General features: G+C 46.4%; 1 protein-coding gene across 1 annotated transcript; it reads left to right on the forward strand.

Annotated features, from left to right (window-relative positions):
- The first annotated feature begins 17,627 nt into the window (after positions 1-17,627).
- On the forward strand, positions 17,628-18,500 carry LOC147958526 (uncharacterized). Its single transcript, XM_087532177.1, has one exon. The coding sequence runs from the start codon at positions 17,628-17,630 to the stop codon at positions 18,498-18,500; it is 873 nt and encodes a 290-aa protein (XP_087388303.1).
- The last annotated feature ends 53,589 nt before the right edge of the window (positions 18,501-72,089 follow it).

A 72,089-nucleotide genomic window follows, 5' to 3' on the forward strand; every position in this document is an offset into this window, starting at 1 on the left:
CCAGCGATCCATTTATGGACTGGTGCAAGCCTCTCGGAGTTGGAATAAATGCTTTGATAGTGTGATCAAAGCATTTGGTTTTGTACAGACTTTTGGAGAAGCCTGTATTTATAAGAAAGTGAGTGGGAGCTCTGTAGCATTTCTAATATTATATGTGGATGACATATTGTTGATTGGAAATGATATAGAATTTCTGGATAGCATAAAGGGATACTTGAATAAGAGTTTTTCAATGAAAGACCTCGGTGAAGCTGCTTATATATTGGGCATCAAGATCTATATAGATAGATCAAGACGCTTAATTGGACTTTCACAAAGCACATACCTTGGCAAAGTTTTGAATAAGTTCAAAATGGATCAAGCAAAGAAAGGGTTCTTGCCTGTGTTACAAGGTGTGAAGTTGAGTAAAACTCAATGCCCGACCACTGCAGAAGATAGAGAGAAAATGAAAGATGTTCCCTATGCTTCAGCCATAGGCTCTATCATGTATGCAATGCTGTGTACCAGACATGATGTGTGCCTTGCTATAAGTCTAGCAGGGAGGTACCAAAGTAATCCAGGAGTGGATCACTGGACAACAGTCAAGAACATCCTGAAATACCTGAAAAGGACTAAGGATATGTTTCTCATTTATGGAGGTGACAAAGAGCTCATCGTAAATGGTTACATTGATGCAAAGCTTTGACACTGATCCGGACGATTCTAAATCGCCAATCGGATACATGTTTACATTGAACGGTGGAGCTATCAGTTGGTGCAGTTCTAAACAAAGCGTCGTGGCAGGATCTACGTGTGAAGCAGAGTACATAGCTGCTTCGGAAGCAGCAAATGAAGGAGTCTGGATGAAGGAGTTCATATCCGATCTAGGTGTCATACCTAGTGCATCGGGTCCAATGAAAATCTTTTGTGACAATACTGGTGCAATTGCCTTGGCGAAGGAATCCAGATTTCACAAGAGAACCAAGCACATCAAGAGACGCTTCAATTCCATCCGGGATTTAGTCCAGGTGGGAGACATAGAAATTTGCAAGATACATACGGATATGAATGTTGCAGACCCGTTGACTAAGCCTCTTCCACGAGCAAAACATGATCAGCACCAAGGCTCCATGGGTGTTAGAATCATTACTGTGTAATCTAGATTATTGACTCTAGTGCAAGTGGGAAACTGAAGGAAATATGCCCTAGAGGCAATAATAAAGTTATTATTTATTTCCTTATATCATGATAAATGTTTATTATTCATGCTAGAATTGTATTAACCGGAAACATAATACATGTGTGAATACATAGACAAACAGTATGTCACTAGTATGCTTCTACTTGACTAGCTCGTTGATCAAAGATGGTTAAGTTTCCTAGCCATTGACATGGGTTGTCATTTGATTAACGGGATCACATCATTAGGAGAATGATGTGATTGACTTGACCCATTCCGTTAGCTTAGCACCCGATCATTTAGTATGTTGTTATTGCTTTCTTCATGACTTATACATGTTCCTATGACTATGAGATTATGCAACTCCCATTTACCGGAGGAACACTTTGTGTGCTACCAAACGTCACAACGTAACTGGGTGATTATAAAGGTGCTCTACAGGTGTCTCCGAAGGTACTTGTTGGGTTGGCGTATTTCGAGATTAGGATTTGTCACTCCGATTGTCAGAGAGGTATCTCTGGGCTCTCTCGGTAATGCACATCACTTAAGCCTTGCAAGCATTGCAACTAATGAGTTAGTTGCGGAATGATGTATTACGGAACGAGTAAAGAGACTTGCCGGTAACGAGATTGAACTAGGTATTGAGATACCGACGATCAAATCTCGGGCAAGTAACATATCGATGACAAAGGGAACAACGTATGTAGTTATGCGGTCTGACCGATAAAGATCTTCGTAGAATATGTGGGAGCCAATATGAGCATCCAGGTTCCACTATTGGTTATTAACCAGAGACGTGTCTCGCTCATGTCTACATAGTTCTCGAACCCGTAGGGTCCGCACGCTTAACGTTTCGATGATAGTTATATTATGAGTTTATATGTTTTGATGTACCGAAGGTTGTTCGGAGTCCCGGATGTGATCACGGACATGACGAGGAGTCTCGAAATGGCCGAGACATGAAGATTGATATATTGGAAGCCTATGTTTGGATATCGGAAGTGTTCCGGGTGAAATCGGGATTTTACTGGAGTACCGGGAGGTTACCGGAACCCCCCGGGAGGTTAATGAGCCTTAGTGGGCCTTTACGGAGAAGAGGAGAGGCGGCCAGGGCTGGGCCGCGCGCCCCTCCCCCCTAGTCCGAATAGGACAAGGAGAGGGGGCCGGCGCCCCCCTTCCTTCCTCTCTCCCTCCTCTTTCCCCCTCCCAAGTCCTAATCCAACTAGGAAAGGGGGGGTGTCCTACTCCCGGTGGGAGTAGGACTCCTCCTGACGCGCCCTCTCTCCTGGCCGGCCGCACCCCCCCCCCTTGCTTCTTTATATACAGGGGCAAGGGGGCACCCTGGAGACACAACAATTAATCAGTTGATCTTTTAGCCGTGTGCGGTGCCCCCTCCACCATAGTCCACCTCGATAATACTGTAGCGGTGCTTAGGCGAAGCCCTGCGTCGTTAGAACATCATCATCGTCACCACGCCGTCGTGCTGACAAAACTCTCCCTCAACACTCGGCTGGATCGGAGTTTGAGGGACGTCATCGGGCTGAACGTGTGCTGAACTCGGAGGTGCCGTGCATACTTGATCGATCGGATCGTGAATACGTACGACTACATCAACCGCGTTGTGCTAACGCTTCCGCTTTCGGTCTACGAGGGTACGTGGACAACACTCTCCCTTCTCGTTGCTATGCATCACCATGATCTTGCGTGTGCGTAGTTAAATTTTTGAAATTACTACGTTCCCCATCAAAGCGCAGCAAGCATATTGAACTTGATGCTCACCTCGTCCGCGAGAAGGTACAGTTGGGTCAGCTTCGTGTCCTTCATGTACCGACCACCGAGCAGTTTGCCGACATTATGACCAAGGGGCTTCCAACCGCTGCATTCCAGGAGTTTCGTTCCAGTCTTTGCATCGCCGACGCCGACGCTTCGACTGCGGGGGGGTGTTGAACGTGACATATCTTGTATTGCTATTCCTATCTTCTCTAGCCTTGTATAGCTGACTCCTAGAGATATGGTAGGATTAGTTTCCTTGTCACGCAAAACATCCTGTGTATATATTGTAACCTACTTCATGGAATACAGTGAGTTGCATCCTACACCTTTCTACAGTCGCGACGTGCATTGAGGCTGGAAAGTCTAAGGACATGGTTTCACAAAAACCGCTCCCTTCCAACTTGAAGGCTACGAGCAATGTACGTCTATCATTGCTTCATATTGGAGGCCATCTCTAGCGATTGTTGGGATTATGTGAGAAATGCATTTTCGCGTCAGAGCATCTCCTAGTATCGGCTGGCCATTGACTCTGGCCATAACTTGCGAAGACTTGGCACTGCAACAAATGTGTATAGTTCTTGTGCATTTCTTCTCGATGCCTCCCCATCCTACTCTTGATGCCTTCACAAGATAGTGGTCTACTATCCTGCTCACTAACGTCAATAAAGCAGCTTAAGCTATTGTAGGTTGCACGAGACTATTGACATACATGCACCACTCACGATGGAAATGGTCTCTTTCCACTCGAGTATGTAGGCCTTCGTAAGAACTCCTGAAGTGTCATATATATTACCACATCCTCTTAATTTCTTGCTTTTAAAAAGAGTGAGTAGTATACTTTATTGTGTCCCGCGCAACAACCACATACGAAATAGTGGGCAAATGAACCAAGCTGGCCCATCTTTACATAGAAAGATAATCGTTAGAGCATATTTCTGACAACTTGAATCTTTATGAGGTTCAATTTCCACAAAAGTTCTCTGACTGCACTATAGAAAAACAAAGAAATATTTTCAAGTGTAGGAGAATCTTAGAAAAAGAACTCATAGGAGCCCGGAATTTTTTGAATTTTTTTTGTATTTGTTTTGATTTTTTTTATTCAACACGGGTATAGATGAGCCCAGGCTCAGAAAAGGATTTCCCCTCATAGGATTCCTATATAAATCAAACAACACACACATTAATATTTCCTATGAATTATCCTCTAAAATTGTTATGATGATCCTTCAAATCAGATAATTAATCCTCTAAACTATTGCAAAATATCTCTTTGGTGATTGAGATCCACTAAAGGTCTAATTAAACCCGTTGGTGGTACCACATAACAGTGACAGGTGGCCCGTCACCCGCAAAATGACATCAGAATCAGGTTTATCTGGAAAATTTATGACCTATGTTGGAGCTCTTCACTATCGATGTTGCTCTCGAGATGGCCTGCTCCACCGACATCCGAAAGAGAAGCATGGCAATGTTATGGAACACACAAGCGATTTATTTTTGGTGATATCCAATGGCACTTTTGACCCAAAAATTCCAATTGAATCACATTTGAACCGACCGTAAAAAAATCCTAACCCTAAATTACTTCTCTCCCGACAATCGTCACCTCCCCCTTCCCTCTTGGTTCATCTCCACTCTCTTCCGTCAGTACCGGCCTCCCTCCACCACTCCTATATCCCCAACATGATGAGGCGTAGCAGAGTGTGATGACGGCTAGTGGCGCTTGGTTCGGAGTGAAGACATGTCCTAGTCGCGGTGGCTGACACAGGTATGCATGTGGTTGCGGCCACGATCATGCGTGTGATTGTGAGTTGTGATAGTGCATGCCACCATGGGCCGAGGTGGCTCGACCGAGAGCGAAATGCCTGGTGCATGTGGTGTGACGAGTGATGGTGCAGCCCATGCGATGGCTTCCTTCTTCTCCAATGTCTACTTCCTGGACGACAGCACCGGCCAGTTAGTAGGATGTGGGGATACGACGGCGGCCACTCCTAGAACATCTTCGGTACTATGATGAAGAAGTCTGGTGTAGCACAACACGGGTGTGGGCCAGTGGGCCGGGCCTATGGCTTCTATGGTGGTGGACCATTAATCTCCACTGACTAAACCCTAGTTTTTTTTAGAATTAAGGCTCGCGAAGAGCCTGGCTTTGAATTAACAAAGCCATCAACCGGCCAGGAGTTACAACAAACAACCAAATTACAGCAGTCGGAATAATACAGTGGGGAACACTGGACTGAAACGTTGACTACAACCTCCACAAGCAGCTAATGAAAAGGAAATTAAGATTACAACTTGCAAAGGCCGAGCACTCCACACTAGGATCATATGTAGTAGAGCAAAGGAGCAGAGCAGGACATAGCTGACCTTCGAAGATGGCCATGCTCCAGGAACACCTAGAGAAGAAGGGGAACAGCATCTTCCATCTCTATCACCGAAAAGGGACCCTACCCCCTCGCCATGGCTCGTAGGCGCCGCACCGTCGGGATTTCAAGAAGCTCACCCTAGAGCTAGAAGAATGCCGCCCTCACATCGAAAGGTGGACATAGTGCGGCCACTTCGATTTGGGATATTCCTAGCCGGCCGCTCCGCCACGATCCATGTCCAACTAGGTGGAGATAAGCTTCATGGAATCGGACGATGAAGAGGAGGCAGCTCAATCCCTCACCTGCAGCACCTCCCGACCGCATCCCGCCTCCCTAACGATGCCTCCAGCAAGGTCACGACGCGCAAGGCGCCGCCGCCGCCAAATCCGAGAGGATATAAGGTTTTCACCCGGGCAGGGTGGGTCGGGGTGGAAAGCAGGTGACCTCGGCTGCGCCCCATGGAGGAAAGCAGCGCCCTTGGGCGTTGCCGCCGCCGGACCGGCCAAGGTTTCCCCCGGTCCCCTAGCTGGCCACCAACACGCACCAACGCCGGGGCCAGAGAGCAAATCACTAGCCACCGCCGACGGCGAGAGAGAGGTAGCAGGGAGAGGGATTTCGAACCTCCAGATCTGACGAAAAAACTTCGCGCCGTGGCCGGATTCCACCAACCACCCGCCGCCCGCGCCGCCAGGCACGCTGGCCAGCACCCCTGCGAACGCCGCCCATCGCCCGACTGCGCCGCCTCTCCGGTTGGGGCCGCCGCCCCAGGAACAGCAGGCCTCCGAGAGGGGATGGAGAGCCGAGATCCCCGCCGCCACCTTCACCGGCCCCCGCGCGGGCTTCCCGGCGGCCGTCTCCGGTAGCGGCGAGGGGATGAAGGGAGTGGAGGGGGGTGGTGGCGGCCGCGGAACACTAGTCGCCCCCGAGTCGCCCAGGGGGGCGACGCGAGGGCCGGGATGGGGGGAGAGGGTGGGCTTTGCGTTTCTCTTTTAGTTCTCCTACAGATAAGTTACGAGCTTCGAAACCGGCCATTGATGGGAATTATTGTCCCGTCCTAGGAGGGGTTCTGCGGTAGTGTGTAGCTATGGTGGGTTCGGTGTCACATTGGAATTATCACGATTTCTAAGCTTTCTATTTGGTACCTAGTCATCAGCCATATCTGCCGGACATGTGGGCTCAACTTGTCAAAATATCAAAAAAATCATAATGTCTTGTTTGTATTAGAGGAGGTGATTAGGATTTAGGAACTAAACTGTATTGTCCTCCAAACCCTGCCAATCCATTTCAAACCTCTCTAAACCCATAAAGTCCTAATTCACACTAAAAAGATCAAGTCCTAAAGAAATAAAATGTGTCTGGGTGCAACAAGTAGCGGGTAAAATGTGACAAGAATTTTAAATGGTGAAAATTTTGTTACGAATGTACAATCATGGGCTGAAAGTGAAATTCACTCAAAATTATAACCATCCAAAGTTTACTTCCAGAGTGTCGGGCAGGTCGACGACTCAAGGCCGCGCGGGCCAATGACATCCTTATAAGGAAAGTGGTCAAACATTATGGTCACTTTTTACTAATATAATCTTGATCAGATATTATTACCGTTTACTAATTAATTCTTTCTAAGTCGTTTGAATTATATTTACTCTTTATTTTGCCGTTGAAATTAGAGCCACCCTTGTGCTTTCTCTTGATTTTTGCTCCTGCTTAGATTTTGCTAAACTCCGCCAGCGTGGAGAACTTTTCCAATATCGACTATAGGGAGGTTGAGAAATGAGAGAAACTACTGAGGGAGGCAATGCTGCTGAGAATGTCCATTGCACAGAACAATTGTGTTTCTTACATCGTTGTTACAGTCCCAATGCCTCCTAGTTCGGCTACTGCTTGATACTTCTAGCTATACTTGCCTCCAGGTTTCTTTGCTGAAAATGTTTAACTGGTAATATGGTAGCGTGTATTTTGATGTATTTTTTTCTCTTCGTTTCTCCATGGATCAACTAGACGAAACATACTCTTGTATACTCTTTGGAGAAAGCAATCTAAGAATTAAATTGAGTGAACGTCCACTGTTGTACACGATGTGTATCCAAGGATCGAACATCGAAGTGATATTACCTTCTGACAAATTACTCCATACCAACCTCACTTTGCAAGTCGCCATGTGTATCTGTACTAAGTAACAGGCAATCACAATATATCATAACTCTAGTGATTATTCAAGGCAGCATATACGTATGTTACAAGAAACGGCAGGCAATAACGAAGAGAATCTGTACATAGAAACAATGGTGCAAATTGACAGAAAAAAAACGACAATGTTGCACGCAAACAACTATACTTATTTGTGTACTTGTCTGTTGTTACTATCTCGGAGACCGCCACCGACATCGAGAACTGAATTTTGTGAGTCATTCGGTGGAATTCATGCATCACACCTAATTAATAACCTCTGTCTAGTTCTTACGAACAGATTTAGTTCCTTCCATCAGGTGCTATAGTCCGACAAGCGTCGCAGCCACCAATTTACATTTGGTGTAGTGAGCCAAGATCTGCACTAATGTTCAGTTAGCCTGCATCTTGAACCTAAAGTTATCTTGCCAACTTGCTAAGATATGCCTCTCACACATTCAAGTCGTGTTCTACTGCTAGTGACAACAATGTCAAACCATGTGTCAAATCCAATACATTAGGTTATTTATTTGAATTGTGATGTTTAACATTTCTAGTTTAGATGTAGTGTCACCGGTGTGCACGGAACTCTTATTTCTGCTTAAAATGACCACATCTAATATGGTTCTAAGACATGTGTCTTTTGCCAACATGAGGAGACTATTAGACACTTATTCTTTGAGTGCAAATTCGCTCGGGCAGTTTGGGCCATAATTCAAATAGCTTCTAATTTATACCCACCACGTAGTGCACGGAATATGTTCGGTAACTGGTTGCGAGGTATTGATAAATAATTTTCTACACATATTCTTGTGGGAGCGGCGGCCTTATGCTGGGCAATGTGGCTTACCAGGAATGATGTGATCTTTAATAACAAATGTGTCTCATCTCCTATGCAGGTTATTCATGTCTGTACACGATGGCTCCGTATCTGGTCTATCCTGCAGAGGCCGGAGGACAAGAACCTTTTTATGATGGCGTCTACACGGCAGAAACGTTCGGCCAGGGAGGTTTTCTACCCCCATGGATGACGGTGTGATCTACGGATAGGATCTACCGCACCTTAGCCTCGACATGATTTTTTTGCTTCGCTTTGTACCGAACTAATTTTATTCTTAGGGCACTCTCGACTTTTTGGTTGTGTGCATCTAACTATGCAGAGGCCGGGCTTTCTTTCGAGGTGATTGTATCATCTAGATATATATATTCAATGAAATGTCCTTTATCGAAAAAGACACACGAATCAATGCCCATGAAGTGATGCACAAACAAGGTCAATCAATATAGAATATGTATGATACACACGAGGGTGCAAGCTTTGTCCGGTTCCAAGCAAAAATGTATGAAAAGAAGGAAGGAACCTACACACTCCCGATCAAATTAGATTGTATTTCATTCCTTTGTTTAGTATCAGAGGTCCTTCATAAAACAAAAAATTATTACACCAAAATATCATTTAATTTTGTCAAGAAAAAACCAATAAATACATTTCCCACGCAAGTGCGCAGCCCACTGTGCTAGTACCCAAAACAGTAGACGGACGTAGTACTTAGGAGCTTATTAAGAGGCCGCTTTTCGCAGCAGGGATTTTCACCGACTCACAAAGCCGGCTACGGCTGGTGCGTTCTCAGTTTCTGAGATTGTGGAGGCCCCTGTCTTCTTTCAGTGGCTGTTTCGGCGGTGGTGATGGGCAGCGGCCATCGGTTGGCTTGCAGAAAAGCTCTCGAAGGACCTGATTCTATTTTCTCTTTTAGAGGGGGATTCTTTGTAGTTCTGCTGGGACACCTGTACTCTCGCGGGTTCTCACTTAGTTTCTGCATGTACGCCACCTTTGGCCTCGTTTGTTTTTAAGGAACATGCAGTTAAATTAACTCTTTTTTTTAAGATCCAGCAATTGCTGGCTTTTCATTGCATTAGCAGGAAGCAGTGGAAAAGAAACAAATGGGGGTTCGGGTCCGAGGACCAGTTACAAGTATGGGTTACATCATTATGCTGACGGGTCACGGGATTTCCCAGCCGTGGAAAGTAAAGTGGCCTACTCCTCACGGTCGATCCCAGAAGGGGCTCTGCAAACCAATGGCTCCGGCCTGCCGCCAAAGCTCGACGGAGTTGCTAATGGAACTCTTGATGTCCATGTGTGCTGGTAGCTTGCCTCTGAAGGTGCAGTTGTTTCGCTCACTCCATATTGCCCAGCAAGTTAGGAGGAGGATGGTTTTTGCCCCCTTTCTAAAAGCTGCCGGCATTGCTTCAACCATCCTCTGCATAATCTGAACCGAACTCGAGGTCTTCCAAGAGTCGCATGGTAGGAGATTTGAGCAGTTTTCTCTGCTTCCCACCGAGCTCCAGACGGCCAGTGTGGTGGGGCAGCACCAGAACAGGTGGTGCACCGATTCCAAGCTCAGAACACAGAGTTGGCAGAAGTAACTGTTGGGCCAACCGCGTCGTTGGAGGCGATCATTTGTCCAGAGGCGATCCTTGAGCAGCAGCCAAGTGAAGAACTTGATGTTTCCCGGTGCCCATGTCCTCCATACGAGGTCGCCTGTGTCAGATCGAAGCATGCCCTGAAACTGCATTGCATAGGCCGATCGTGCTGTGTACTAGCCCTTTGCTTCCTGCTTCCACCGGATGGTGTCTCGAGTGCCTTCGTTGAATACTGTGGCAACAACAGTAATCTGACGGTTGAGCCGAATGAACTCCGGCAGCAAAGGGGTGCGTGTCTCCGTGCCTCAAATCTTTGATCCAATTGTCATCCCTGATCGATTCTCACACGGTCCGTTTCTTCCTCTCGGAGTGTTTGTAGAGGCTTGGGTATGCTGCTACAAGGGTGCAGGGACCGATCCATCGGGAGTGCCAGAACAGGGCCGTCGAGCCGTCCCCAATTGTCACTGTGGTGGCAGCTGCAAGCAGGGCTATATCCTGGTCGCAGCATGGCGGCGCGGTGCCAACCCATGGGCGGCCAGGGTCCATCCAAGTGATCCAGAGCCATCTCAGTCTTAGGGCCCGACTGAAACGCTCGAGATCGAGGATGCCCAAGCTTCCGTGCATGGTTGGCGTACAAACCGTCGGCCAGTTTACCTTGCAACCGGCTTAGGTGATCTCTTCCTCTTGCTTCCACAGGAATTTTCTCCTGTGCTTGTCAATGTCTCTGAGCAGCTCCTTTGGGATCCACAGGACGGTCAGTGCAAAAGTTGGCATGGCACTAAGCACGCATCTGACTAAAATTCTCCTGCTGGCTATGGGTAGAAACCGGCCCTTCCAGCCCGCCAGTCACGCCTTGAGCCTGTCTATGATGAATTGCAGGTGAGCTAGCCTTAATCTAGTTGTAGTGATTGGGAGGCCTAGATAGGTGGTAGGGAAGGTGCCTATTGCACCCCCAAAGTTCTGAAGCACAACCGCGAGGTCGACGTCGTCGCATCTAATCGGTAAAGCCGATGACTTTGAGGGGTTTATGTGAAGACCTGTGGATTCGCCAAAACCTCGAAGGATGTCAAGGAGCGCATCAATCCCCTGCTGTATTGGGTTTGCAAAAATGACAGCGTCGTCAGCGTATAAGTTGACTCTAAGCTTAAGCTCACGGCCTGGCAGAGGGGCGATCAGTTGTCGATGCATAGCTTCCTCTAATAGGTGATGTAGTGGATCAAACGCTAAAATGAACAAGAAGGGTGATAATGGGTCTCCTTGCCGGAGCCCTCGACGGTGAATGATCTTGCGGCCCGGCGAGCCATTGAGAAGAAAGGAGGATGATGAAGTGGATAGTAGCAGAGCAATCCAATCTCTCCATCGGGCACTAAAACCTAACTTCTGCATGCGATCAAGGATGTACTCTCAGGAAACATTGTCGAAAGCTTTGGCGATGTCTAACTTGAGTAGCAAAGCTGGCATTTTCTTTCTGTGGAGTGTTTTGACACAATTTTGGACATACATAAAACTACCGTGGATGCATTTTGTATGCAGGAAGGACGACTGAGCTGGAGAGATGAGCGTGTGCATGACCGTGGCCAGCCTCATCGAAAGGACCTTGGAGATGAGCTTGGCGACAGAGTGGATTAAGCTAATTGGCCTGTAGTCACTAATAGAGGAAGCCCCATCTTTTTTTGGTAGAAGAGCAACTAAAGTTGTGTTCAGCATCGCAAAATTTCTGCCGGTGAGGTTGTACAATTGGGAGAAGGCCGCCATGATGTCACTTTTGATGATCGGCCAGCATGTTCTATAGAAGATCCCTGAGAAGCCGTCTGGTCCCGGCGATCGCTCGGCCGGGGAGGATTTGATCGCTTGCCAAACATCTTCCTCCGTGAAGGGATTGTAAAGCCGCCACCTTGGATTTGTGGCCGTTGGAGTGTTGCCCAGTTTATGGTGGCACTCCGCGGCACCTTCGAGGCCAACAAGGAGTGGAAGTGATCGTGGATCGGTGTCTCCTTGTCCTCCTGGCCAGTAACTATACCAGCAGACCCCTGCAGCGTGTGGATGAAGTTTTTGCGTGCTCTGGAGTTGATTTTCGCCTGGAAGAAAGCAGTTGGCACATCCCCGGCCCGCAGGTAGGTAATACGGGACACCTGCCTTTTCCGAGCTCGCTCTACTGTAGCCAGGCCTAAGATTCATAGTTTAAGGGCTTTTCGTAGATGATACTCATTATCAGAGAGGCGCCTACGCTCCTGTGCTATGTCTAGTCTTAGAACGATCTCGATGGCGAGGTGGAGCTGCAGTCACGCGTTACTAAACAGGGATTTGCTCCAAATCTTTAGGTCTTTGGCCACCCGTCCTAGCTTTGTGTTAAGCCTGGAGAAAGCGCATCGCTCCATAGTTGGTCAATTCCATGCCCTATCTACAGTTTCATAGAAGTGTGGGTGCCAGGGCCAGAAGGATTCGAATCTGAACCTTGCCCGCCGACGAGGGGCTGCCGCAACAGCAAGAAGCAATGGGCAATGGTCGGGGCACGAGGTGGACGCAGCGTGCAGCAGATGCGTCAGGAAGAGGTTTTCCCAAGCAATTGTGCATAAGAACTTATCGATACTAACTAGGGTCGGGCTTCGCCGTTCGTTGCTCCAAGTGAAGCGATGATTTTTGCATTTGATTTCACGTAGGCCCACCGTATCAATAGCTGCTCTAAACTTGCCCATGATCCTGCGGTTAATGTTACTATTGCTTTTGTCTCTAGCCTCATATATAATGTTGAAATCACCGTTGATTAGCCAAGCCTCTCCTGGCTGAGGGGCCGCCCTGGCGATCTCGGCCAGGAACTAGTCCTTGCGCACCTCGTCTGCTGGCCCGTAGACCGTTGTCAGCCAGAAGGAGCTTTGGTATCCAATTAGACTAACTCTTGCCATGATGGAGAATTGGCCTATCGCGTGAGTTTGGACGGAGACGGTGCCAGAGTTCCAGAAGATGGCAATTCCTCCTCGCGTTCCTATGGCCGGTAGCACAGCGCAATCATCTAACATGCCCCCTCCGATTTCCCTGGCTATCGCAGGCGACCAGGATTCAATCTTTGTCTCTTGGAGGCATAGAATGTCTAGACTATGTGTGCTCGCGGTGTCACAGACTACAGAGCGACGAGCCGGGGTGTTTAGACCTCTTACGTTCCAACACATTATAGGGCAGGTGGTGTTATCCATTAGTAAACCAAAGGAGGCTCCTGTGACGAACTATGAGTCTATCACGCAATTCAATCTGCCAATGACGTAGAAACTTTGAAGGGAAACACAGATACACCATCCTTCTACCCGAGGTTGCCGTCGGCCACCAATAGGCCCAAAATCCCGCAGACAAGCACTAAACCTCATGTTCCTGCTACTGATACAAGTTTGTGGGAACATAACTAGACTTAGCTCTACCAAGCACATGGCTGGCCGTCGTCGACGTGCAGAACTACATAGAACTACTGGCATGGCGCAGCGGACGGCCCCGGGGCCTCACTATCCTGGTCATTTGCTCCCGCGATGAGCTTGAGGGCGAGGGCGTCGAGACAGGTGAGTTTTGCAATGGCGGCAATGTCGGCGTCCGAGAGCGGCTCGTCGAAACGGCGGATGAGAGCTTCAGCCGCCTGGGCAGTTAAATTATCAAAATGAAAATAAAGCATGCATGTGAAAGAACACGGCTATTGTAGATCCACCTTTTATTCAACTGCTATGGCTCCTGAGCCTGCCCCTAAATCCCTCAAGTCGAGCTCAAACTTGCTACCTGCTGTTGTTTCTTGGGAATCCTCCTAGCATCCGGTGCTGAACAGAGCATGTCCGGCCAGGGTGTCGTAACTTCTTGTGAAATTGTTCGCTTTCACCACTATTAGAAGGGAGAGAGGGATTTGGTGGAATAGTTCGTTGTATTGCTTGAGCCTCGTGGGCATATATATAGGAGTACAATCATCTACTTGGAGTACAAGACAAGCCAGAACAAATCCTAGTCTATCTCGTCTTTCCTAATAAACATTATACTCAACATCCCCCCGCAGTCACAACGGTAGCGACGCAGACGGTGAGACTGAAGAAGAATCCGAAGGCAAGCCGACAGACACCCCCCCCCCCCCACACACACACACACAGTCGTAACGGTCAGCGCATCACGGAGTCATGGCTGGAGTGGCAACCGACGAGGATGCTTAAGCAAGGCAGTAGCCCTTTGTGATGTTTGTCGATGTAGCCGAGAGCGTGGGTGGTGGAGCCGTGGTCGAGGTGGCCGTGCGAAGAATGCCATGGTCGATGTCGAGTCGGATGGCCGGTGTCGAGGAAGTCGCCGTGGAGCCGCGGGTGCAAAAGGGCGCCGAGTTAGCATGGGCGCAGTGGTGTCGAAGTAGGGGTGCGCCGGGAAGAAAATATTGTTGACGACGCGTCGCGGCGGGTTTGCCAAGCCCGGGGACACATCATGGACGAAGGTACGCACTGGTGTTGCCAGCATCGGGCATGCGTAGACGGACGAAGACGAAGTTGACGAAGCGCCGACCAGGCTTGCCAGGCCCGGGGACATGTCGTGGATGAAGGCACGCATCGGTGTTGCCAGCACCGGGCATGCGTAGACGAGGGACCTGCACGAGCTATACGCCGTGTCGGAGAAGTCAGAGGGGCCAGCAGAGAAGAACTCGACGACGATTGCGGCGTCCATCGGCATGGTGCCGATGTCACCAACGGTGGTCGGAGTAGACGAAGTGGTCGGGGTAGATGACGGCGACGCTTGCGACGGGCTGGTGCTGGACGAAGACGAATGGGGTGGACGGGTGGCGGCGGCAGCTACGGAGGTAGCCACGGCGGCGGCCAAAGAAGAGCGGCGGCGGCGGCCTGACGGCGGCAGCGGCGGCTAGGTTAGAAGTGCGGCGGCGGTGCTAGAAGTAGGCGAAGAACCCTGACAGCGTGACGAAGACCGGCGCGGACAGTGGCGTTCCTGCGCCAAGGAAGACGGCGCGACGCATACCACGGGAGGTCAACGCGCGGTGACGGCGGAGCTGACCACGGGCCGTGGCGCTATGGCCCGAAGGGGCGACGCAGCGGCGGCAGGCGGGTCGGGGCGATGGCGGGAAGACCTCGGAGCGGCGGCGGGGACCGGACGCCGCGACGCTGCGGCCCGAAGGGGCGACGCAACGGCGGTGAGCGAGTCGGTGCAGCCGCGGGGACGGCCTCGGGGCGGCGGGGGGGGCGCGTATCAAGGCACTACGGCCCGAAGGGGCGACGCAGCGGCGACGCACGAGTCGGTGCAGCCGCGAAGAGAACCACGGGGCGGCGACGCTGCAGCCCGACGGGGCGACGCGGCGGCAGCCGGATACTCGATCGGTGGAGAGGCGCGCTGAACTCGGGGACGATCTTCACAGGACCTGCGGAGGCGCGCATAGCCGACGGGCCAGGTCGGTCGCGCGGCGTAGATGAGGCAGATCACGGTGGCGAGCGGGTGATCAAGCCGACCACGCGCGAGGTCGGGGACGCCGCTCGGTGGAGGCGTGGTGGCGGCGGAGTCCGAGATGAAGTCGGCGACGACGGATGCCGTGGGACGTCGCGGATGAGCTTGTCAGCACCGGCACCCGGGCTGCCAAAGCAACGCCGGCGCCCGGGCAGCGAGGCCCGAGCGACCAACGGAGCAGCGGCGTCCGAGTTGAGGCAGCCGACGAGCCTGACGTAACTGTCCTGACGCAGCCGAGAACGAGGCCGGCGAGGTAGACCGTCGGACCGTTGTGCAGACGCGGCGGAGGCGGGTGACGTGGATCGATGGGAGGGCCGGCACGCGAGCGACGGTTATGATTGGCCGTCGCATGGCGCGAGGCCGCCGGGTCGGGGCGATGCAAGTGTCCCGGTCGGAGCAGGGCGATGACGGCCGGCACAGGGCGACGGGCGGACCGACGCGCGGACGGCGGCTGGCCCTGACGGGCCGCCTCGGCGCGCGTGGCCGCCGGGTCAGAGGAGAGGCCGGCTGGTCACGCCGTGGTCGGAGTAGAGGTGCACGGAGTCGACGGCGGCGGCGGACGATGCAAACCGATCAAGATTAGATCGGAAAACCAAAAAGAAAAACGCCGATCAAAACGACTGGCAAGAGAGCGAAAAAACCCGGAGCAAGGGTTCGGGAAAAAGACTCTCTAGGGCAGCCGGCCAACACGGCCGGCGGATGAACCCTAGGTACGGGCGGCGCGGCCCCCGACGGCGGTCATGGAGGCCGACTGCCCCGAGGACGGCGTGTGGGTGCGGAAGCGGCGGCGGCTAGGGTTTAGGATCGACTTACAATAGATATCATGTTAGAAGGGAGAGAGGGATTTGGTGGAATAGTTCGTTGTATTACTTGAACCTCGTGGGTATATATATAGGAGTACAATCATCTACTTGAAATACAAGACAAGTTAGAATAAATCCTAATTTATTGCGTCTTTCCTAATAAACATTATACTCAACGACTACGTAGGATGGCAGATTGATCATTCCGGCGGGTGGCGTGGCGGATTGCCCCTTATATCATTACCAAAGCCTGGACAACCACATCACGCCTGCGTGCATGATGGTATGCTCCTTGCAGCTCCGCCGCCCAAGACAGGAAACTAGATGGTGTCCCCTCAAAGTGAGAGAGTGGCATCGCCACACATGGCTATCTTAGGACGAGAAATCATATTTCTTAGATGACCGCTACATTTCCCTGTGCCTTCCAGTCCTACTGCTGCTTGGATTTGCGCACTACTAAAACTAGACCTGCCGTTCATTTGCTAAGCTCCACACTAAGTGCCGCTTCCTCCTCTTATGTACTCTTGGATAGAGCAACCGAACCAACTCAGCTAACATAGTACAAGAGGCGGCGCATATGAGGCAACATATATACATCTGTGCAGAAGTAGCCACGGAAGAACTTACACAACTCATAGAAACGAGAAATTAGAATGAGAAGGATCTGTATATACACACGAGGGTGCACCAAAACATAGTTAGGCGATCTTGCATGGAAAACAGCTACTTATTAGTTGTGTGGCTTTGCACTCGTGTGTACTACTTGCATTGATTTTCTTCGAAGTACTATAGGTTATTGTGGGGGGGAAATTGCATTTGCATTTGTCAAGAGTTACTGAGAGAATTTATATCATGCCCAATTAAAAATCTTTCTCAATTGCAGTCAGCGATTGAAACAGAGTGATTTTGCATCTCCAACACATATTCAGTTACTGGAGAAAATTTCAGTTCCCATTTGTAATTTGGTACTAGCAAAGTAAAACAATAAGCCCGTCATATAGTCTTAAATCACATCATAGGCCGATAGGCGGAACAAAAACATGTTGTTGTAATCTTCAGTTCAAGTGTCAGTAGGGTTTTAGGTGTCGAAAGTTTCTGTTTCGACAATAGCTGTTTTTCTTCAGTTTCGTCAGAGATAAACCGAGCTGTGCCTCGGAGTAGCTAGCTAGGATTGCAGCGCCTTGACCTGATCGTGGGATGGCACGACTGAATGATCACGGCGCCATGACGGGCGACGAGTGGGGAGTGCTGGGATGGCGGCACTCACGACCCAATCGTGCCCGGATTTCTCAATTTCAGTTAGATCGTGTAAGTTCTGAATAAAAGGGAAGAAACAGAAAAGCTGCAGAAGTGGTTCGTAGCGCAAAAAAGTCTCTCTCTCGCACACTCTCTCTTCCTCATCTCCGGTGATTGCCGGAGCTAGCAGGGTCGAGGGCTGCCTGACAATTGGCATCAGAGTTGGCTGCTCGATCACCTGTGGAGATGGCAGGACCTAACAGCCCGGGGAAGAGCGTGGTGGATTTAGGGAATAGCGGCGGCGGCGCCCTGGTTGTACATCGGCGCGTCGTCCGTGACACCGGCGGGGCCTGGCTCATGCTGACGCGCACGAACTACGCTGACTGGGCCCTCCTGATGCAAGTCATGCTGGAGGCGCGCCAGCTCTTGGTTGCCGTCAACGACGGGACCACGGAGCGAGAAACAGATCGCACGGCAATGGAGTGTCTGTTGCAATCGGTGCCGCCGGAGATGGTATCCACGCTCGCCGTCGAGCCCACGGTGAAGGACGCCTGGGGCATGATTAAGACGATGCGACTGGGTGTGGCGCGCGTTCGTGAGGCCAAGGCGACGTCTCTGCGCTGCCAGTACGAGGCGATCAAGTTCAACGACGGCGAGAGCATCAACGACTTCGGTATGCGCCTATCTTCTCTGGTTACTCAGCTTGAGCTGCTTGGTGACAAGATCGACGAGCCCGCCATCGTCCGCAAGTTTCTCTCAGTCGTTCCCAAGGCCTACTCGCAAATGGCTTGTGCGATCGAGACATTGGTCGACCTCAACACCCTGGCGCTCGAGGAGCTCATCGGGCGGCTGAAGGCCGCCGAGGAGAGGTACGAGCTGGACGGCGCTCCCGCCGGCGGTGACGGCAGCGGCAAACTGCTCCTCGCGGAGGAGGGGTGGTTCGCGCGCCTAAAGCTGCGGGAAGGGGGCGGATCGTCCAGCTGCAACGGCCGTGGCCGTGGGCATGGCAGAGGGCGCGGCCACGGACGCGGTGGTCGTGGCCAGAACGCCTGCCGCGGCACCAGCAGCGGGGACAAGTCCAAGGACATTTGCCGCTACTGCAAGCAGGCGGGGCACTAGGCGCGCGAGTGCAAGGCCCGGCTCAAGGAGCACTAGTAGAAAAAGGGGCTTTCGCTCGGGCCTGGCCAGCCCATTAGTCTCGGTTCTTCCATGAACCGGGACCAATGGATGCATTCGTCCCGGTTCGTGAGCCCAGGGGGCGGCCAGGGCCTCATGGGCATTGGTCCTGGTTCGTATGGACCCATTTGTCCCGGTTCCAGACACGAACCGGGCCCAATGGGCCTCGCTCCCGGCCCACAAACATTGGTCCCGGTTCTTGGCTCGAACCGGGACAGAAGGCTGGGCTTTAGTCCCGGTTCCAGCCATGAACCGGGACAAATGAGTTGCCTATATATACCCCGTCGCCGCAGCAAAGCACTCCACAGTGCTCTGTTTTTTTGGCCGGCGAGGAGAGGGCATTTTGGTGCTCTAGCTCACCTCCTATGCACACGAGGTGTTCGATGAAATGCCCAAGCCACGCTAGTTAAGCTTTATCCTCTCGAACTCGACCTCCAAGCTTCATTTTCCCCAAGATTTGTCTAGGTTTAGCGGTCTGTCACGTCACATCCCCGTCTCACCGCCGTCGATCGCCTGTGCCGATCTCGTCGTCTGCACCACCGTGGTGAGCCTCTTATCTTCTTCTGAAAGAAAAAAATTCTTACTTTAGATAGATACTTGTCTAATTTTCTTATTTTCATTATTGCTTGTTATTATATAGTGCGATGGTTTTGGCATCCGCCCCCGTCGGCCCTCGTCCTGGCTATGATTCGGATGTGGTATATATATTATCTGTTATAACTATTTGGTACATTTATTGTTTATGACAATTATGCCCATCAAATTGACATAGATTTTATTTGTGTAAGAGGTAGTTGAATCGGAAATTCCAACCGACCCTATTGTCGAGAGGTTAAATTTAGTTGAAGAAGAAAACAATTACTTGAAGGAAAAAATAAAAAAATAAGGAGGAGAAGATGATATTGGAGTTGCATGTTGCGGATGTCGTCGATGATCACAAGATCAAGATGGATGCAATGGGGTTGAAGATTACAAAGATTAGAAAATATGCCATCCATACCGAGGCTTGGTATCATTATGCCGTTGGATCAATTTTTACCTTGGTTGTGATTATGATCGCATTTGTTGTTGCATTGAAAGGTTTTACATAGTTTCAATGTATGGTTTAACTAGATGCTCTGGAGCTATATGTTGTTCAATGAGAACTATGTATGTACTTTGTTTTTAATGTGATGATAAATTTCCAATAATTTGGTCACTTATCTATTCATGAGAGCTATATGTACTAAATTGATGATGTGGCTTTGAATGGTGCATTTTATAAACGAAGTGCATTCAGTTTTTGCCGTAAGCCTCTCTACTTTTTTGCACATGCTATGTGGGTGAAATGATAATACCATGCCAACTTTCAACCTTTTCAGAGTTCATATGTAGTGCTTTTCAATTTCAGGGTCTTATAGCTCAAAATAATCAGTAAATGCATGAAAAATAACAAATGAAGTCAGAAAGGGTTAAAAATTGATGATGTGGCTTTGAATGGTGCATTTTGAACACAGAAAAAGTATGGAGTTCAAATAAGTTCAAAAAAATGAAATCCCTTTATAACAGACGAGTTTCCGTATGAAACTCTGATACTTCGAAAGAGATTGTCCGTTTTGTACACAAAGTGCATCCAGTTTTTGCCGTAAGCCTCTCTACTTTCTTGCACATGCTATGTGGGTGAAATGATGATACCATGCCAACTTTCAACCTTTTCAGAGTTCATTTGTAGTGCTTTTCAATTTCAGGGTCTTATAGCTCAAAATAATCAGTAAATGCATAATATATACGAATTTCAGGGTCTTTCAGCAAAAAGAATTATCATAAAATAAAATAAAAAAGTAATTTGAAACAAAATAATATAAACTTTAATAAAATATATAAGTAGAAACAAAATAAAATAAAATTTAATAACATAAATAAAATTTTTGAAACTAAAATTATCAAAGAATTTTCTGTTCAAAACATTATAAGCAACCTCTAAAATTTATGAAACTAAAATTATATAAAATTGATGCAACTAAAATTATCAAAGTATTTTCTGTTCAAAATCATTAAAAGCAAAAAGAATTTTCATAAAGAACTTTTTTTGTTAGAAACTTTAATAGCAAAAAGAATTATCATAAAATAAAATAAATAAGTAATTAGAATCAAAATAAGATAAAATAAATAAGTATTTTGTAAGTAGAAACAAAACAAAAAAATAAAGCAAAAAAGAAAACAAAAAATAGGAAAAAATAAAAAAAAATGCCACCTACTGGGCCACCACGGCCTGAATACGACTACAAACCCATCAATGGGCCAGGATTCAGGCCCGCAGAAGGCCCAGTAGGCCTATTAGGCATAGCAGTTACAAGTAGGCCCGTAAGCCTGCAATGGAGAGGAGCTCGAGAGGGGTGCGGCAGTGGGGCTTATAAACCACTGTGCCCCTCTTAACTAGCGAGGTGGGACTAAACTCCCACCACCACCCCGCTGTGCAAGGCATTTGGTCCCGGTTGGTGGCACCAACCGCGACTAAAGGGATGCATTGGTATCGGTTCGTGGCACCAACTGGAACCAATGCCCCCCTTTAGTCCCGGTTGGTGCCATCAACCGGGACCAATGGCCGCCGCTTCCCGCCCTTTGGACTGCTGAAAAGAGGCATTTGGTCCCGGTTGGTTCCACCAATCGGGACTAAAGGGGCATTGGTCCAGGTTTGTGCCACGAACCGGGACCAATGCTCTTGGTATATAAACAACACTTGTAAAAAATTTTATTCAGTTCTTCGATCTGCCTCTCTGCCGTCGAACGCCTCGACACCGACGAACACCTTGACGCCGCCAGGCTGCCGGACCTCGACGCCGACGCCGTCTCCGCGCCCTGCCTGCCCCGACGCCGCCGTGCCCCTGCCCTGCCCCGACGCCGACGTCGTGCGCCCCTGCCCTGCCCCGACGTCGACGTCGTGCGCCCCTGCCCTGCCCCGACGCCAACGCTGTGTGCCCCTGCCTCGCCCCGACGCCGTTGCGCCCCTACCCTGCCCCAACGACGCCGCCGTGCGCCCCTGCCTCGACCTCGACGCCAACGCCGCCGCGCCCCTGCCCTGCCCCGACGCTGCGCCACGCCCCTGCCCTGCCGTCAACGCCGCCGCACCACTGCCCGCTGGACAGGCCGGTACTCCCTCCCACCCCTCTCCTCTGTCCTTCCTTCATGTATGTGATGATGGTGAAGTTGGTTCAGTGCATAGTTTCAGAGAATTGCATGTTTTCAGCCATGTCCACAAGGTGTTTGATGAAATGCTATGGCTAGCTAGGGAACTTTGTTTTATGTGAAACTTGGCAGGATGATGTCACCTTGGATGTTAGTGAAGATGGTCAAGTTGGTTTGATAAAAGGAAAAACTTGTTAGTGCAAGTTTTATTAAAATTTAGTGCTAGACAGAAACTACATGAATATTTTTTGGTGGACTTTCTAGATGAAATTGGGGTTGCCCTTCTGGACTTAAGGGTTTAGTAGGAAGGACTACAAGATGTAAAAAATTCAGAATTTTTTTAGCAAGGAAAAATAGGGTTGTAGTTCAATGCCAAGATTGGACCAAAATTGAAAAATGGAAGTTGTGCTCAAAATTTTCAAATGACCAAAGTGGGTTTTTGAATAAAAATGATCTATATGCATCAGAGGACTTCTCAAAAAATTTGAGGCATTTGAAAGGAATTATTTGAAATAGTTCTAGCGCAGAAAGGTCATTCTAGAGTTTGAAAATACTAATAAAAGAATTTTTTTTGAGGCCAAATCATTAAAAAATAATTACTACTGATGTTTTTGTTCATAGCATTTTTTGTCCATGTATGTATGTATGAATTGATGGATGGATGGATATGGATGTATATACAAAATATTCATATATGATGTTTTTTTGTCCATAGCAAATTTTTTTCCATGTATGTATGTTCATATATGCAAAAGTTACATTTAAGAAAAAATAAGAAAATTCTATTTTTTTTTCTTCTTATCTTCTATCCTGATAACTTCAACACGAGGGGGCGGTCGATATACCCCCTCCCCGATAACATTATTTTCCCATGTATGTATGTCATCGTTGTCGATATAACCCCCTCCCAGATAACTTCGACATGAGGGGCGGTCGATATATATACCCCCTCTCGACCGTGACAACTTATACCACGGGAGCACCCCCCCCCCCGACCCTCTCGCTCGACCAAAACTCTCGAGGACACCCAAACCCTAGAAAAAAATGATGTCGGTCTCCTACCCCTTCATGCCGCGCCCCTACCCGATCGACAAACTCTCTTGAGGCCACCCAAATTTACAAAGTTAAAAGAGCGTTGTCATCGAGGCCACCCCAAACCCTAGAGAAGCGTCGAGGCCAGGCCACTAATATGATTCCTTATTGTGCTTAGCTAGCTAGTTCAATGTTTGCCACTAATATATCCATCTGTCATGTTTGAATAATAATTGCCATGTTGTAAATATTTGCAGAAACTATGGATCCACGCCCCTGAGACGAAGCACAACAAGCGGTGTTGGGGGGAATAATCGCACACGGAAGTGATGTAGTCTTGTCGTTTCTCAACGACACATGCACCGATGGTCTGGAAAGACAGGATGAAGAAGCAGGCTATGACGATGATCAAACAATGGAGGAGGAAGGACACCGTGATGACGGCTCCGGTGACCGAATGGAGGGGGAAGGACACCGTGATGACGGCTCCGGTGACCGAATGGAGGGGGAAGGACACTGTGATGACGGCTCCGGTGACCGAACGGAGTCCGGCTAGGTATATATATAAATTAATTAAGCATGTGCTGACTATAGCTAATTGATGCATTAATTGTTTTTGGTATGTTGATGACCCACAAGTATAGGGGATCTATCATAGTCCTTCCAATAAGTAAGAGTGTCGAACCCAACGAGGAGCAGAAAGAAATGATAAGCGGTTTCCAGCAAGGTATTCTCTGCAAGTACTGAAATAAGTGGTAACAGATAGTTTTGTGATAGGATAATTTGTAACGAGAAACAAGTAACAAAAGTAAATAAAGTGCAGCAAGGTGGCCCAATCCTTTTGTAGTAAAGGACAGGCCTGAACAAACTCTTATATAGAGAAAAGCACTCCTGAGGACACATGGGAATATCGTCAAGCTAGTTTTCACCACGCTCATATGATTCACGTTCGATACTTTGATAATTTGGTATGTCGGTGGACCGGTGCTTGGGTACTGTCCTAACTTGGACGAGCATCCCACTGATGATTAACCTCTATTGCAAGCATCCGCAACTACAACAAAAGTATTAAGGTAAACCTAACTATAGCAATATCAGGTTCAAATTTAATTTGCTCATGAGGTGTATAAGTTTTAATATTGCTTTTACGAACCACAGTTGAAGCTTTAGCATGATCCTTTATCCTAACAGGAAAAGGTGGTTTCTCAACATAAGAAGTAGGAACAATAGGATCATTATAAGTGACAATCTTTTCTTCAACTTTAACAGGTGCAGCTACTTTTACTTCTATGGGAGGATCATATTTAAACCACTTCTCCTTGGGGATATCAACATAAGTAGCAAAAGATTCACGGAAAGAAGCTACTATCTCAGAGTCAAGTCCATATTTAGTGCTAAATTTACGGAAAACATCGGTATCCATAAAAGATTTAACACAATCAAAATTAGGTGTCATACCTGACTCCTTACCTTCGTCGGGGTCCCAATCTTTAGAGTTGTGTTTAATTCTTTCCAATAAATCCCATTTGAATTCAATAGTCTTCATCATAAAAGAGTCAGCACAAGAAGTATCGAGCATGGTGCGATTGTTATCAGAAAGCCGAGCATATAAATTTTGAATAATCATCTCTCTTGAGAGCTCATGGTTGGGGCATGAATATAACATTGATTTAAGCCTCCCCCAAGCTTGAGCGATGATTTCTCCTTCGCGAGGCCAAAAATTATATATATATAATTGCGATCATGATGAACAAGATGCATAGGATAAAACTTCTGATGAAATTCCAATTTTAATCGTTTGTAGTTCCATGACCCCATATCATCACATAGCCTATACCATGTCGATGCATCTCCCTTCAAAGATAAAGGGAAGACCTTCTTCTTAACAACATCTCCGGGTACACCTGCAAGCTTAAATAATCCACAAACTTCATCCACATATATTAGATGCTCATCAGGATGCTTTGTTCCATCTCCTAAAAAAGGATTAGCTAGCAGTTTTTCTATCATACCTGAAGGAATTTCAAAGCAGACATTTTCATTTTCAGTAGGTTCACTAGGTTGAGGAGCAACTCTTTGCTCTACTGGTCGGGGTGAAGATACCCCGAACAAGCCCCTCAGAGGAATAATTTCCATAGTAACAAGTGACAGTAAATTTCAGCACACTATATAAATTTTTCCTTACCAAATTCCACCTACCAAAGGCGCTTCACTCCCCGGCAACGGCGCCAGAAAAGAGTCTTGATGACCCACAAGTATAGGGGATCTATCATAGTCCTTTACGAAGCAACGCATAAACTAGGGTTTAAGCTTCTGTCACTCTAGCAACCCATCATCTACTTATTACTTCCCAATGCTTGCAGAGAATACCTTGCTGGATTGGTCCACCTTGCTTCACCTTATTTACTTTTGTTACTTGTTGCTTGTTACAAATTATCTTATCACAAAACTATCTGTTACCACTTATTTCAATACTTGCAGAGAATACCTTGCTGGAAACCGCTTATCATTTCCTTCTGCTCCTCATTGGGTTCGACACTCTTACTTATCAAAAGGACTACGATAGATCCCCTATACTTGTGGGTCATCAAGTCTCTTTTCTGGCGTCGTTGCCGGGGAGTGAAGCACCTTTGGTAGGTGGAATTTGGTAAGAAAAAGTTTATATAGTGTGCTAAAATTTACTGTGACTTGTTACCATGGAAAGTAATCCTCTGAGGGGCTTGTTCGGGGTATCTTCACCCCGACCAGTAGAGCAAAGAGTTGCTCCTCAACCTACTGAACCTACTGAAAATGAAAATGAAAATGCTTTCTTTGAAGTTCCTTCGGGTATGATAGAAAAACTGCTAGCTAATCCTTTTTTAGGAGATGGATCAAAACATCCTGATGAACATCTGATATATGTGGATGAAGTTTGTGGATTATTTAAGCTTGCAGGTGTACCTGGAGATTTTGTTAAGAAGAAGGTCTTCCCTTTATCTTTGAGGGGAGATGCATCGACATGGTATAGGCTATGTGATGATATGAGGTCTTGGAATTACAAACGATTGAAATTGGAATTTCATCAGAAGTTTTATCCTATGCACCTTGTTCATCGTGATCGCAATTACATTTATAATTTTTGGCCTCGCGAAGGAGAAAGCATCGCTCAAGCTTGGGGGAGGCTTAAATCAATGTTATATTCATGCCCTAATCATGAGCTCTCAAGAGAAATGATTATTCAAAAAATTTATGCTCGGCTTTTTGGTATAATCGCACCATGCTTGATACTTCTTGTGTTGGCTCTTTTATGATGAAGACTATTGAATTCAAATGGGATTTATTGGAAAGAATTAAACGCAACTCTGAAGATTGGGGCCTCGACAATGGTAAGGAGTCAGTGATGACGATGGCGATGATTTCCCCCTCCCAGAGGGAAGTTTCCCGGGCAGAACAGCTCCGCCAGAGCCCTAGATTGGTTCCGCCTCGCGGCGGCGGAGTTTCGCCAAGAAGATGTGAGGGAGTCCTGGATTAGGGGGTCTCCGGACAGCCGGATTATATCCTCTGGCCGGATTATTGGACTATGAAGATACAAGATTGAAGACTTCGTCCCGTGTCTGGATGGGACTCTCCTTGGCGTGGAAGGCAAGCTAGGCAATATGGATATGTAGATCTCCTCCCTTGTAACCGACTCTGTGTAACCCTAGCCCCCTCCGGTGTCTATATAAACCGGAGGGTTTAGTCCATAGGACAACGGACAATCATACCATAGGCTAGCTTCTAGGGTTTAGCCTCTACAATCTCGTGGTAGATCAACTCTTGTAATACTCATATCATCAAGAACAGTCAAGCATGACGTAGGGTATTACCTCCTTCAAGAGGGCCTGAACCTGGGTAAACATCGTGTCCCTTGTCTCCTGTTACCATCCGCCTTAGACGCATAGTTCAGGACCCCCTACCCGAGATCCGCCGGTTTTGACACCGACATTGGTGCTTTCATTGAGAGTTCCACTGTGTCGTCACCATAAGGCTTGATGGCTCCTTCGATCATCGATAGCGATGCGGTCCAGGGTGAGGTTTTCCTTCCCGTACCGATCTTTGTATTCGGTGGCTTCGCACTGCGGGCCAATTCACTTGGCCATCTGGAGCAGGTCAAGAGCTACGCCCCTGGCCATCAGGTCAGATTCGGAAACTTAAACTACACTGCTGACATCCGCGGAGACTTGATCTTCGACGGATTCGAGCCCGTGTCAGGTGCGCCGCACAGTCATGACGAGCACGACGTAACTCTGCCGTCAAACAGTGTTCGGGAGATCGCATCTGCAACTACTCCAGCCTTCAATTCGGTGCAAATTGCACCATCCAAGGACGGAGGGATAGACCCCGCCATGGAGGCCACACTCTCAGTGGCGATGGAGCCGGATACTGACTTCACCCCTTACGAGAGCCGTGTCGCCGAACCACTGGATTCATCTCTGGCCACGGACTCCGAGCCGCCTGCATCCGTGCCCATCGAATCCGACTGGGCATCGATCATGGAGTTCACCTCCGCAGATATCTTTCAGCACTCGCCTTTTGGCAATGTGCTAAATTCATTAAAGTCTCTATCCTTGTCAGGAGAACCTTGGCCGAACTATGTCCGGCTAGAATGGGATACGGACAACGATGAAATTTGTTGTCCGCCCACCACCCACTTAGTAGCCACTGTTGACGACTTAACCGACATGCTCAACTTCGACTCCGAAGACATCGACGGCATGGACGAAGATGCAGGAGACGAACAGGATCTAGCGCCCATAGGGCGCCGGACAACCACTTCATCACATGACATATACATGGTGGATAGACCCAAAGAAGGCAATGGCGAAGAGACTGCGGAGGATGGCCCCTCCAAGAAGCAACCCAAGCGCCGACGTCAGCGGCGCCGCTCTAAGTCCCGCCATAGCAAAAACAGCGATAACATGGGAAGAGAAAATAACACTCTAGTCGACTCCAGAGGAAACGACGACCACATTGCCCCGACGGCAGAGCACGATGAAGCTGCAAGCGGCGAACATAGTACGGATCCGACGTACGAGCACGGCGATGCCGAGGATAATCCTCATCAAACCCCATCTGGGGAGGAAAACAGTCTGGACGAAGATGCACACATCATCCCGAAAACACACTTGGAGCAAGAGAACCTCCGCAGAAGGCTTATTGCCACGGCGAGGAGTCTGAAGAAGCAGAAGCAAAGGCTTAAGGCCGCACAAAACACACTCAACAGCAGGTGGAACAAAGTGCTCGACAGCGAAGCAAAGTATGGTGGAAGTTACCACACAAAGATCTATCCAAAGCACAAGTTGTTACCTGAATTCGACGACGAGGCCTTAGAGCCCACACAACCAAATAATGAAACGGCCAACCAGCCGGATCCACCACTTTGTGACCGTGATAGAGCGGATAACAAATACGCACATAAGTCAACACACGATGTATGTGAGGACTTGCGCCAAAAATTCGGTACGACCAGATCCATCTATGGATCTAGGAAGTGTGCTCCGGCACAAAATCAAAACCAAATACCACAACTGTCCGAACGCCATGGTACATCCAAGTACAGGGGTGCCGCACACCCCCTATTTTTCACCGATGAGGTGCTGTACCAGGAATTCCCAGAAGGATACAAACGAGTGAACATAGAAGCGTACGACGGGACCACAGACCCTGGGGTCTGGATTGAGGACTTTATCCTCCATATCCATATGGCTCGCGGAGACGATCTCCATGCCATTAAATACTTGCCCCTCAAGCTTAAAGGACCAGCTCGGCACTGGCTGAAAAGCCTCCCCGAAAACACAATTGGAAGTTGGGAGGAGCTTCAGGACGCTTTTCGGGCTAATTTTCAAGGGACCTACGTCCGACCTCCGGATGCAGACGATTTAAGTCATATAATTCAACAGTCCGGAGAGTCCGCCCGAAAGCTTTGGAACAGGTTTCTTACCAAAAAGAACCAAATTGTCGACTGTCTGGACGGTCGAAGCCTTAGCAGCTTTCAAACACAGCGTCCGAGACGAATGGCTCGCCAAACACCTCGGCCAAGAAAAACCGAGAACAATGGCAGCTCTAACAAGTCTCATGACCCGCTTTTGCGTGGGCGAAGATAGCTGGTTAGCCCGCAGTAGCACCAGCGACCCAAGCACATCCGAAGTCAGGGATGGCAATGGAAAACCATGACGCAATAAAAGCAAGCGTCGAAATAAAGAAGATAGCCCAGATAATACGGTGGTAAACGCCGAATTCAGGGGCTCTCGACCAGGTCAGCGAAAAAAGCCTTCCAAAGGCAGCAGAGACGGACCGTCTGGCCTAAACAAGTTTCTTGACAAACTATGTCAGATTCATGGCACCCCCGACAAACCTGCAAATCACACCCACAGAGAATGATGGGTCTAAACGTCGAACACAAGGGGGAGACCAAGCGAAGACGAGGACGAGCCTCGCCAGCAAAGCACTGGAGGACAGAAAAAAATTCCCACCAGAGGTTAAAACAGTCAAGATGGTCCATGTGACAAAAAGGAGAAGCAAACATGCACTCCGAGACACACGCGCCATAGAGCCCGTCACCCCTAGGTTCAACCCCTGGTTGGCCTGCCCGATTACTTTTGATCGCGGGGATCACGCGACAAGCATCCGGCATGAAGGATTGGCAGCCTTGGTGTTAGACCCAATAATAAACGAATACCATCTCACACGAGTCCTCATTCACGGCCGCAGTGGTCTAAACCTGATATATCAGGACACAGTCCGCAAAATGGGGATAGACCCGATAAAAATAAGCCACCATACTACTACCTTCACGGGAGTAATACCAGGCCTAGAGGCCCGCTGCACGGGCTCTCTATTACTAGAGGTTGTATTCGGTTCTTCTGACAACTTCTGAAGCGAAAGGTTAAATCTCTACATCGCTCCATTCCGAAGTGGCTATCAGGCACTACTCGGAAGAGCGGCTTTCGCTCGTTTTAATGCAATCCCGCATTACGCTTCTTTAAAGCTTAAGATGCCCGGTCCACATGGCACCATCACAGTTAGCGGAAATATTGAGCGTGCTCTACGCGCAGAAGAATGTGCGGCGGCTTTAGCCACCGAGCACTAGACGGCCTCACCAACCAGGAAAAATGACAGGTCGTCAAGACCACGGACACGGTTAGACGAGTCAGGTGCACCACTACATATACATGAGATGGGTTTGATGATCAAGCCACCCTAGATGGTACCAGGGGCTTCCTGCGTGTAATCAGGGCTAGTCCGGCTCAACTTGACTTATCTTGAATTTTACTGGTTTATTGACAATAACCAATTTTCTGGCACGGCAACTTTCACCTAAGTTCTTCTCTTTTACAGATGACAATCTTTCTACACCCGTCTAGGACACGGCACAACGGAGACACAGGCGCAGACGTGCAGCAGGGACCCGCTCAAAGGTTTCTTTTTAGATTAAGACCCTGCGTCAACCTTTTTTAATGTCTCTTGTTGTTCACATCCTCTGGATACTCAATACAACCGAGAAGGATGCCGACGCATTGGCATGTGGCCACATCAAGATATTGCACGTACCTGGACACCCGAGGTTTATTATTCAGGGCATTGTTCAGCCCGGCATATGTTATAAAGACTGAATGCCTTAGGGAGTGTTCGGCGTCGCGAGTTTGGCCTTATATGCATCAGCTCCGAATCATGTCTTTGGTCAAATGTTGGGTTTGCCCGGCTCCCATGTTTTGGTACCTTACGTTCCGCTATATCGGCTAAGGTGGCACTAGGAGAACTACTGCGATTGTGCCCTGGTTCATCCGGATGAGCACCTCAGTAGAGAAAGCCGAAAACTGACAGTCATGATATAGCGCGAGACTGGTCAACCACTCGATGACTCAGCGGAATCTTCGGGATTCCTCCGCATTAACGAAGGGCCGTTTCCCGGTCATGTACGTACGTGCCCCATATTCGGACGAGCGCAGAAGTACCAGGGGCTATATAGTAGCCCCACCGTCAAACTCCTATGGCTAAGTGAAAGTGTTAAAGCAATATAGTCCGATTGCCTCGTTCGCTGCGCTACCACCTCCTTAATGGACCAAGACGTTAGATCAAGTGTGAATACGCGTTTTTTGCGAACACCCCCGCATTATATGCGTGGGGGCGGAAGCCGACGACTGCAAACTTTCAGGTTATATACATATATACATAAACGGCCGCACAGGAGGCATCATAATACTTTCAGGCAAAAGTATAAACACAGCCTTGACAACTCAATAAAACATTGTTCTTACAATGGGAGTACATGTCACTAGAACATAATATTCTTCGAGCACTGAGCCTCTATCGAACGAGCGCCTTCAAGAACTTCTTAAAAGTAGTGCTCGGCAGCCACTCGGCCCACGGCCGATCCCTGTGTTGCAACAGTGGTGGCCTCTATCTCTACCCAGTATGTCTTGACACGGGCAAAGGCCATCCGCGCACCCTCTATGCACGCCGACCTCTTCATAGTGTCGATGTGCGACACAGCAGCAAGGAATTGTTGCACTAAACTAAAGTAACTATTCAACCTTGGCCCTCCCGGCCACAGATGATCCACAACAGACCTCATGGCGAGTCCGGACAACCTATGGAGCTCGGCCCACTCGGCCATTCGCTCATTCAACAGCAGCGGACGCACTGGAGCATGGAACTGTGACCAGAACAACTTTTCCACTTCGCGATCTTTTTGATCCTTGAAGTACTCGGCCGCATCAGCAGCACTTGCCGCCAAATCAACGTAGGCGTCCACTGAACTCCATAGTTGGTCAAGAGGAGCATACTTCGGATCTCCAAACTTAATCCGCAACAAGAAGGGCTTCCCAGCCACAATATCTGCAGCTTGATGCAACTCCTCCTTCGTCACTCTGATTTTAGAGCGAGCTTCCTTGGCTGCTACCATGGCCTTTTCCAGGTTCGTTACCCTCGCCCGGCTTTCTTTATCAACAAGCTGGTAACGGTCAGCGGCATCTTTCAACTCAATGGCCATCTTGGCTATCCTTTCCTTGCTCTGGCGATGGGCGGACTGTTCGGCCCTCAGCTCTTCGACCGCCTTTAGAGCGGCCGCATCGCTATTCCTTGCTTGTTCCTTGGCTCGGGCAAGCTCTGCCCGAAGGGTCTCCATGATGGCAGTTCCATCTGTAGTCACAACATATTAAAGATACTAGCATCATGCTCCTCTTACTTTGCGTTGATCACCAGAGAAATCACTTACCCTATGCCTCGTCAAGCCGCTTGTTGACAAGCACGATGTCGGCATCTGCCGCATCAAGTTGCCACTTTAGCTCGGCAAACCCATCAGTCCGGCTAGCCACGGGTGCTTCAGCCACCTGCACATAGAGGCGGTCTGGTTATTACCGGGGACTATGATCCTCTGTTTGCCACCATTTTCGGCGACAACCAGAGTCTCAGGGGCTACTATCTGCATAGGGCACACCTAATGTGTGCGGTACTGTCAAAAACATACACTATGTCACGTACCTCAAAGCCTTTCAGCAGACTCATAAAAGCTTCATGCAATCCGCTTTCAGCGGATGAAATCCTTTCAACTACCGTACTCATTAGCGTACGATGCGCTTCCAAGATGGCCGCTTGCTCCAGAAGATCCTTCAGTGCACCCGACCGCACACTATACGGTTCCGGACTATTTCTATTGCTCTCTTTAGGAGCCGAATACTGAGGACTCCGGGTGGCCAAGGGATTACCCCCTGGCCTTGGCGGATCAGGAGAAACCCTCCGCGACGACACTTCTGGGTCGCCCGCCTCATAAGACGGGGTGGCAGGGGGAGGTGTTTCGCTCTCCATCATCTCCGGAAGAAGATCCCCCGAAGACGAACTCTGTCGAGAAGGGCTACGATCCGAACTACAATATATAAGCTTCAGTTATTGTCTTCAGAAGTAAGGTAGGATATTTTCACTACTAAGTACTTTTTGATTACTTACAGCTCTGTAGAGGGCTGATTCCCTTGCGTACACTGTGAGGCAAGGGTACCCCCGGGGCAGGACCCTCTGGCGAAGGTTTCTTCCCTCGTTTGGAAACCTCTGTTTCTGGATCTTCAGAGGTGGTCCTCTTCCTTCCCCGGGGAGAGGGGATGTCAGATTCTTCTCCCTGATTGTCCTCCTTCGCGGAGGTGCTCGTTCCCCCGGTTGGGATGAGTAGTGAGTGAGGCTCACTTCTGGCCTCTTTATTCCCCCCTTCATCTTCCTTCGAGGGCACCTGATGAGGCGCCGGCTCCAGCTTTCTGTCTAGTACTGGATTGGCCAAGCCATCGGGAAGGGGGGTCGGACACCTGATCATATTCGCCTCTGTTATCCAGTCCTGGGCAAAGACCGACTTTTCAGCATGATGTTGTGATAAATAAGAGAAACAGTGTGTTCGGCCATGGGATTACTTACTTGGGTATCCGGGCGATTACAGCTCAGACCCGCATCCTCGGTGGTGTCCGGACACTTTATTTGTGATCCGAATAAGAACTTGTACATCTCCTCGAGCGTCATGCTGAGTAAGTGTTGAATGATTCGCGGTCCCTCCGGGTTGAACTCCCACAAATGGAGAGGTCTACGTTTGCAAGGCGGGACCTGGCGAACTAGCATGACCTGCATCACCATGACCAGGTGGACGTCTCTCTCAGTGAGATCTTGGATGTGACTCTGCAATATTGGCACATCCTTTACTGGACCCCAGTTTAGCCCCTCGCTGATCCATGACTTCAGTTGTGGTGGGGAGCCCGACCGAAAGGCAGGGATGGCTACCCACCTGGCACTTCGGGGAGCTATGATATAAAACCACTCCTGCTGCCACAAACTGGATACCTCTAGTAAGGAACCCTATGGCCATGGAGCATTAGCGCTTTTGCTTATTACGGCACCTCCGCACTCTACGTGCCGCCCCTCAATCATCTTCGGCTTCACGTTGAAGATCTTGAGCCACAGGCCGAAGTGAGGGGTAATGCGGAGGAAGGCCTCACATACGACGATGAACGACGAGATGTGAAGGAGGGAATCCGGGGCCAGATCATGGAAATCCAGCCCATAGTAGAACATGCGTCCCCTAACAAAGGGATCCAGAGCGAGGCCTAGTCCTCGGAGGAAGTGAGAGACGAATACAACACTCTCGTTGGGTTCGGGAGTGGGGATGACCTGCCCTCGGGCAGGCAGCCTGTGCTTAATTTCGGTGGTCAGATATCTGGCCTCTCTCAGCTTCTTGATGTCTTCCTCTGTGACAGAGGAAGGCATCCACTGACCTTGGAGGTTGGATCCGGACATGGTTGAAGGTACGAAGCGCCTGACCTGAGCCTGGGGTGTTGGGACTCGAGGTGGGGAAGGATTCGATTGAGCGCGAGAGGAAAAAGTGACATGTCTTGGCCTCTTTATAAAAAGGGTGAATATCAAGCGTCCTCCTCGCGGCCATTTTGGGGCTCGCCTAAAATCGAGGAGTCATACTGACGGGCACGAGTGGGATACCCACGTCCGTATTGATGAGAATCCCATAATAAGGGGGACACGATCTCTACTTCGACAAGACGTGTCAAGAAAACCGCCTCGCGATATGCGCGGTTCTGGTTGAGAAAAATGGTTCGAATAATGACCGGGACATGACGTAACGTCGTGCTGTCTAAACACATCAGCAGATTAGATTTGTGGAAATATTATTCTTTCTACGATGGTATGTGGAAATTATTTTGCAGAACCGGACACTATTCTGGTGTTCAAAATCTTCTATGGAGTATTCAGAGGAGGAACCCGCCTTGCAATGTCGAAGACAATACTGCGCGCCGGACACATCGCATTGAAGCCTGGTTCAGGGGCTACTGAGGGAGTCCTGGATTAGGGGGTCTCCGGACAGCCGGATTATATCCTTTGGCCAGACTGTTGGACTATGAAGATACAAGATTGAAGACTTCGTCCCGTGTCCGGATGGGACTCTCCTTGGCGTGGAAGGCAAGCTAGGCAATACGGATATGTAGATCTCCTCCCTTGTAACCGACTCTGTGTAACCCTAGCCCCCTCGGGTGTCTATATAAATCGGAGGGTTTAGTCCGTAGGACAACAGACAATCATACCATAGGCTAGCTTCTAAGGTTTAGCCTCTACGATCTCGTGGTAGATCAACTCTTGTAATACTCATATCATCAAGAACAATCAAGCAGGACGTAGGGTACACTACAAAAAAAAGACACATCCATGACATTTTGGGCCGAACAAAAAAAAATTCTGTCATACATATGACACTTCTATGATGATAATTGTGACAAAACCCGGTATCATCATAGATGTGGTGGGCTCCTACTTCTATGAAAAAAAATCATGATAGAAAATGGGCTTTTCATCCTGGGTGGGCCGGAGACACAGCTGCATGACATTCTTTGGGGCGTCCATGACGGAAAAAACGTGGTAGAAGCGAGGGGGAGGAAAATTTTGGGGAGTTCCCGGTTACGGTGGGAGGTCGGGGGCCGAGCGATGCGCGTTTCTCTCGTACACGTGCACGCATGTGTGCGAGGCGTTGGCTCTAGCTGAACCCGAGCGAGGCGTTGGGCTCTAACTGAACCCGAGCGATTGCACTGCAGGCTACGCGTTACTGAACCCGAGCGATCGATCGATGTCTGTTAACTGAACCCGATCGAGCGATTCCTTCGCTACTGCTGCTAACTGAAGCCGATCGATGCTGCCTCTGGGATGAACAGTGAGTGTTGCGGGGGGTTTGGATGAACAGTGAGCGGTGGCGTTGCCTCTGGATGAACAGGACCCCGTGGTGTGGTGGAGGGCTGGATGAACAGTAGACGGTGGAGGGGTGCCCGTGGAGGGGTGGTTGAACAGGACCCCGTGGTGTGGAGGGCTGGATGAACAGTAGACTATGGAGGGGTGCCCGTGGAGGGGTGGTTGAACAGTAGCCGGTGGAGTAGCGCGCGGTGGAGGCTGGATGAACAGGAGCCCGTGGAGGCTGGAGGAGGTCGACGGTGGAGATGAACAGTATCCCGTGGAGTCCCGTTTTGCGGTACGCCACACCCCTCCCGATGAACAGGACCCCCGTTTTGACCGTAGCGCTCCAACACAAGTCCGTTTCGTCCGTTTTGCGGTACGCCACACCCCTCCCGATGAACAGGACACCCGTTTCGACCGTATGAGGTCCGTTTCGTCCGTTTTGCAGTACGCCACACCCCTCCCGATCAACAGGACCCCCGTTTCGACCTAGGAGGTCCATTTCCTCCGTTTTGCGGTATGCCAGACCCCTCCCGATCAACAGGACCCTGTTCAGGCCTCGTTTCCATCGCCTATTCCGTCCAAGCCCTCCCGATGAACACGACCACGCATTTCGTTCCGACCCAGCCGGTTGGCTCCCACGCATTCCGTTGCCTCCCGATGAACACGACGCATTCCGTTGCCTCCTCATGAACACGACGCATTCCGTTGCCTCCCCATGAACACGACGACGACGTTGTTTCTCCGTTCCGACCCAGCCATGTACACGAGCCCTGGTCGTATGTATGCGCGAGTAGGTGTTCGAGACCCCGCCCGTATGTACACATACGTGGTCGTATTTTCTTTCTTGCACCCTGGCTGCTGTACGTACGTGTACATGCTATGTGCGCGCCTCTACTATGACACGTACGCGCCTCTACTATGACACGTGTGCGCCTCTACATCCACCAGTATATATGTACGTACACGTTCGCGACCAGAATGACAACGCTACGTACGCTTCGTCCAGGTGGGTCCCGACTGTCAGGCACTTCCTTGCGTGCAAAGATGTAGCTGGTGGGTCCCAGCAGTCAGGGGGGCGAATCATTTTTTTGCCCGGACGCACTTCCTTGCGTGCGAAGATGTAGCTGGTGGGTTCCTGCAGTCAGGGGCAAACATTTTTTTCACAAAATACGGTGGCCCGTCCGGTGGGTCCCCGCCGTCAGGTGGAGGAATAATTATTTTGCACGTAATAAGGAGGCTCTTCCTTGCTACAGCCGTAGACCCAGCTGTTAGCCTCTCCACGTACAGTCCATGTCCGATGGAAGCCGTTCCTTGACCATGTTGACCACGTCGCGCCGAGAGAACCAGGGCGGTGGACGACGGCGAGGCCTAGGAAGAGGACGACGCGGAGCTGGGGAAGACGCGGTAGTGGATGCCCACGCGTAGAGGAGTACGAGGGTTCACTGGTTCGCTGCGGTGTGAGGCTGCCATCACCGCAGAATAATAAGGGGTGTGGGTGAGTAGAGGGATGGCCTGGCCAGCAGTGGGAGTAGTAGGGGGCGGTGAGGCCTCCGCCGCATCGCAGCCGGCCACGGGAGGTAGGAGCACGAGGCATGACCGGCGCTGGTTTGGGCGGCTGGAGCAAGAAGACCAGAGGTTGAAGAAGCACTACGGCCGTTGGATGGACATCGTACGATCACTGGAGCTAGAATCGTGCATGACTAAGTTGACAAAGACCTCCGTCCCCGTCAACTTAGTAGGCCCACAAGTCAGCCTGCCACTATACTGGGTCCCAGCTAATAGGGGGAGTATTCATTTTTTGTGCATAATAAGGAGGCACTTCCTTGCGTGCGGAGATATAGCTGGTGGGTCCGAGCTGTCAGCGGCGGTAACGTTTTCTTCATGAAATACAGAGGCCCTTTCGGTGGGTCCCTAATGTCAGGTGGAGGAATCATTATTTTGCGTGTAATAAGGAGGCATTTCCTTGCGTGCGGTCGTGGACCCAGCTGTCGGCCTCTCCATGTACAGTCCACTTCAGATGCATGTCGGTCGTTGACCATGTTGATCAGGCCGCGCCAAGAGCACCGGGGCGGTGGACGACGGCGAGGCCTAGGAAGGGAACGACACGGGGGCAGGGAAGACTCGGCAGTTGTTTCCCACGCGGAGGGGAGTACGACTGTACGAGGGTTTACTGGTTCGTCTGCCGTCGCCAGAGAATAACAGCAGGTGTGGGTGAGTAGAGGGATGGCTAGGCCAGCGATGAGAGTACGGTGGGGCAGTGAGGCATGCGCGGCAGCAGAGCCGGCCGCGGGGAGGAGGGAGCAGGCAGTCCCGCCGACGCTTGTTTGAGCGGCTGGAGCAGGAAGAGCAGAGATTGAAGAAGCACGACGGCCGTTGGATGGCCATCCAACAGTCACTGCTTGTGCATCAACCGTTTTTTAGGAAAGCCTCAAATCTGTGGAAAATAGCATACATCCCATCTGCCATTATTTCTAATAATTTACAGCCCATTTGCTAATTATTAAGGTTTTTTTGGAGCCCATATTCTTTTTGTTAGCATTACAGCCCATATTGTGGCCACGGTTAAAAAATTATACGAAATTTTGCATATTTCGGTGCGGTCCAAACTGTTTTTAATCCCGAAATTTCGACTCACATTCAAACTGATTTTAAAAATAAATGTATATCAATATAAAATCCAACAAATTCACCACGCATAAAAATTAATGTAATTTAAAATCTCCAAATGAAAAAAAAGATATTCAAAACTAATTGCCGGTTTGATGTGTTTTAAAAATGTACATCCCATTTCTCATTACTGATGGGCCATTTTTCGGCCAGCCGAATGAAAGCTTTCCTCGTCTTGAAAGATTTGCAGCCCAACAGGCCTGACAAAGCGACTTACTTGGCAAATCACAAAAAAACTGGGCTGTGGCCGTGGACCCAGCTGTCAGCCTCTCCACGTACAGTACTCTTCCGATGGAATGTCGTTGACCATGTTGACCACGCCACGCTGAGAGCACCAAGGCGGTGGACGACGGCGAGGCCTAGGAAGGGGACGACGCGGAGCCGGGGAAGACGCGGCAGTGGATGCCCACACGGAGAGGAGTACGAGGGTTCACTGGTTCAGCTGCGGTGTGAGGTTGCCGTCGCCGCAGGGCCTGGCTAGCGGTGGGACTAGTAGGGGGCGATGAGGCCTCAACGGCAGCACAGCCGGCCACTGGAGGCAGGAGCAGGCGGTCTCCCCGGCGCTGGTTTGGGTGGCTGGTGCAGGAAGAGCAGCGATTGAAGAAGCAGCAGAACCATTCGATTCAAATCCAACGGTTACTGCTGCTAGAATCGTTTGTTGACTAAGTTGACAAGCCCTGCGTACGCGTCAACTTAGTAGGCCTACAGGTCAGCCTCCCAACCGGTGCGCCCCAGATGTCAGTGCGAGGAATATTTTTTTCGCGTAATAAGGAGGCAGTTGATTGCGTGCGGCCAGGCCACCGGAGGGAGTAGGGTGGGCAGAGGAAGCCTGCGCGGCATCACAGCGGGCCACAAGAGGAGGGAGCAGGCAGTCCCGCTGGCGCTAGTTTAGGCGACTGGAGCAGGAAGATCAGAGATTGAAGAAGCACGTCGGTCGTTGGATGGACATCCAACAGTCACTGCTACTAGAATCGTGTGTTCACTGATAAAGCCTTGCGTAAACAAGTCAGCCTCAAAATCTGTGGCGTGTACAGCCCATTTGCTATTATTTTTATAATTTTTACTCATTTTCTAATTCATATGGAATTTATTGCAGCCCGTTTTCCATTTTTAGAATTGCTGGCCATTTTCTGGTCAGTACCAGGGTCAAAAAATTAACTAAATATGTGGGAAATTTTGAAAAATTGCAAATTTTTGCTGGGGAACGAAATATTCTTAATCCAAAAATTAATAGCCATACTAAAAAAATTAAAAATAAATTAGTACTATGTCATGTTAAATCCAATAAAATACGTATAAGATATCAGTGAAGAACAAAAACAAAAAAAGAAACTTATATCCCATTTGCTATAAATTTTTTGGAATTTTCAACCCCTTTTGATATTACTTTTAACAGACATTGACCATACTCTTAAGCCAGGCCGGAATGCATCCCTCCTCGTCTTGAAATATTTGCAACCCAGTAATTTGGAGAAAATAAATAGGCCTAGCTTGGGTATTCTTTAAAAAGAAAATATTGGGCTACCTATTTTCCCAAAGAACTGGTGCATGAGCATTTAGCTTTATTTATTTATTTATTTACTTATCTATGTTTAGGGGACCATGAGCATGTACCTGGGCCGGATTCATGTGAGAGCCTCCCTTCCAGTTAATTATGGGCTTCTCTATTGGGCCTTCATCAGTGGGCTGCATGTTATCAACAAGTGGAAAATGTGTTCCGTACGAAAAATAGTATGCGCTGCGTACGGTACGGGGCACTAAAGGATCAAACCGTGCAACGACTTCTAAAACATTGTGTTCATCATTCTAACATCACATTTATTCAACCAACAAATGAAATATACTACTGATTCTACATTGAAAACAGCAGCAGCAACCAGGGCTGGGGGTGCAACAGAAGCAGTAAGCAGGCCAGAAGAGTGAAGACGCAGCTCTCTCTTCCAAACCAAACATCAGCCATCATTACAAAAGGGCTACAAAAAAGAACAAGTGTATGCATCAAACTAAATAAAGATCCTACTACACCAAGTGTACGCATCTAACTAACTGGCTCAGTTAGACGTTACTATTTATTAAGCTATGGAGATTGGCTGACGGCTTGAACCAGATGGGTGCCTGACGAGGGAAACTCCAGCCAGTAGGTCGAACTCTGATACTTGCGACCCTCTCTCCTACTTTGGGTTGCAGAGCGTGGTGGCACATATCAGGGTATGGTGCATGCAGAGACGCATGGTACGCTGTGTACACACACTTTTGCCTGATGAACAAAACCGCGCTGCCATCATGATCCTTGCATGGTACTGAGATTGTCCACACGCGAAACAATGAGCTTGATTACCTCTGTGGGGAGCGAATTCCAGCCACTCTTTCGGTGGACGCTGCTCGGTTCTTCCATTGTTAGTGCTTGGGTTTCGGACGAGGGGGGAGGCGCCTTAGTGGGGATGGAAGATTGGACGAGATTATGTGCGGACAAATATGGAGAAGCGAATATGTGATGCAGGAAGTGGACAGGTGATGATGACTACAGCAGCGTAGGGTCATGTCGATGCCAGGCAACTTGCTTGAGTGATCACAGTACTAGTACTCCCTGCAGTGCTATGCCCTAACTTGCTTGAGTAGAGTAGTAGAGTAGGACTCTGCTCTACTACTAGCACCGGAGGAGTAGTATATTCTAATCTAAAATAGTTACAAACTTCAATGCCCGAGCGTGGAACGACTACGAACCATGCTCAAAGAACATGAAGGTGTCTCGTCCTCTTCCTCCCTCCCTCTCGCACTGCCCATGAAGGCGCCTCGCCGTATCTGCGCTCCATCTAACCTTGCCATCCAAACATATTTTTGGTTAGAGTTAGTTCAGAGCTAGTTCAAGGTTAGAATCTAACTCTAACCTCTAACTGAGTTAGAGTATCCAAACAGGGCCCGTGTCTACGTGGTGTTTGGACATGGGCGACAACCTCAACGCCAACGGTGCTGCTCCCGTTGCACCGTATGTGTTTCTGTTCTTCCTGTTCGAAATCATGGTAGAATTCATGTTTCTACTTTGTATCCTACTACTATGATAGTCCACATGATTAGTTTCATCTCTGTTATAGTCGTCATGATTTATTTTGTGCTTATTCGGATTATCGTAGTAACTTGCTCATATATTCAACTGGCGCAACGTCCCCTACAGCCACTCCCATTTCATGGACGGCCTGGTCGATGCCTCCAAGGAGCCCTTCGTCCACTGCTATGAGTGCCCGATGCCGTTTTGTGGCTCGCCGGCGGACATGGTGCATCACCTCACGGATGCGTGCAGCGGTCACTGCTGGCCCTTGGCGGAGAACATCAAGTACGAGACGTGCTACCCGTTCACCATGCCGGAGTCGCTAGAGGATCACCGCCGCTTGCTAGTCTCGAAGGAGGACGGCGGCGTCTTCCTCTTGATCGTGGGCACCGGCGAGGCCCGTGCAGGCCGCCGCCCCATCTCTGTAATGTGCGTCAGGGGCGACGCCGCTGACGCTGACACTGACACGAGGCCGATGTATGGGTGCGTGGTCAGTATTACTACCCCTCCGGGTTGCGTGGGCGGCGACACCGGCCTCATCGAACGGACTTGGACTCTGGGGAGCTGGGACTATCCCGCCAATGTGGACTTGGAAAACCCATGGCATCCTTTACCCGCCGACGCGGTGCACGGGGACTCCAAGGAGGTTCACCTGGACATACGCATTATCAAGTTAAATGTTGATCATTAGTCTTCGCTCAATGTAATCCACTGTCTAAGCATGTGGAGACTTCCATGCAGGATCTTGCTCTATTGGAGTATCGCGCATGAATAAAAGTGTATCCGTTTATGGTTTAGTCTAGAATCTTCCATGTATGAATTTTTACTACATTACTGGTGAAAGACTTACGATGAACCATTTCTTACATCTCCTCTGCCCGCTTGCAAGTCATCCTGATTTAATCCCTCCGTCTAGGTGTATAAGGGCATGGTTAATATTACTTAATAGTATAGCCAACTGTTGACTATAAGAAAGTTCCATGTCATCTGTAGCCAACATGTATAACAATCGATACTCAAAAACTAATTCTTACTAGTGTGTATGCACGTGCAATGCACGTCTTAACAGTATGGTGTGATTCCACCAAAAAATTACTTTGAAAAATGAAATCCGAGCAAAAAAATATTGTTGATGCACACGAAATAGAGTTTAGAAATTTACTAATTGGTAGTACAAAATGCAACTACTGTCTGCGGTCATCTAGAAATTTTCGAAGAATATAAAAAAAGTACGTGGTGGAACCCACAAATTGTTTACTTCAACTTTAGTTTCTCCTCCAGACCATCTCACATCGGCTCACAACCAACTCTTTTTTTACTCATCACAACCTGATAATTGCAGCATAGCAGAGGAGGCATAGGTCTTCTTTTCAGGAAGGTATGACACGATGCATCGATGGTTCCAGAACCAAGTAGATTCAGCTGCAGGCACTGTTCACTGCGAATCCCTCCAATATCAGCCGTTAGATTTAGGAGATGACTGGCTAGGATTGATGCTCTAGGTGCAATCCAGGACTCGTATACTATATAGTAGTAGTAGTAGTAGTAGTATAGATAGTATAGAAAAGATCATTTCTTGCAAAGCACAATAAGTGTTATTTCTTCACAAGTTTTGGATGCAGGTTGAACAGTTGAACGCTTTTGTTTGCAAAAGATACCTTTTTATCTATTTCACCCGGATGTTTGTGAGCTCTAGAGATGAAATAATATCAGAAGAAACCTATCGATACCCGTTACACATCAGATGACCCCCACATCCTTTGTCAAAATAAACAACTCCCCGATCAATGCATTTCACTCTTCGGTGCAACGCACGGGCACCTTACTAATATAGATTAGTACGACCAAAAATTGAACTAACATTATATATAGTACGATAAATGCTGATGCATGTCACCTAAAATTATATCATTCAAAACTATGTTCAAATACGAATCCAACGATATAGTTTTTGTTGACATGCACTAACATTTTGTCAGTTAAATCTTTAGTCAAATTCAATGGGGGACTAATAAACCACGACCGATGTAGTACAAGTGTAGAGGGCGGCGCTGCACGGGAGTCTCACCTCTCACCCCGCTCATGGCGTGGCAGTAAAGCTGTCATATCACAAAACCCAACCACTCCCAGTAATAAGTGGCCTGGTAAAATAAACGGACAGGCAACCATCACATCCCTCCGTCTTTTTTGCATTTCTTCTCTCTGCATTTACATTCTCCGGTTCATCTCGCACACTCGATCCCTAGCTACTACTCCTAGGGCCAGTTCTTTTGGCGGCTTCCCTAGCTTTTCCCACAAGACTAGTCACAGTGGAGAGTAACAATAAGGCGCCTCACTCATTTATTTGGGCTTCTAAACTACTACCACGTCCTGGTTTATTCCTCACCATTGTAATTTGTGCTAAATTTTGACCAAAGATTTAACTAGTTTATTCCTCACCATTGTAATCCCTCCGTCTAGGTGTGTAAGTCATCTTACAAAAACCAAATAATCCCAAAACACTTAGGTGCGGTGCATTAACTTCTACCTCGTTTCTTGTTTCTTGACATATCAACCAATAAGAGATAAAGAGTGTGCATGCTTTTAATGACTTAAGATATCAAACACGACATGCAGTGGTTAGTTCATTGCATGCAATACTATTAATTAGCAAATAAACATTAATGTTTCTCGTTTTCTCCTCCTCCTTGGTCATGGTGCATAGCCTAAGAGCAAGTACAATAGAGACTAGTCAGCAGGCTATAGCATCTTCCACATCAGCAAAATCATAGCTGGAGGAGAGAGAAGTGAGAAGAAAGGACCAAGCGGGCGCTTCGCGAGTCGCCGGGCGATAGCACAAGCAACGAGGAAAAGGAACCTGCATGCAGCCCATGCGAGCGCTACGACAGGCGTTCAGCTCCCCCGGCCAATCCTGTCACTTTCCTTTGCCTAGCACAGCATGCATGCATTAAATGTATAGCCAACACTACAGCCATTCTACTGTATGAACTTTTTCAAATACAGGCTACAGGTGACATGGCTCTACTATAGAGCCGGCAGCAGGCTTTACTATTAACCTTGCTCTAAGATGACTTACTCACCTAGACGGATGGAGTAGTGCATGTGACATGCACTAACATTTCATTAGTTAAATTTATGATCAAAATTTGACACAGATTACAATGGGGACCAATAAACCAGGACGGAGGTAGTAGTTATGGGATTACTAATCTAGAAGCCTAAAAGAACTGGCCCCTGGTACTCCTACTAGTAGTAGTACTCAAGTTGGAATTCCAATTGCACGGCACAACTTGTTAGGCAAAAAATTCGATATAGGGTGTAGGAAGCGGTTTGGGAATTTGCATGCCTTTCCAACCAGTGAGATACTTCGTACAAAGTACGACAGAGAAATAACCACAGAGAAGGAAGCTAAAAGTAAACAATCAAACGAGCATTTTTGCATTTGTTTTGCATTGAATCGTTTCACAAGCTTGACTAGTGATGTTTTTCTACTTTTACAAAAACCGCATCGTAATGTTAAAACGTGCATTTACACGTACATAAGTAATAGTAGTACTCCCTCCGTCTAGGTGTATAAGTCTTCCCTCCTTCTTGGTCACGGTGCACAACCAAAGATGACTTATTGACCTGGACGGAGGGAGTAGCACAGTCTACAAGCATATATCGGGAGAGACGTGTAGTGCGATAGTATATAGTAAAGTTTATGCTATATGCACGTACTTGCAGAATGTGTACGAATACACAAGGTTTCCAAACTTTCCCTTTTACATACTTAATTAAGGACGCTAAAAATTCCTGAACATTCGGGATTTATCATTTGCGTCCCAAAACTAATGAGATCGACTTACGAAACAAAAATTATACTCCTCCTAAAAGCCATGGCGCTCGCATGAGCGCTTGCGGCGCACCATGAGTGCCCTGGTGCGCGGTCGTTTCCCAGCGCGCCGACACAACGCCTCTTCCTCAGCCTCGCAACTCGCGAGGTGCTGACTGGCGGCTTGCCGGCGGGCGAGCGCGATCTCACCGGTGTGGTGATCCGGCGCCAACAGGTACTCCTCCTCGCTAGAAGCGTGCACCCGGTCCACGTACCACCAAGCGTAGATGAGGCGCTTGGGCCCGACTGCACTCAGGGTGTCGGCATGGGCGTCCTCCGCCACCCTCACGGCCCTCGCACGAGCCTTCTGCCAAAGAGCCAATTGCCTGACTCTCTCGGACGCGACATAGGCCTCCCAGGCAGCTTGTTCCGCGGTGCGCTTCTCTTCCTCAGCCTTCTTCTCCGCCTCTATTTTGGCGCGCTCTGCTGGAGGCAAAGCCTCCCACAAGGCGACATCCATTTCTTTCCAAAGCTCCTCAAGGCTGGGGGGGCTCGATGGGCGGCGCGGCGTTCTCCTCGTAGCGGGGAGCCGACGCGTCCTCAGGCGCGCGTACTGGCGAGATTGGGAACGCCGACGCGTCGCGGCGAGGAGCGGAACGCCGACGCGTCCTCCTCGACTAGTGGCGGTGAGGAACGGAACGGCGACGCGTCGCGTCGCGGCGAGGAGCGGAACACCGACGCGTCCTCCTCGACTAGTGGCTGCGAGGAACGGAACGTCGATGCGTCGCGTAGTGGCGAGGAGCGGAACACCGATGCGTCCTCCTCGACTAGTGGCGGCGAGGAACAGAACGGCGACGCGTGACCGTCCGCGCGATGCAGCGAGGGGCTCATAGGGCTTGGGAGGGGCGATGCCATGGTGGTCGACGTGAGAGGGAGGGGGAGGAGATAGCGATGAACATGAACGTGAGGGGGAGGAGATAGCGATGTCGTGGGAGGCGCAGTATTTATAGTAAGCAATGTCACACCTACGTAAGATATGGACTGAGCTGCACTGACTTAACTGCAGGTCCAGTTGCGTCACTGACGTGTGGGCCAGACCCCTGTTAGGCCCATATGCCAGTGACCCAATGCACCTGCAGTTAAGTAACAACTACGTGGGCATATTTGTTGGAGTAAATTACGGGGGAGTGAAGGGGTGGAAATATTGCTGGTCACAACGGATTGGACGAGCGTGGGGGAGGAGAGTCTTGCATGCAGATTTTTTAACACGGGGTGGAGTGGTGGGACCGCCGGAGGGAGAAGGAGAGTTTGGCAGGCATATTGTTTCCACACATGGAGAGGAAAAGATTTGGAGACGAACGGGCTTCCTGCAGGTATGGGGAACGATACATAATAAGTCATCTTGCATGTCGGGCTAGGTATAGTCTCAAGTCATTAAAAACATACACGCCCCACACATGTTCATATTTCATGGTGCACTAAATTATTGCATGCGATGATTAAGGCTGGCCATAATGGTGGTATCTTAGCTGGTATCATGCACACGGGAATAGCAAACATGCTGATGTGGCAAAGAATTAAAGAAGAAAGGGGGTTAGAGTAACTAGTGTTCATGCATGCATCTCGTTTTCCATTCACATTTTACAAGTAAAATTCATGGACAAACTTTGACCCAAAGTACGATGGGGACTAGTAAACCAGAATGGAGGTAGTAGTTTTTTTTAATCAAAGAAGGGTTTCCCCTTCCAATTTTCATTACTGAAAACCAGCATCTAAATCTAAACCATAGTATTTGCCCTAGAACTACCAGGTTCAACATCTCACAACATAAACCCATACAACCTCCATCGCAAAAAAAACCATACAACCATACGCCAAGGAGGTACGTAGTACTATGAATTCCATTTTCGCTCCATAAAATCGTTCTAAAAACTACTTACTACTTATAACGCGCCATTGAAAATCGGAACTCTTAACCCCGCTAAAAACGATAGTTTAAACATGGCTACTCGATCTGTGGCAACTGGCGAGCCACCGCGCTCCAAGTCGTTCATCTGTGGTCCCGATCATCAACTCCTACGGATCAAATTATCATGTGAGATGACTATTCCTACAAAGGTGCTCCACCACTTACCCGGTACCCGCGAATGCAGCAATCGTGCACCTAGGGTTTTAGGGTTTATTTGTTAACGTCGCCTTTACGTAACACTCATGTGTGCGAGACAGCGAGAGGCCGACTGCGTGCGTGCGCCTCTTCTATTCATATATGTACTCCACCGTTTGTCTGGTGTCCAAAAAATTATAATAACTACTAGCAATGTGCCAATGCGTTGCCACACGATCAAAGTAGATTAATACATATTCACCGATTTGATAGAAAAAAAGTCTAGTTTTGAAATACGTATATCACTAAAAATATGTTACGTTTCACTCAAAATATATTCCTTTGGCGGTTTTGATGAGATAAGGGAGGAATGTTGTTGGTTTCAAGATTCGAGAAGTGGTATATGTCTAATTTCTACTCTTACTAGCAAGATGCCCGTGCGTTGCACGGAACATCAAGATCTTGTGGGAGAAAAGGATGAACGAGGGAAGGCCTTATCTGCAAATGTGGTGAAGAGTGCGGGTAAATTGCCATATTTTCCTTCCTATCCGTCAGATATAAATCGGACAACCTACATTGCAGGATGGCAGGCCCACCATCATCACCAACTCTATTTTTTCTCCCTACTCTTATAAAAAGCATTGCCGGTGATGATCGTGTGCCTGCCATCCTGCAATATAGGTCGTCCGGTCTACATCTGACGGATAGGAAGGAAACTATGGCAATTTTGCAAAAAGATACCCACACCCCTCTCCACATTTGCAAATAAGGCCTTCCCTCGTTCATCCTTTTCCCCCACAAGATAAACTACTCATACAAATGCATCTTGATGTTCCGTGCAACGCATGGGCATCTTGCTAGTTGTTGCAAAAAGCCCATGTGTGTGTGAGAGAGAGGGAGAGTGGAGGAGGACGGAATGCATGTGTGACAAAGACACAGGGAGTGTGTGTGCGATAGGTATCAGCTTAAAATGAGGCGATAGTGTGTGTGTGTGTGTGTGCACGATCGAGAGGGCGTTTCTCAAGAAGGGAAGAAAAATCTACATAAATACAAGGAGCGGGAGAGAGACATGTATGCGATGGTGGAAGCACGAGTGTGCGGGTGTATAAACCTATCTAGAGGCTAGCTAGTCGATAAATGTTTGTGAAAGAAATACGAGTCGGGGTGCGAAAGCGAGAGTTTTGTGTGTGTGAGAGTGAGACGGTAGTCGGGAAGGGGAGTGGAAGTAGGAGTTGTGTGTGTGTCTGTGTGAGAGAGAGAGGAGACGGTAGTCGGGGTTGTCTGATCGGTAAACAAATGAATAATGTCAGTATGGGATGGAGACGAAAAGGAGACCGCAACAAATGTTCTGTCTACAGGAGGGAGGGAGAGAGAGAGAGAGTAATTTTAGTGGTATGAGTCATATGTAGAGACATATAGGGTGTGAGAGAGAATCCCATAGAGAGAAAGACAAAGTGAAAGACGAGTGGAGACTGTGTGTGTGGCGGTGAAAAAGAAAGCTTGGGTATCGAGTGATACCAGAGAATAGTAGAGACGTGAGAGATAATGAAAATCGTGTAATGTATAATGATAGGGAGAGTGTGACACTTCTCAAGGGAGACGTCGAGAGACCATGTTTGCGAGGATAGGAGAAACATGAAGTGAGCGTGCGGGTGAGCTAGAGAAAAGAGAGTGATAGCTACCTGAAGGAGCATGCATGCGAGAGAGATGGGCGTGAAAGGAGTGAACAAAAAAGGGATTCAAATATTTGAATTCGAGATGCTGATACATGTAATCCATACTCGAACCAAAATTGATCTATCAAACATGCATACTCATATGAATTCACGCACATCTATGTTATTTAATATGTAGATATTACTGATCCATACATTTTAGTAGAACATAATTTGGTTAAAAAAATTCGAATTCAACCTTAAGATTTCGAGATCGTTGTATTTGTAAATCATATTATACATATAAAGGAGCAGAATTCTTTGTTGTGCTTTTGAAAGTATATATAAGAAAATGATGTATATAGAATGTAATTCCAATTGAAAATGGATCCCGCCCGGAAAAAAATAGAATACAAACGGGATTCGAATTGAGTTGGCACGGTAAACGTGCACTCTGCAAAATTTGAATGAAGCGGGGAAAGTCGCAGTAACCGCCCGAAACCAAAATTTGCGAGATGGAAATCACTACTGCCTATCCCTGCCACGCAAAGCCTAACTGCTGGATTTCTATAGGTTTCGATAGGGGTAGGTTTGTAATTTCACCCAAACGTGACGTAACCGCCTCTCACCCGGATTCATATACGGTGGGCGCCAAAACACAGTGTGTCCTCGGCCGAAATCGACTCCCTCCCCGATTCATATTCATACACGATGGGCGCCAAAAACAAACTCTCTTCGGCAAATATTCGGTGTATACGAGATTACCGTCATATCCCCAACCGACTAATGTTGTTGTGATGTAGTAGAAATTTGAAACGGGGGCTAAGTTTGTAAATTTCCTCGCATTTGAGACAAGCGTGCCCTGAATACATGGTCCCCCCTTCCTCTCTACCTCCCTTTTCCCCATTCGTACTCCGTGGGCGCCAAAACACCCTCTCCACCCCACCCTCCTCCGTCCGCCGCCGTCCGCCACCCCATCCACCACCGTCCTCCTCCACCATGCCGGAGCTGATACCCCGACGCCGCCGTCCATTACAAGAGATCGACCTCTCTCATCCACGGCTTCGGACCAGGATCTTTGCATCCCGTCCTCTCGCTTCATCCCCGCAGGCGTCCACCTTGTCGGCGCCGCTCCTACGACCGTCTCGTCCACCGCGCCCCACCGCCACCGTCTACCCTCCTAGATCTGCTTCCACGCCGCCGACAGCCATCGCTACCGCAGCACCGTTCAATTCTCAGCAGATGCGTACACGGCGCCGCACCAGAGGCGGTACTCTTTCATATCTGCTCAACTTATTTATCGCAGCAAGAAAATAGATCGCCACTGCTTTACTCTGATTTCTTGTCTTGGTTGCGAGGTTTCCTTTGTCCGGTTTGCACCTTCAGATCCGCCGTGGCACGCTCAACACTATACTCCCAATGCTTATGGTTTTCCCCTTTTATATTCCACACTAGTTAAATCACAGTAGACTAAATTTCAAAATTGGGTCAGTCGATTTTTCAGAGCTCGCCAGAGTTCACCGGTGCGATCGAAGGGGGTCGGGTGGTTGTGGGGCCTCGCTGAATGAAGAAAACTCGATGCGGGTGGGGGTTGGGCGGGGGTGGGGTGCGGGTGGCGGAGGAACACAGGCGGTGGGGGCCGGTGGTCCGACCGACGGCCCGTGCGGTGTTCTGTATGGGAAGAATCAGAGACGAGGAAGAAGAAGGGTTAGGAGACGTAGGATCCTCATCCAACCACCTGAAATGGTCGAGAGACAGCTGGGAGTTGCATTCTTAATGCGCTCTGGTTCATCATGTGTGGGCACTGCGCAACCAACATTTTATTATCCAAAATCTGCTTCTTCTTCTTTACCATGTTCCTCTTCCGTTCTTCTTTAACATGTACTCTCTCCGTTCCTAAATACAAGTCTTTGTATAGATTCCACCATGGAATACATATGGAGCAAAATGAGTGAATCTACACTCTAAAATGTATCTGGATACATATGTATGTGATCCATAGTGGAAATCTCTACCAAGACTTATATTTTGGAACGGAGGGAGTATGATAGTAGTGCAGTATGTTCCTTGTACTGAAGATGAGCAGGGACATTTGCAGTGTAGAGGTCTATACGGTCGGTTGTGATGGACACTTTGAGCCTCTTTGATTCGTAGGATCTTGTAAACATAGGAATAGGATTTGTAGTGGCCTGCCCACTTGAATCCTATAAGAATAGCAAGGAAATGCGGGGAGCTGTGTCGCCTTTGAGAGTTACACTGATATTAACAGTACTACACCTTCACTTGAAGAGAGCTGGTATCCGAAGCCTTTCTAGCCGTACCGGCAATACTAGCACATATATTCCAGCAAGTTCCACTTTGCTGATTTTACTCTAATGCTTAAGGTTTTCCCGTTATATCTACACTATGATCTGTGTGGCTGCTTTGTGTCGCACTAGCAGCAGTCCACTCTTGAAGCTAAACACTGCAATGACTTACAAAATTGGCACCAAGGCATTGAGTGCCATTATGGATGCAATGAAACTCATACGCTCCCCACCTGTTGATTCTTGTTCAGAATATGATCCTAATGACTATTCTAACCTCGAGGAGTCAAAGGCAGATGCATGGCCTATCCTATTCACCCATCAAGGTGCCTGTTCTAATTTGGCAATGTTTTATTGATTGCGGGTATCTTGCATATGTTGTCTTGCATTTCTTCTACTTTGTTGCACCGCCATCTGCTTAGTTTACTCATCATATATGTCGAGATGCCATGCCCATCCATTATCAATACATATTCCATCTGTCATCATACCATGTTTTTCCACTCAAATGTTGTTCTTGTGCATCAGACATCAAAAAGGAAGAGGGTGATTGCCGAACCTGAAGGAGCACCAGCAAAGTCCTTGAAAAATGTGGTGGTGCCGGAGAAATTAGACAGCACCCCACTTATATTGGTTGTACAACCAGTGACACAAAACGTAGGACCGAGTCCAGCAGACTGTACCCATACTTCACTGGCCACACCACTAGCCCCACCACACAGGACCTGCACTCCAGCAAAAGGTATACCGATTTCATTTGTCATAGCACCAGCTGTACCACAAAAAATCCCACTCCAGCAAAAAGTACAGCAAGTCCACCGGCCGAAGACCTATCCCAACTGTAGAGACGGCCAATTCCTGTAGATTGGAACCCCATTCCATTTATTCCCAGTTTAAAATACAATGCTTTCAATGTTGTTAGGGACTACGTGCATATATTCCCATCATGTGAAGATTATTGTGAAGACAAACACCATTTTCACATCTTCCTGTCCAACTTATGTGTAAGTGCTATTATTCATGGTTATTATTTTCCTGTTTTCTGCTGATTGAACACATCAATGATTTACATTACATTGTTGTAACTAGGCGAGGGTCAATCTGGATAGTCATGACGAGCAAAGCTTGCTTGTGCTTTTCAAGGAAGCATTGCGGCAGTATCGCTGTTACCTGAGGAAATCACACATTGATGGCAAGTCTATAAACGAATTTCCGGTGGAGTCTCCTGTGCTAAATTTAGAAGACATTGAATGGAAAAACCTTATTATGCACTGGTCTCGTTCCCAGGATGAGGTACTGTCTATGAAATCACATGACAATTTGAACTTCTACTTTTCCGCATGTGCCTTACGAATCTTTTTTGCAGGAAATCTGCTCGAAGAAGAATTCCGGTTTGACAAGAACGACAGGATATCGCAAATATGTTGCCCGCTGCTTTGCTCTTGTTACTACATGTTGTCATGTATCACTGTACTTGCATACATACCTGGTTCATTATGTGACAGCAGTATGCGTGATAGTGAAGGAAATATGCCCTAGAGGCAATAATAAAGTTATTATTTATTTCCTTATATCATGATAAATGTTTATTATTCATGCTAGAATTGTATTAACCGGAAACATAATACATGTGTGAATACATAGACAAACAGAGTGTCACTAGTATGCCTCTACTTGACTAGCTCGTTAATCAAAGATGGTTATGTTTCCTAACCATGAACAAAGTTTTGTTATTTGATTAACGAGGTCACATCATTAGTTGAATGATCTGATTGACATGACCCATTCCATTAGCTTAGCACCCGATCGTTTCGTATGTTGCTATTGCTTTCTTCATGACTTATACATGTTCCTATAACTATGAGATTGTGCAACTCCCGTTTACCGGAGGAACACTTTGGGTACTACCAAACGTCACAACGTAACTGGGTGATTATAAAGGAGTACTACAGGTGTCTCCAAAGGTACATGTTGGGTTGGCATATTTTGAGATTAGGTTTTGTCACTCCGATTGTCGGAGAGGTATCTCTGGGCCCTCTCGGTAATGCACATCACTTAAGCCTTGCAAGCATTGCAACTAATGAGTTAGTTGCGGGATGATGTATTACAGAACGAGTAAAGAGACTTGTCGGTAACGAGATTGAACTAGGTATTTGGAATACCGACGATCGAATCTCGGGCAAGTAACATACCGATGACAAAGGGAACAACGTATGTTGTTATGCGGTCTGGCCGATAAAGATCTTCGTAGAATATGTAGGAGCCAATATGGGCATCCAGGTCCCGCTATTGGTTATTGACCGGAGACGTGTCTCGGTCATGTCTACATTGTTCTCGAACCCGTAGGGTCAGCACGCTTAAGGTTTCGATGACAGTTATATTATGAGTTTATGAGTTTTGATGTACCAAAGGAGTTCGGAGTCCCGGATGAGATCGGGGACATGACGAGGAGTCTCGAAATGGTCGAGACGTAAAGATTGATATATTGGACGACTATATTCGGACATCGGAAAGGTTCCGAGTGATTCGGGTATTTTTCGGAGTACCGGGTAGTTACGGGAGAAGCAATGGGCCTTGATGGGCTTTAGTGGGAAGAGGAGAAAGGGCCAAGGGGCTGCTGCGCCCCCCCCTCCCCTCTAGTCCGAATTGGACTAGGGAAAAGGGGGCCGGCCACCTCTCCTTCTCCTCCACTTCCTTCTCCCTTCCTCCCCTCTTGGTGGACTCCTACTAGGACTTGGAGTCCTAGTAGGACTCCACATCCTGGCCGCACCAATTGCCTTGGCCGGCCTCCTCCTCCTCCATCCTTTATATACTGAGGCAATGGGCACCCCAAAGACACAAGTTGATCCACGTGATCTTATTCTTAGCCGTGTGCGGCGCCCCCAGCCACCATAGTCCTCGATAATATTGTAGCGGTGCTTAGGCAAAGCCCTGCAGTAGTAGTACATCAAGATCATCACCACGCCGTCGTGCTGACGGAACTCTTCCCCGACACTTTGCTGGATCGGAGTCCGGGGATCGTCATCGAGCTGAACGTGTGCTAAAACTCGGAGGTGCCGTAGTTTCGGTGCTTGATCGGTCGGGCCGTGAAGACGTACGACTACATCAACCAAACGCTTCCGTTGTCGATCTACAAAGGGTACGTAGATCAGACTCTCCTCTCGTTGCTATGCATCACCATGATCTTGCGTGTGCGTAGGAAAATTTTGAAATTACTACGTTCCCCAACAGTGGCATCCGAGCCTAGGTTTTTATGGTTTGATGTTATATGCACGAGTAGAACACAAGTGAGTTGTGGGCGATATAAGTCATACTGCTTACCAGCATGTCATACTTTGGTTCGGCGGTATTGTTGGATGAAGCGGCCCGGACCGACATTACGCGTACTCTTACGCGAGACCGGTTCTCCCGACGTGCTTTGCACATAGGTGGCTAGCGGGTGACAGTTTCTCCAACTTTAGTTGAACCAAGTGTGGCTACGCCCGGTCCTTGCGAAGGTTAAAACAGCACCAACTTGACAAACTATCATTGTGGTTTTGATGCGTAGGTAAGAACGGTTCTCGCTAAGCCCGTAGCGGCCACGTAAAACTTGCAACAACAAAGTAGAGGACGTCTAACTTGTTTTTGCAGGGCATGTTGTGATGTGATATGGTCAAGACGTGATGAGATATAAGTTGTTGTATGAGATGATCATGTTTTGTTGAAGTTATCGGCAACTGGCAAAATCCTTATGGTTGTCTCTCTATTGCATAAGATGCAAGCGCCCAATAACTGCTTTACTTTATCGCTATGCGATAGCAATAGTTGCAAGAGCAATTGTTGGCGAGACGACCACGTGACGACACATTGATATAGATCAAGATGATGGAGATCATGGTGTCATGCCGGTGACGATAGAGATCATAACAGTACTTTGGAGATGGAAATCAAAGGTGCAAGATGATGATGGCCATATCATATCACATATTTTGATTGCATATGATGTTTATCTTTTATACATCTTATTTTGCTTAGTTTGACAGTAGCATTTTAAGATGATCTCTCACTAATTATCAAGAAGTGTTCTCCCTGAGTATGCACCATTGCGAAAGTTCTTCGTGCTGAGACACCACGTGATGATCGGGTGTGATAGGCTCTACGTTCAAATACAACGGGTGCAAAACAGTTGCACACGCGGAATACTCAGGTTATACTTGACGAGCCAAGCATATACAGATATGGCCTCGGAACACGGAGACCGAAAGGTCGAGCGTGAATCATATAGTAGATATGATCAACATAGTGGTGTTCACCAATGAAACTGCTCCATCTCACGTGATGATCGGACATGGTTTAGTTGATTTGGATCACGTGATCACTTAGAGGATTAGAGGGATGTCTATCTAAGTGGGAGTTCTTAAGTAATATGATTAATTGAACTTAAATTTATCATGAACTTAGTCCTGGTAGTATTTTGCAAATTATGTTATAGATCAATAGCTCGCGTTGTTGCTTCCCTATGTTTATTTTGATATGTTCCTAGAGAAAATTGTGTTGAAAGATGTTAGTAGCAATGATGCGGATTGGATCCGTGATCTGAGGTTTATCCTCATTGCTGCACAGAAGAATTATGTCCTTGATGCACCGCTAGGTGACGGACCTATTACAGGAGCAGATGCAGACGTTATGAACGTTTGGCTAGCTCAATATGATGACTACTTGATAGTTTAGTGCACCATGCTTAATGGCTTAGAATCAGGACTTCAAAGACGTTTTGAACATCATGGAGCATATGAGATGTTCCAGGAGTTGAAGTTAATATTTCATGCAAATACCCGAGTTGAGAGATATGAAGTCTCCAACAAGTTCTATAGCTAAAAGATGGAGGAGAATCGCTCAACTAGTGAGCATGTGCTCAGATTGTCTAAGTACTACAATCGCTTGAATCAAGTGGGAGTTAATCTTCCAGATAAGATAGTGATTGACAGAATTCTCTAGTCACCATCACCAAGTTAGTAGAACTTCGTGATGAACTATGATATGCAAGGGATAACGGAAACGATTCCCAAGCTCTTCGTAATGCGGAAATTGACGAAGGTAGAAATCGAAAAAAACATCAAGTGTTGATGGTAGACAAGACCACTAGTTTCAAGAAAAGGGAAAAGGGAAGAAGGGGAACTTCAAGAAGAACAGCAAGCAAGTTGCTGCTCAAGTGAAGAAGCCCAAGTCTGGTCCTAAGCCTGAGACTAAGTGTTTCTACTGCAAAGGGACTGGTCATTGGAAGCGGAACTACCCCAAGTGATTGGCAGATAAGAAGGATGGAAAAGTGAACATAAGTATATTTGATATACATGTTATTGATGTGTACTTTACTACTGTTTATAGCAACCCCTCAGTATTTGATACTAGTTCAGTTGCTAAGATTAGTAACTCGAAACGGGAGTTGCAGAATAAACTGAGACTAGTTAAGGGTGAAGTGACGATGTGTGTTGGAAGTGGTTCCAAGACTGATATGATCATCATCGCACACTCCCTAAACTTTCGGGATTAGTGTTGAACCTGAATAAGTGTTATTTGGTGTTTGCGTTAAGCATGAATATGATTTGATCATGTTTATTGTAATACGGTTATTCATTTAAGTAAGAGAATAAATTGTTGTTCTGTTTACATGAATAAAACCTTATATGGTTACACACCCAATGAAAATAGTTCATTGGATCTCGATCATAGTGATACACATAATCATAATATTGAAACCAAAAGATGCAAAGTTAATAATGATAGTGCAACTTATTTGTAGCACTGCCGTTTAAGTCATATTGGTGTAAAGCGCATGAAGAAACTCCATGCTGATGGGATTTTGAAATCACTTGATTATGAATCACTTGGTGCTTGCGAACCATGCCTTATGGGCAAGATGACTAAAGACTCCGTTCTCCGGAACAATGGAGCGAGCAACTGACTTATTGGAAATAATACATACTGATGTATGCGATCCGATGAGTGTTGAAGCTCGCGGCGGGTATCGTTATTTTCTGACCTTCACATATGATTTGAGCAGATATGGGTATATCTGCTTGATGAAACATAAGTCTGAAACATTTGAAAAGTTCAAAGAATTTCAGAGTGAAGTGGAAAATCATCGTGACAAGAAAATAAAAGTTTCTACGATATGATCGCAGAGGTAAAATATTTGAGTTACGAGTTTGGTCTTCAATTAAAACAATGTGAAATAGTTTCACTACTCACGCCACCTGGAACACCATAGTGTAATGGTGTGTCCGAACGTCATAACCGTACTTTATTAGATATAGTGCGATCTATGATGTCTCTTACCGATCTACCACTATCGTTTTGGGGTTATGCATTAGAGACAGCTGCATTCACGTTAAATAGGGCACCATCTAAGTCCGTTGAGACGACACAATCTAAACTGTGGTTTGGCAAGAAACCAAAGTTGTCGTTTCTTAAAGTTTGGGGTTGTGATGCTTATATGAAAAGGTTTCATCCTAATAAGCTCAAACCCAAATCGGAGAAATATGTCTTCATAGGATACCCAAAGGAGACTGTTGGGTACACCTTCTATCACAAATCCGAAGGCAAGACTTTTGTTGCTAAATTCGGAGTTTTTCTAGAGAAAGAGTTTCTCTCGGAAGAAGTGAGTGGGAGGAAAGTAGAACTTGATGAGGTAATTGTACCTGCTCCCTTATTGGAAAGTAGTTCATCACAAAAATCTGTTCCTGTGACTACTACACCAATTAGTGAGGAAGCTAATGATGATGATCATGCAACTTCAGATCAAGTTACTACTGGATCTCGTAGGTAAACCAGAGTGAGATCCGCACCAGAGTGGTATGGTAATCCTGTTCTGGATGTCATGTTACTAGACCATGACGAACCTACGAACTATGAGGAAGCGATGATGAGCCCAGATTCCGCAAAATGGCTTGAGGCCATGAAATCTGAGATGGGATCCATGTATGAGAACAAAGTATGGACTTTGGTTGACTTGCCCGATGATCGGCAAGCCATAGAAAATAAATGGATCTTCAAGAGGAAGACGGACGCTGATAGTAGTGTTACTATCTACAAAGCTAGAATTGTCGCAAAAAGGTTTTCGACAAGTTCAAGGGATTGACTACGATGAGACCTTCTCACCCGTAGCGATGCTTAAGTCTATCCGAATCATGTTAGCAATTGCCACATTTTATGATTATGAAATTTGGCAGATGGATGTCAAAACTGCATTCCTGAATGGATTTCTGGAAGAAGAGTTGTATATGATGCAACCAGAAGGTTTTGTCGATCCAAAGGCAGCTAACAAAGTGTGCAAGCTCCAGCGATCCATTTATGGACTGGTGCAAGCATCTCGGAGTTGGAATATACGCTTTGATAAGTTGATCAAAGCATATAGTTTTATACAGACTTGCGGTGAAGCCTGTATTTACAAGAAAGTGAGTGGGAGCACTACAACATTTCTGATAAGTATATGTGAATGACATATCGTTGATCGGAAATAATGTAGAATTATTCTGCAAAGCATAAAGGAGTGTTTGAAAGGAGTTCTTCAAAGAAAGACCTCGGTGAAGCTGCTTACATATTGAGTATCAAGATCTATAGAGATAGATCAAGACACTTGATAAGTTTTTTCAATGAGTACATACCTTGACAAGATTTTGAAGTAGTTCAAATGGAACAGTCAAAGAAAAGGTTTCTTACCTGTGTTACAAGGTGTGAAGTTGAGTAAGACTCAAAGCCCGACCACGGCAGAAGATAGAAAGAGAATGAAAGTCATTCCCTATGCCTCAGTCATAGGTTCTATAAAGTATGCCTTGCTGTATACCAGATCTATTGTATGCCCTACCACTGAGTTTGGCAAGGGAGTACGATAGTGATCTAGGAGTAGATCACTGGACAGCGGTCAAAATTATCCTTAGTGGAATAAGGATATGTTTCTCGATTATGGAAGTGAAAAAAAAGGTTCATCGTAAAGGGTTACGCCGATGCAAGTTTTGACACTAATCTAGATGACTCTAAGTCTCGGTCTAGATACATATTGAAAGTGGGAGCAATTAACTAGAGTAGCTCCATGCAGAGCATTGTTGACATAGAAATTTGCAAAATACATGCGGATCTGAATGTGGCAGACCCGTTGACTAAGATTCTCTCACAAGCAAAACATGATCACACCTTAGTACTCCTTGGGTGTTAATCACATAGCGATGTGAACTAGATTACTGAATCTAGTAAACCCTTTGGGTGTTGGTCACATGGCGATGTGAACTATGGGTGTTAATCACATGATGATGTGAACTATCGATGTTAATCACATGGTGATGTGATCTAGATTATTGACTCTAGTGCAAGTGGGAGACCGAAGGAAATATGCCCTAGAGGCAATAATAAAGTTATTATTTATTTCCTTATATCATGATAAATGTTTATTATTCATGCTAGAATTGTATTAACCGGAAACATAATACATGTGTGAATACATAGACAAACAGAGTGTCACTAGTATGCCTCTACTTGACTAGCTCGTTAATCAAAGATGGTTATGTTTCCTAACCATGAACAAAGTGTTGTTATTTGATTAACAAGGTCACATCATTAGTTGAATGATCTGATTGACATGACCCATTCCATTAGCTTAGCACCCGATCGTTTAGTATGTTGCTATTGCTTTCTTCATGACTTATACATGTTCCTATAACTATGAGATTATGCAACTCCCGTTTACCGGAGGAACACTTTGGGTATTACCAAACGTCACAACGTAACTGGGTGATTATAAAGGAGTACTACAGGTGTCTCCAAAGGTAGATATTGGGTTGGCGTATTTCGAGATTAGGTTTTGTCACTCCGATTGTCGGAGAGGTATCTCTGGGCCCTCTCGGTAATGCACATCACTTAAGCCTTGCAAGCATTGCAACTAATGAGTTAGTTGCGGGATGATGTATTACAGAACGAGTAAAGAGACTTGCCGGTAACGAGATTGAACTAGGTATTTGGAATACCGACGATCGAATCTCGGGCAAGTAACATACCGATGACAAAGGGAACAACGTATTTTGTTATGCGGTCTGACCGATAAAGATCTTCGTAGAATATGTAGGAGCCAATATGGGCATCCAGGTCCCGCTATTGGTTATTGACCGGAGACGTGTCTCGGTCATGTCTACATTGTTCTCGAACCCGTAGGGTCCGCACGCTTAAGGTTTCGATGATAGTTATATTATGAGTTTATGAGTTTTGATGTACCAAAGGAGTTCGGAGTCCCGGATGAGATCGGGGACATGACGAGGAGTCTCGAAATGGTCGAGACATAAAGATTGATATATTGGACGACTATATTCGGACATCGGAAAGGTTCCGAGTGATTCGGGTATTTTTCGGAGTACCAGGTAGTTACGGGAGAAGCAATGGGCCTTGATGGGCTTTAGTGGGAAGAGGAGAAAGGGCCAAGGGGCTGCTGCGCCCCCCCCTCCCCTCTAGTCCGAATTGGACTAGGGAAAAGGGGGCCGGCCACCTCTCCTTCTCCTCCACTTCCTTCTCCCTTCCTCCCCTCTTGGTGGACTCCTACTAGGACTTGGAGTCCTAGTAGGACTCCACATCCTGGCCGCACCAATTGCCTTGGCCGGCCTCCTCCTCCTCCATCCTTTATATACTGAGGCAAGGGGCACCCCAAAGACACAAGTTGATCCACGTGATCTTATTCTTAGCCGTGTGCGGCGCCCCCAGCCACCATAGTCCTCGATAATATTGTAGCGGTGCTTAGGCGAAGCCCTGCAGCAGTAGTACATCAAGACCGTCACCACGCCGTCGTGCTGATAGAACTCTTCCCCGACACTTTGCTGGATCGGAGTCCGGGGATCGTCATCGAGCTGAACGTGTGCTAAAACTCGGAGGTGCTGTAGTTTCGGTGCTTGGTCGGTCGGGCCGTGAAGACGTACGACTACATCAACCAAACGCTTCCGTTGTCGATCCACAAAGGGTACGTAGATCATACTCTCCTCTCGTTGCTATGCATCACCATGATCTTGCGTGTGCGTAGGAAAATTTTGAAATTACTACGTTCCCCAACAGATAGCTTGCTTATCAATTGTTCGCTCCAAATTATCTGATCTATATGAATGGTTACATTAGTGTAGAATATATCCAATGCCAATGTTTTTTTAGCTCTGCATTGTTCTTGTAAGTACATGCTGTCCTTTATCAGTGTACTTACAATGACAGGTAGTTGTTCATGTACCATCACTGCAGCTTATTTTCCTTTGCCCTTCATTTTCTACACATCAGATCTATATTTATTCTTACCATAAGGTTGGTACTGAAGAAGTTTAGCTGTGCATTGCTCTTGGCCATACCTTTTGCCTGTATCGCTGCACTTACATTTATAGCTACTTGGTTATGTAGCATCACTCTTCATCTTATCTTAAATATTCTCCATTTTTTCGTATATTATCACATCTATATTTACTCTTAACAAAATGTAGAATAAAGGCAATGCTTTTGAAGAAGATTCTGTGGTAAACTTCTTGAATTGCCCCCCCCCCATCAGCATGGACAAGGCCTTTATAGAGCATGTCTTCACCAATAATGTAAGTTTGTCCATCTCAAGCCTTCAAACTTTGTTGTATATATTTGGTTAGGCATGACTGCAACAGCTGTTTATTTTTGGTGTTTGCATCGAATTGCTTGTTTAAACTTTATTATCTAGTTCATAAACAAAAGTTTGTCCTTTCTCAATTTAAGTTTTCAGTTGTACAACCAAGTTCCTTCTTCATACCATGTAAATTAAACTATACAGAGCAAGTGATCTTCTTTTGCACTGCATGTATGCTTCTGTTCTTCATCCATAATCTAGTGGTGTGGTGAACCTACCCACTACAGCACAATGTCATATTCTGCAATGTCTTAACTATGAACAATGTCATATCATTCTACTATTATTTAAACCGTCTCTTTATTTGCCAATCTGAAATGGTATAAATTGACAGCACACTAACCATTGATACTTATGAGTTCTTGATCTGTAATCCAGTGGTGTCATGAAGCTGCCAACTCCTTCACAATGTCATTTTCTGCCATGTCTTGACCTGAACAATACCATATTGTGTTAATGCAATTTTAAACTGTGTCACTTTATTCGTCAGTAAGAAATGTGATGAATTGTCAGCACTGATACTTTTATGTGCAAAACATGTCATATGTCTTCTTGTTTATCTTTCAGAGTGAGGAAGATATAAGTGTTGAACAAGTGCAGTCTCATCATCTTGCTCAACTGCTTGCGCTGCAGCTCCCCAGTAGGGCTAACCTTTCTTGAACTCTATTGAAGTGATGTCGGTTTTGTATATTATTTTGTCGGCGTGTTTATTTGCACTGGTGGCGACCTTTGATGACCAGTGTATGTAATCTGTTGTCTGCTTGTGCTTTATTATCATAGTGGCGAACTTTGATGCCTAGTGGATGTAATATGCCGTAATTTCTTTATTGTATAGTCTAGGTTTTTTTCTTAATCACGATGCTGCAGTTATTTTACTGTATATATATCCTGACTTCGCAGTAAACCGGCCAAACCGTAAAATTACTATACATAATTGGGTCGTCATGCAATCACGATGTAGATTGGGCCTGAAACATGCCGAACAACTCACGGGTCGGCAGCAGCCCGAAATGAACCCCGGCCCATGATTGTGCGAATCAAATAACGGGCTTTTAACAGGCCAAAATTGTCTTGGTCCTTGTGTGGCCCAATCAGATATCGGTTGCGAGCCGGACGGATGCAAACCGGGCCGTAGTTAGGCCCAACTATATGACGGGCTTTTAACAAGCCGAAATTAATATAGGGCCGAAATGTTAAATGGGCCCTTAACAGGCCAAAACTAATATCAGGCCGAATTACTAAGTGGGCCTTTAGCAAGTGGGCCCAAAAGCATAGTGTCCAGTTGATGGTCTGAATCTGATATGGGCCATAATTGAGCCCAAAGCCTCTAAAAGGGCCGGACCTGATCTGGGCCGTAATTTGGCCTAGAACGTGGTAGGCTTTTAACGGGCCGGATCTCATATGGGCCACTATTAGGCCCAGAGCATGGCAGGCCATTAATGGACTAGATCAAATATGGCCGGCATTTGGCCCAAAACATGGCAGCCAGTTAATGGGCCGGCCTACTAGGGTCCTCAAAATCTTGTGGGCCTACAGCTGGGCCGGCCCATTAATGTCGGCGAAATCTCGTGGGCCTTTAGCTGGGCCGGCCCATTATGATCCGCAAGAATCTTGTGGGCCTTTACCTGGGCCGACCCATTATAGCACACAAAAATCTTGTGGGCCTTTACCTAGGCCGACCCATTATGGCCCACCAAAATCTTGTGGGCCTTTAGCTGGGCCAGCCCATTATGGTCCGCAAAATCTCGTGGGCCTTTAGCTGGGCCGGCCCATTATGGTCCGCAAAATCTTGTAGGCCTTCAGTTGGGCCGGACCATTTAAACTTGATGGGCCAGTCCACGTGTCAACATATCATAGGCGCGTCTCGCCCATTGGATGAGTGACACATGTGTCAACACGGACCTAACACGTGTCTCCTCCAGCCAATGATGATTTTACACGTGGAAAATCCCCATTGGTCGAGGCTGTTAACAGGTTATCAGATCCAAAACCCGACCCGATAGCTTAACGGCGTTCCGTTACGGTGGATGCCACGTGTCGGTCACCCTTGACGAAAGCACTTATGTGACGCGCGATTTATCATCATGGAAGTGGACACTTCCGTGATGATAATTTTGGTAATTTCATGGAACACTTCTACGACAGCATAGGTATGACTATCTTGATTCTGTCATAAAATCATCATGGATGTACATGCATGACAAAAAACGCGACCTACTGTGACAAACACGTATCATCATGAAAGTGTATTTTTTTGTAGTGGTATTACCTCCTTCAAGAGGGCCCGAACCTGGGTAAACATCGTGTCCCTTGTCTCCTGTTACCATCCGCCTTAGACGTACAGTTCGGGACCCCCTACCCGAGATCCGTCGGTTTTGACACCGACAAGATGGCTTATTTTTTTCCCATCAAAAGACTTCATATAGCAGAAGATGGCCATCGGAGGGCTACCAGGGGGCCCACGACGTAGGGGCGCGCCCCCCACCCTCATGGGCAGGGTGTGGCCCCCTGGTGAACTTCTTCCACTGAGTATTTTTTATATATTATGAAAACGTCTTCCGTGAAGTTTCAGGACTTTTGGAGCTGTGCAGAAAAGGTCTCTAATATTTGCTCCTTTTCCAGCCCAGAATCCCAGCAGCTGGCATTCTCCCTCTTTATGTAAACCTTGTAAAATAAGAGAGAATAGGCATAAGTATTGTGACATAATGTGTAATAACAACCCATAATGCAATAAATATCGATATAAAAGCATGATGCAAAATGGACGTATTAACTCCCCCAAGCTTAGACCTCGCTTGTCCTCAAGCGAAAGTCGAAATCAAAAAATATGTCCACAACTTTAGAGATAGAGGTGTCGATAAAAATAAAATACGGACATGAGGGCATCATTATCATTCTTAGAACAACTTATATAATTATTGTCATATAATTTCTTATGCTAGAGTAACAATTCAATCACAATTTCAAGTAGGAATCATAAACTTCATTGAAAACTAACAAACTATAATCTCAGTCATTGGAGCAATTGCAATTTATCATAACATAGGAAAGAGTCAATGTATAAGATCTTTTCAGCAAGTCCACATACTCAACTATCATATAGTCTTTCACAATTGCTGACACTCACGCAATACTTATGGGTATGGAGTTTTAATCGGACACAGAGAAAGATAGGGGATTATAACTTTGCCTCCCAACGTTTTACCTCAAGGGTAATGTCAACAATAATAGTTCATGGAAACTCACATCCAATTAACCATATATACCAGGATCTTTCCAACATACTGTGCTTGCCAAAGGATGAAATGTAAAAAGGAAGGGTGAAGATCACCATGACTCTTATGCAAGGTAGGAGATAAAAGTAAAAGATAGGCCCTTCGCAGAGGGAAGCAGAGGTTATCATGCGCTTTTATGGTTGGATGCACAAAATCTTAATGCAATAGAACATCACTTTATATTGCCACTTGTGATATGGACCATTATTATGCAGTCTGTCGCTTTTATTTCTTCCATATCACATGATCGTATAAAGCTTATTTTCTCCCACACTAATAATTCATACATATTTAGAGAGCAATTTTTATTGCTTGCACCGATGACAACTTACTTGGAGGATCTTACTCAATCCATAGGTAGGTATAGTGGACTCTCACGATAAAACTGGTTTAAGGGTATTTGGAAGCACAAGTAGTATCTCTAATTGGTGCGATGAATTTGGCTAGCATGAGGGGGAAAGGCAAGTTCAACCATGTTGGATGATCCATGATAATATAATTTATCTCAGATGTAAGAAAACATAACCCATTACCTTGTCTTCCTTGTCCAACGTCAACTCTTTAGCATGTCATATTTTAATGAGTGCTCACAATCATAAAAGATGTCCAAGATAGTATATTTATATGTGAAGACCTCTCTTTCTTTATTACTTCCTATTAATGCAACGATGACCAAAACTATGTTTTTCAACTCTCAACAACTTTTATTCATCATACTATTTCTATGTGAGCTTGTTACTCTCCATGAGATTCACATGATCTCTTTGTTTCCTTTTTATTTCTTTCTCTTTTCTTTTATTCACTTAGGATCATGGCAAAAGAATCAAGCCCTTGACTCAACACTAATCTTTATTATATATAACTCACGGACTCGATTACATAGAGGAATCATAAATCAAAACTCACAACTAGATCATACTAAGAACTTTTATTCTACTAGATCAAGATATTACCAAAAGGATCGAACTAAGAAAAACGGTAAAGATAAAAGTGATGGTGATACGATACCGGGGCACTCCCCCAAGCTTGGCAGTTTGCCAAGGGGAGTGCCCATACCCACGTGATTATGTCTCCTTTGTTGGTGAAGAAGGTGGAGTTGTTGATGATGGATAGTCGCACATCGAGCGTAGGAGGTCTTCTAACTTGCGGATAATGCCCTTGAGTGCGATGATATGCTCCTTCAACAAAATATTTTCACGTGTGAGATACTTATTTTGTATACAAGCTAACTCAATCATCTTGAAAGCTTCGATCTCTGTTGGGGTAAGAAGATTGTGATCAAGTTGAAGGGTGTCTTCTGTTGCCGGAACTTGGTCCTCCATGGCCTTCGTGATCCCTTCATCCTTGTTGATCTCCATGGGTTCTTCTCTCTTCAGCTCTATATTCATTAGCCAAGCATTGTTGCCCTCATGGTTGGAGGAGGAGAGAGACGACATAGTGCCTGGCCTTGACAACCCTGACAGTAAATAGCTCGAAACAAAGACAGGATATTTTTGCGTGATATGGGAGTCAAAACCTCCGGGAGATTATATAATGAATTTTTATCGACCAAAATACGTAACGTGTAAGAAAACGGAGTCCGGAGAGCACACGAGGTGCCCACGAGGTAGGGGGTGCGCCCAGGGGGTAGGTCGCGCCCTCTGCCCTCGTGGAGGCCTCGTGTCCTTCCCGTACTGCTACTTATTTTTCTATTTTTCTAAATATCCCAAAACAGAGAAATATTGCCTTAAAAACTGTTTTGGAGTCGGTTTACTTACCGTACCACATACCTATTCATTTTCTGAGTCTGAAACATTCTGGAAAGTGTCCCTTATGTATTCCTCCGAGGTTACGGTTTCAATAACATTGGTTTTAACATTTATGGGATTACCTGAGATATAATGTTTGATTCTTTGACCGTTCACCACCTTCGGATTTGTGCCTTCGAAGTTGTTGATTTTTATGGCACCGGAACGATAGACCTCCTCGATAACGTAAGGACCTTCCCATTTAGAGAGAAGTTTTCCTGCAAAAAATCTTAAACGAGAGTTGTATAGCAATACATAATCACCTACATTAAACTCACGCTTTTGTATCCTTTTATCATGCCATCTTTTAACTTTTTTTAAACAACTTGGCATTTTCGTAGGATTGGGTTCTCCATTCATCGAGTGAGCTAATATCAAATAACCTCTTCTCACCGGCAAGTATAAAATCATAATTGAGCTCTTTAATAGCCCAATATGCCTTGTGTTCTAGTTCGAGAGGTAAGTGACATGCTTTTCCATAAACCATTTTATACGGAGACATACCCATAGGATTTTTATATGCAGTTCTATAGGCCCATAATGCATCATCAAGTTTCTTGGACCAATTCTTTCTAGATCTATTAACAGTCTTTTGCAAAATTAATTTGAGCTCTCTATTACTCAATTCTACTTGACCACTAGACTGCGGATGATAAGGAGATGCAATTCTATGATTAACATCATATTTAGCAAGCATTTTTACGGAAAGCACCATGAATAAAATGTGAACCAGCATCAGTCATTAAATATCTAGGGACTCCAAATCTTGGAAAAATAACTTCTTTAAGCATTTTAGTGGAAGTGTTATGATCAGCACTACTAGTTGGAATAGCTTCTACCCACTTAGTAACGTAATCAACAACAATTAAAATATGTGTATATCCATTAGAGGAAGGAAAAGGTCCCATATAGTCAAAGCCCCAAACATCAAATGGTTCAATAACAAGTGAATAATTCATATGCATTTCTTGACGTCTACTAATATTACCAATTCTTTGACATTCATCACAAGATAAGACAAACTTACGGGCATCCTTGAAGAGAGTAGGCCAATAAAAACCAGATTGCAATACCTTATGTGCAGTTCTATCTCTAGCATGGTGTCCTCCATAAGCTTCGGAGTGACACTTGCGTAGGATCTGTTCCTGCTCATGCTCAGGTACACAACGTCTAATAACACCATCTACTCCTTCTTTATAAAGATGTGGGTCATCCCAAAAGTAATGCCTCAAATCATAGAAGAACTTTTTCTTTTGCTGGTATGTGAAACTAGGTGGTATAAGCTTAGCAACAATGTAATTAGCATAATCAGCATACCATGGAGCAGTATGAGAAGCATTTATGACATTTAATTGCTCATCAGGAAAGCTATCATCAATAGGAAGTGGGTCATCAAGCACATTTTCTAACCTAGACAAGTTGTCTGCAACGGGGTTCTCAGCTCCCTTTCTATCAATGATATGTAAGTCAAATTCTTGTAACAAGAGAACCCATCTAATAAGTCTAGGTTTAGCATCTTTCTTTCACATGAGATATTTAATAGTAGCATGATCAGTGTGAATAGTTACTTTAGAATCAACAATATAAGGTCTGAACTTATCACAAGCAAATACAACTGCTAAGAATTCTTTTTCAGTAGTAGCATAATTTCTTTGAGCATTGTCTAGGGTTTTACTAGCATATTGAATAACATTTAATTTCTTATCAACTCTTTTCCCTAGAACAGCACCTACAGCATAATCACTAGCATCAGACATAATTTCAAAGGGTAAATTCCAATCAGGTGGCTGAACAATAGGTGCAGAGATCAATGCTTTCTTAAGTATTTCAAGTGCTTCTACACAATCATCATCAAAGACAAATGGTATATCTTTTTGTAATAAATTAGTCAGAGGCCTACAAATTTTTAGAAGTCCTTAATGAACCTCCTATAAAATCCGGCATGACCAAGGAAACTTCTTATACCTTTGATGTCCTTGGGACATGGCATCTTTTCAATAGCATCAACCTTGGCTTTATCAACTTCAATACCTCTTTCAGAAACTTTATGACCCAAGACAATACCTTCATTAACCATAAAGTGGCACTTTTTCCAATTCAAGACAAGATTAGTTTCTTCACATCTCTGCAAAACTCGATCAAGGTTGCTCAAACAGTCATCAAAAGAGGATCCATAGACGGAGAAATCATCCATGAAAACCTCACAAATCTTTTCACAGAAGTCAGAGAATATAGCCATCATGCATCTTTGAAAGGTAGCAAGTGCATTACATAAACCAAAAGGCATATGTCTATAAGCAAAAGTACCAAAAGGGCAAGTAAAAGTAGTCTTCGATTGATCTTTGGCAGACACAGGTATTTGAGAGAAACCAGAATATCCATCTAGAAAGAAAAAATGTGTATGTTTGGATAATCTTTCTAGCATTTGATCGATAAAAGGTAAGGGGTAATGATCCTTTTTAGTGGCCTTATTTAATTTGCGGAAATCAATTACCATCCTATAACCTGTAATAATTCTTTGAGGAATCAATTCATCTTTATCATTAGGAATGACTGTAATACCTCCCTTCTTGGGGACACAATGGATAGGACTTACCCACTGACTATTAGCAACGGGATAGATTATACCTACCTCAAGGAGCTTTAGTATTTCCTTTCTTACCACTTCTTTCATTTTAGGATTCAGCCATCATTGATGATCACGAACTGGTTTAGCATCTTCTTCCAAATTTATTTTATGTTGACATAGAGTGGGACTAATGCCCTTAAGATCATCAAGAGTATACCCAATAGCAGCACGGTGCTTCTTTAGAGTTTTCAATAATCTCTCTTCCTCATGCTCTGAAAGGTTAGCACTAATAATAACAGGATATATGTTTTTCTCATCAAGATAAGCATATTTAAGAGTATCAGGTAACGGTTTAAGCTCAAACACGGGATCACCCTTGGGTGGAGGAGGATCCCCTAGGATTTCAATAGGAAAATTGTGTTTCAGAATAGGTTCCTGTTTAAAGAATACTTCATCTATTTCCCTTCTTTCATTCATAAACATGTCATCTTCATGGTCTAGCAAATATTGTTCTAAAGGATCACTAGGAGGTACGGCAATGGAAGCAAGACCAATAATTTCATCCTTACTAGGTAATTCTTCTTCATGGTGTTGTCTACTAAATTTAGAGAAATTAAATTCATGAGTCATATCATCTAAACCGATAGTAACAACATCCCTTTTGCAATCTATGGTAGCATTAACAGTGTTCAGGAAGGGTCTACCAAATATAATGGGACAAAAGCTATCTTGTGGGGAACCAAGAACAAGAAAGTCAGCAGGATATTTAGTTTTCCCACACAAGACTTCAACATCTCTAACAATTCCCATTGGTGAAATAGTATCTCTATTGGCAAGTTTAATTGTGACATCAATATCTTCTATCTCAGCAGGTGCAATATCATGCATAATTTCTTTGTATAAGGAGTAAGGTATTGCACTAGCACTAGCACCCATATCACATAAGCCATGATAACAATGATCTCCTATTTTAATAGAAATAACAGGCATGCCTACCACAGGTGTGTTTTTATCTTTAGCACAAGGTTTAGCAATTCTAGCAGTCTCATCAAGGAAATGAATAACATGCCCATCAATATTATCAGACAAGAGATCTTTAACAATAGAAATATCAGGTTCAAATTTAATTTGCTCATGAGGTGTATAAGTTTTAATATTGCTTTTACGAACCACAGTTGAAGCTTTAGCATGATCCTTTATCCTAACAGGAAAAGGTGGTTTCTCAACATAAGAAGTAGGAACAATAGGATCATTATAAGTGACAATCTTTTCTTCAACTTTAACAGGTGCAGCTACTTTTACTTCTATGGGAGGATCATATTTAAACCACTTCTCCTTGGGGATATCAACATAAGTAGCAAAAGATTCACAGAAAGAAGCTACTATCTCAGAGTCAAGTCCATATTTAGTGCTAAATTTACGGAAAACATCGGTATCCATAAAAGATTTAACACAATCAAAATTAGGTGTCATACCTGACTCCTTACCTTCGTCGGGGTCCCAATCTTTAGAGTTGTGTTTAATTCTTTCCAATAAATCCCATTTGAATTCAATAGTCTTCATCATAAAAGAGTCAGCACAAGAAGTATCGAGCATGGTGCGATTGTTATCAGAAAGCCGAGCATATAAATTTTGAATAATCATCTCTCTTGAGAGCTCATGGTTGGGGCATGAATATAACATTGATTTAAGCCTCCCCCAAGCTTGAGCGATGCTTTCTCCTTCGCGAGGCCAAAAATTATATATATAATTGCGATCATGATGAACAAGATGCATAGGATAAAACTTCTGATGAAATTCCAATTTTAATCGTTTGTAGTTCCATGACCCCATATCATCACATAGCCTATACCATGTCGATGCATCTCCCTTCAAAGATAAAGAGAAGACCTTCTTCTTAACAACATCTCCGGGTACACCTGCAAGCTTAAATAATCCACAAACTTCATCCACATATATTAGATGCTCATCAGGATGCTTTGTTCCATCTCCTAAAAAAGGATTAGCTAGCAGTTTTTCTATCATACCTGAAGGAATTTCAAAGCAGACATTTTCATTTTCAGTAGGTTCACTAGGTTGAGGAGCAACTCTTTGCTCTACTGGTCGGGGTGAAGATACCCCGAACAAGCCCCTCAGAGGAATAATTTCCATAGTAACAAGTGACAGTAAATTTCAGCACACTATATAAATTTTTCCTTACCAAATTCCACCTACCAAAGGCGCTTCACTCCCCGGCAACGGCGCCAGAAAAGAGTCTTGATGACCCACAAGTATAGGGGATCTATTGTAGTCCTTTCTATAAGTAAGAGTGTCGAACCCAACGAGGAGCAGAAGGAAATGATAAGCGGTTTCTAGCAAGGTATTCTCTGCAAGTACTGAAATAAGTGGTAACAGATAGTTTTGTGATATGATAATTTGTAACGAGCAACAAGTAGCAAAAGTAAATAAAGTGCAGCACGGTGGCCCAATCCTTTTGTAGCAAAGGACAAGCCTGGACAAACTCTTATATAGAGAAAAGCACTCCTGAGGACACATGGGAATATCGTCAAGCTAGTTTTCATCACGCTCATATGATTTGCGTTCGGTACTTTGATAATTTGGTATGTGGGTGGACCGGTGCTTGGGTACTGTCCTTACTTGGACAAGCATCCCACTTATGATTAACCTCTATTGCAAGCATCCGCAACTACAACAAAAGTATTAAGGTAAACCTAACCATAGCATGAAACATATGGATCCAAATC

The sequence above is a fragment of the Triticum urartu genome, chromosome 7A, assembly GCF_056163025.1.
Source record: "Triticum urartu cultivar PI428250 chromosome 7A, HENAU_Tu73, whole genome shotgun sequence".
Lineage (NCBI taxonomy): Eukaryota > Viridiplantae > Streptophyta > Magnoliopsida > Poales > Poaceae > Triticum > Triticum urartu.

Bases quoted from the DNA above. Each gene is read 5' to 3' on its own strand.
- LOC147958526 (XM_087532177.1), top strand. From the start codon at position 17,628: ATGGCAGGACCTAACAGCCCGGGGAAGAGCGTGGTGGATTTAGGGAAT.